Source organism: Anneissia japonica, unplaced genomic scaffold (genome assembly GCF_011630105.1).
Source record: "Anneissia japonica isolate Jap-2015-1 unplaced genomic scaffold, ASM1163010v1 scaffold288221_len503873_cov180, whole genome shotgun sequence".
Lineage (NCBI taxonomy): Eukaryota > Metazoa > Echinodermata > Crinoidea > Comatulida > Comatulidae > Anneissia > Anneissia japonica.
In genome coordinates, this window is record NW_022686204.1 from 69,612 (window position 1) to 141,700 (window position 72,089).

Below are 72,089 nucleotides of genomic sequence, written 5' to 3' on the forward strand. Positions count from 1 at the left end.
GTCTGACATTAACAGTACATCTCTTGCTTATCTATTTAAAATTATAGTTAATAAACATAGTACTTTGGCGGATTTTTGCAAATGTTATAATTTATCAGTAGATGGAATACAACATCTTATTTGTGGTGAGTTTTTAAAAATAAGTGGAATCACTATGTGGAGGGTAATTAAAACATTAAATAGAGTAGAGGATTTAATTAAAGAGTGTAATAGCTGTGGCATTGAACTAAATTGTACTAGAATCAATATGAGTAGGGTGTTCCAGGAAGGAAGGGAACTATCTGAAGTCAATGGTGCAACACTAGCTTTGCTATGGAAGATTTGTCCAAACCTGGAGTTTGTTGACATGAGTTGCTGCAATCTATCTGGTAGTATTGTTTCAGATTTGTTGAAGGAATGTGAAAATAATAGTATTGATTTGTGTGACATGATTGATATTAGTAATAATAATATATCTGACATTGATGTTCTCTCTTTAAGCAAGTTACTAAATAAGAGAATAATAAAGTCTGCTCTTGGCTGGGTAAATTATGGTTTGACTGCCGATAATCTTGAAGAACTAATACAAACATGCCATAAACGTGATATTACTTGTGATGTAGACATATTAAACCTCCATAGAACAAACTTATCCACAATGAATTTAAGAACTTTAGCTTTGGTTTGGCAGGTTTTTCCTAAATGTAAGCATGTGGATATGAGTGAGTGCTCCCTATCAGGCAGGTTTGTAGCAGATCTGATGAACGAATGTAAAAGAATTGGTGTGGATTTTAACATCAATACAATATGTCTTAAAGGAAATGACTTATCTGGTATTGACAGTGCATCCCTCAGTAACTTTATAGGAGTTATGAAGACACCCTCTTTTTTTTATGGAGGACCTGGCAGTTCATTTTCATGGACAGAATATAAACTGACTTCACATAATTTGGAAGAACTTATAAATTTCTGTCATCCAGATGGCCCAACATTAAAATTAGATGTATTAAATCTTACTTCAGTAGATCTTGCTGCAATCAATTGTGATTTATTGGCCTATGTTACAAAGGTGTTTTCAAAATTTACTTATTTTGATATGAGAAATTGCAACTTATCAGGCAGAATTGTTAAGGAGCTGTTGAATGAATGTGATAAGAATGATTTTAAAGGTACAATTAATATTTGTGACAATGACTTGTCCGATGTCGATAGTACATCATTTGCTCTTTTAGTGAAAATATCCATATATCTATATTTAGATAAGTTAAATTTATCTGATGATAGAATACTAGATCTAGTTTGTGCTAATTTTTTAAAGATAAGTGAAATCACTAATTGGAGTTACTTTGTGAAATCTGCTGATAAGTTAGAAGAATTAATTAATGAGTGTGATAGGTCCTGTATTGAACTGAAATGTACTGAAATTCATCTTGAAAACATAAATCTTTCTCAAGTTAATGGTACAACACTAGCTTTGCTGTGGAAGATCTGTCCAAACGTTATAACTGTTGACATGAAAAATTGTAGCTTATCAGGGAGAATTGTGGGTGAGATTTTGAATGAATGTAAAGAGAATGGCATTGATTTGAGTAGGGGTAAGATAAAGTTAACTCAAAATGACCTGTCAGATATCAACAGTTCAACACTTGCTCAATTAATTAGAATACATACAACTAATAATAGGAACAACATGAGCATTTACAATCCTCCTTTTCAATTGGAAGATTATAATTTGTCAGTAGGTGCAATACAACATCTTATTTCTGCTGAGTTTTTAAAAATAAGTGGAATCACATATTGGTGTGATTATGTAAAATATGATGATAAATTACGTGATTTGATAGTTGAGTGTGATAAGTGTAGTATTGAACTAGATTGTACTAAAGTTATTCTTAACAGGATAGACCTTGAAGATTTTAACGGAGAAATTCTGGCTTTGTTATGGAAAATCTGTCCTAAGTTACACTATGTCAACATTTTAGATTGTGGTGTATCTGGTAAAATTGTCAGAGATTGTTTAAATGCATGCAATAGGTATGGTATTGATTTGAACAGTGAATCCTTTTATGGGCTTACAGAAGCTGACTTGTCTGATATAGACAGTACGTCACTTGCTCATTTATTTAGAAATAGCAATATGAGGATTGATTCCCAATTACGTATATCAATTGGTCAGAAGAGTTCAAGGTTTGTCAACGTATTAACAAATGATAACTTGGCATTGTCATTTGAGAGGATGCAAGTTCTACTTAATGCTCAGTTTTTAAAGATAAGTGGAATAACACAATGGAGTGACCTTGTGTTGTCTGCTGATAGATTACATGTTCTGATAGATGAATGTCTTAACAGTGACATTAAACTAGATTGCTGTAGCATAAACCTCAGTGGACTGAACCTTGCTGAAGTTGATGTAACTAAACTGGCATTGTTATGGAAAATATGTCCATATCTGAACTTTCTTGATATGAGTAGGTGCAAACTGTCTGGTGCTATTGTAACAGATTTGTTGAAAGAATTTCAAGAGAATGGTGTTTCTCTGAAAGGTTATATGATTTCTCTTGCTTGTAATAACTTATCTGACTTTGACTTTGTTTCATTTGCTCACTTCATTAGAATATTTCACAAGAAGAATATTGATCTTAATCAATATCATATATTAATTGATGGAATTCAAGATCTGATTTGTGCTCAGTTTTTGTCAAAAAGTAATGTCACAGATTGGAATGTTTATGTAAAATCTGTTAGTAAATTACATGAAGTGATAGATGAGCTTGTTAGGTGTGGTATAGAACTAGAAATTAATGAAGTCAATCTTGAAGGAATGAACCTTGCCGAAGTTGATGCAGGAAGACTGGCATTGCTTTGGAAGATCTGTCCAAAGCTGAAACATGTTAACATGAAAAATTGCAGTTTATCATTCAGGATTGTGGAAGATTTTTTAATTGAATGTGAAAAAAACTGTGTTAATCTGAAATGTGGTATGATATGTCTTTCTAACAGCTGGTTAAGCCCTGATAGAACACACAATGTGTTAAAAGGAATTGATTCTTCAACACTATGCATGTTAATAAACCTAGGGGCTTTAAGTGAAATTGAATACTACCAAAAAGGAGAGAATGTGTGTTCAATATTGTGGTTTGGGTATGATTTATCAGCTAATGACCTTCAAGACCTTTTACAAACATGTTATGAAAGTGGAACCAAATTTGAATTAGAGGAACTAAATCTAAGGGACATAGATTTATCTGCAATCAGAGTATCAGTATTGGCATTAATATGGCAAGTTATTCCTAACTGCCATGTATATATGTATGACTGTAACCTATCAGGAAAGATTGTTGGCAAGCTACTAGCCGAATGTAAAAGCAACGGTGTTAATTTGTTGGGTGATATGATTAAGCTTCAAGGTAATGACTTGTCAGACATGGACAGTAAATCACTATTACATTTTATTAAAGTAATTAGTATAGATGGCTCTTGTGATCATATATTGGAAGCTTGTAGTCTGCCTGTTGGTGAGAGAATACAAGATCATGTTTCTGTTCAGTTTTTGAAGGTAAATGAAGTCAGTAATTGGCATAGTTATGTAAAAACTGCTGAAAAATTAGAGGATTTAATAAATGAGTGTGACAGTTGTAGTCTTGAACTAGAGTGTAGTTTGGTTGATCTTAGTGGCATGAACCTGGCTGAAGTGAACGGTGCAACTCTGGCTTTATTATGGAAGATCTGCCCAAAGTTGAATCATGTCAACATGAATTATTGCAGACTGACTGGTAGGATTGTAAAAGATTTGTTGGCAGAATTGCATATACGTGGTATTCAATTGAAAGGTGATAGTATATCGCTTAACTGGAGTGACTTAACTGACATTGATGCCATTTCGCTTTCTCAGTTATTAGTACTGGTAGTTTCATGCTTTCGTTGGTATGACTATAAGCTTTCCGTCAGAAATTTACTAGATCTGACAAATGTATGTTATGATGGCGATAATAAATTGGAATGTACTGAGTTGAATCTTAGCTCAGTTGATCTTGCAACATTAAGTGGTGAAATATTATTTAAATTGTGTAAAATCTCACCACAATTAAAAACCCTGAGAATGTGTGATTGTAGTCTACCAGTTACTGTTGTGTATAATTTTGTAAATTTGTGTTTAAAGGAAAATGTTAATTTAAAATTAACTAACCTTGACTGCAGTGGAAACGATTTACATGATCTGACTGTAAAAACATTATCTGCATTATTTACAATTTTCACTCGACTCCAAAGCCTTGTAATGAAGAAGTGCAAAATACAAGGCACAGTTGTACATGATTTTGTGATATCATTTTTGAGAGGTAATGTGGTTTTAACTCTGATAGATCTTGACCTGAGTGACAACATCCTTGATGACCTTACTGAAAAGTCTTTAAGTGCATTATTTTCTATTTGTCCTCATCTTGACTGCCTTAAAATCCAACAATGTGAAATACGAAGCAGTGCTCTGCATAAATTTGTGAGTTTGTGTTCAGCAGCTAATATGGTGTTACCATTGACTAAACTTGTATTGCGCCACAACAGTCTATATTCCTTGACTGGAGAATCATTAGGTACATTATTTTCAACTTTTAATCAACTGGATTGCCTTGATATAAGGGATTGTGAAATACCAGGCACTACTGTGCATGAATTTGTGAGGTTATGTGTAAAGGACAAAGTTGTTTTACCATTGACTAAACTTTTCCTAGGTGAGAACAAACTTTCTCAAAATTATAGACATGGCATTAGTGGAAAATCATTAGCTTTAATGTTTTCCATTTTTCCCAACCTGAAGGAAATTGATTTATTTTCCTACGAACTTCATGACAGTGTATTTCTAGGAATGGCTGATGCAATTCACTGCAGTATTTTAAACTTGCAAAAAATGCATATTACTTATAGCATGTGTTCAGATGACAACACAATTGCAAAGCTTAAAACAGTCTTTCCTAACTGTGAATTCTTGTACTCTGGAAATTGCTAAATGGACTGTTGCAGAGGTCCACAGATGTGCATTCATAATAATTAATAACTAGACGTACAATAGTAAATTAAAAGAAATTTCTTTTTAATTAAGACATTTTTAACACAGTACAGTATTATTGTAACCTAAAAATACACAATGTTCATTGCTTAAAGGTGGTAGATATAAACAAATAAGTATATTTATAATTTTGTTTAATATTCAGAATTTTAAAATAATATAAAGTATGCATGATCATGACAACATAATACAATTGTTAATGAATTACTATCATCAGGGCTGCTGTGGCCGTACGCCCCGCATGCCCCAGCCTCGGCGCCATTGATCATAAAATAGACCGCTGTCCATTATATATATCTGTGGCAATGTTGTACAACTACTAAATGTGTAACTATATTAATTGGAATTTTTCTGAGATTTGAAACATTCAGAAGGAAAAACTCATGGGTTCAGAAAAAGAAGAAAATAATATTTAATAATATTTTAATTAAGTGATGTAGAGAAAACATTTAGAAATTGTTTTCTAACTCCTTTAGTATAACTGATTTCAGTGTATTCTAAATATCAGGCCAAGTTCAAATCACAAACAAGTCAGTATTTGTGACTATTTAAAAAAAATCAGTTCACTCGTATAAAGAGTTGAGACACAAAGTATAAACTTTTTACTTACATTGATGATATGTGTACCTCTGGACTGGTATATTAATTTCATTTTCATATCAAGTGTCATCCGGTCGGTCAAATCAATTGGTACTTTTATGGTCCTGCAACCATGTTTCGGGCCCCATCATACCTTCATTATTGCTCTAATTACCTTGCAAACTTTTATATATGTAGTAGTATGGGAATATTCATCACAGGTTTAATTTGGACTTCCTTACTTAAAAGAAGGATAAGATACGGCCCTCTGAAATGGTGAAAATCTATTTTCGCACAATGCTTTAGGGGGCATATAACATTCTAATAAAATAAGCTACCCAAATTTGAATGGTATTTCTTGAAAGAGGGAACAAATTTCAGTCTATGTAGCAATTTCCAACTTTTTATCTGTTATTTCCGGAAATATAGCTTCGTAAAAACCATACATAGTTCAAGGAGCCATTTCCAGCACGAAATAGGTGGCGTGGTACCTAAATTTCAAAAGGTAAAAACTGCTTGGAAATTGGAGCTGAAATTTTTTATTCTTTCTTTTGACATATCAAGGTGTTTTTAGAATTTTCTAAAGGAAAATCTAAGAGGGGTCACATGGAAACTTTTAAATTGATGGCTGATCGAGCCGGAATGACCCTATACTCATCTGATTTTTACAGTAATATTGATCCAAGTAAATCATTTAATATTAAGTTTGCTGATGACACTTCTCTAATTGGTCTGACTTCAAAAAATGACATCCTTGGAGCTTGGAGCCGATCCTTAAAAGATATTTTTAATAATTTCATACTTGAGAAATTTAATTTAATTATGGAAGACTCATCCCATCCATTATACTCAGACATTATCGATAATAGATCGGGAGGGGTTAGACAGAAAAGATCCACAAACCGTTTCGGACATTCAGCATTGTACATCGCTTGTAATTTATTTAATCAAAATTTCCGAAGATAATTACACTAGCTTTAAATTTTTATTTAACATGTTTCTATGTTATGTTCAACAAATATCTCAGAATTTATTATTTTGACAATAAAGTTGACTTGTATCTTGTATATACTACTTTTATAACTTTATAATGATGCATATAAGAGGGATATATTGTGTAATAGTTGTTCCGTGGTTAAGAATTTTATGTTTGTACCATGTCCTGCGCACTTTATTATATATATTTAATATACAGGTATTGAAGAGGAATACATTTATCTCTTTTTAATTACTCTACAGTATTGACACATAATAAATTTGAACAGTGCCATGGTAAGAGTTAACCTGTGAATTCTGCATTATAGATATCTGTAGCAATGTTATACCAAGACTGCTAAATGTATATAAAAATATAATTATACTGTATATATCTGATGACATGTATATATTACTTGTATTTATCTGATGACATGTATATATTACTTGTATTTATCTGATGACATGTATATATTACTTGTATTTATCTGATGACATGTATATATTACTTGTATTTATCTGATGACATGTAATAGAGAAATATATTGTATAATTTGTTCTGTAGTTAAGAATTTTATACTTGTACCATATCCAGAGCACATTACTGTATAGTAGTTGACCTCAACTGAGATGTGATCCCTGGCTAAACAAGAGATAAATAAAATATATATTTATATTATGCAATTATGCTTGTATAATAAATGTATTATATTCTTACTTTGTTGTTAAATCATTAAAGATAATAATATTCATTGACTTTGCAATAATTTTGTCAAATAAAATATGAAACTATGCAATCACAGTTTAACCTGTGGGGTTTTCTGCATTGTAGATATTTGTGGCACTGCTAACCCCAATGTCTGTAAATGAATATGTACGAAATTGTACATATTCTATTTGTATTGATATTTTGATGACATGGAGGAGTACATAATGCAGAGGTTTAGCCGTTAACACTAAAATATTCAAAGATTAGATTGCCGATATAGAAGATCAATAATCACATTTAATAATTCATATTTACAGCCTTTTACTATAAATTTTTATTATTATTTATATATTTTTAACTGATGAAGAAATACCATTTTGTTCTACTTTGTCAACCAATTATGTTTTCAGCTTTTACCAATTTTCAAATGTTATACTGTACTGTTAACAGTGGCGGGTGGCCCAGGAAGGTACTGTGGTAAGAAAAAATACAGGTATGATGATGGCATCTCCAGATGGCTGGAAATGGAAATCTGACCTAAAATTGATTAATATTTTCTATTTATTTGTGAAAAATTTAGAGGCCCCGAGCCACCACGTTCCCCCCCCCCTTCCTTCCCACCCCACTGGATCCATAAATTGATTACCAGGCAACGTAGGCGGCCGATGCAGAAAATAAAATCCTTACTAATTATGCATAATTTTAAAATTTAAAGCTGAATAATTAAAATATAAAATTGTTTTTTTCAGTCAGTTTGAAATGTATAGTTTCCAATTTCTGAAAAACATATTTTGTTTATCTTCTGTAAATTAATTCTGTTTGCTCGCGGGAGTGCCTGAGGCAGAACGCTTAACGCTATGTAGTTGATAGATTTCAAAAACTATATAGTGTTTTGCAAAATTAATTAGTTGTAATTGTACTAAAAGTTCCTTATTTAATCAGACTTGCAGCTTGTCTCATTTTATTTCATAAATGTTTTTGGATGGACATCAACTGTTTGACAGGCACTGGTTCACTACTGCTATCAGGTGACTATTCTCCAATGCTGCTGCAACTCTCTCCTTGTCAGCTAATTGTTTATTCACTACACAAAATATGGAAAAAATATAGAAGATTATTAGCAAAGATAAAATTAAATATATTAATAAATTAATTTATACCCGGACTGAATAGGATGTGTGGATTTAACGCTTTGAGAAATAAAAGGAAAAGGAATGCAAGACCGAGGGCCATTTGTCCCCCACCCCCAAGATGATTTTCTTTCCCAGCCTTCCAGTTCTGCATTGTAAGACTGGCCAACAATCATTTAACACAATTTTTACATAAGTAATTGATGCGAAGCAGCCAATTCATATTCTTGAAAGCAATTTGACCTCTGAAAGGTCATTGTTTGTCAAAAAACGAGTGGCTAAGACGACTGAAAAGCGGAGTTTCCTTCTTTCGTTCTGCCGGGTAAAATCAATTACTTTAGGCGACATTTGTAGACTAACCTACTCGTACCAACGTCCGCATGTCGCGCTAGCCCTATCCTACACTAGGCCTAGACTAGCTAGGATGGTATAGGCCTAGCCTTGAAGGGACGAAGGTCCCAATGAAAAACAACGTCGCTCTTTGATAGCTAACATTGTCTATTTAACATCACAATAATTCATTATTAGACCTATAGTTGTTTTTTGAATTGTACTCCACAAATCACAGCCGATACTTCGCACAACTGGTTAACGTCTATCTATTGTCGTGACGTCATGGCTCGCTGGCTCACACTTGTGATATGTCTCGCACTTGTGATCAAATAACACGCTGGCTCGCACTTTGGCCACACTCTTTGGCAGTCAACTCGCCCCTAGAAAACCCGCCCTTGGAAACTTGCCCCATAAAAAAATGTACACTTCCTAGACCATGCAGTCTTCAAAATAAAAATTGTAACCTTTGGTAATCAACTACATTTTCCACATACATAGTCATTTTTGAAACTTTATTAAAAAAAACCTAAACCATAATTCACCACACTATAGACACTTTTTGACAAAAATGAAAAATTACGACTTTGTTACTCAATGAGAAGTGTTCTAATATAGACAATGGGTCGTGTCTCATATTATTTGTTATAGTTTTATTATTCATTATTTTCACTTAACTCGCATAAATAATTTTGTTCGAAGAACATTTATATGCAGTTGTACTTCACTTGCAATTTCTAGTAAATATACCAAGCATTTAAGAAAAAAAAACAAAACAAGCACATGGATAAGCGTTACTCATTAATGTGTGTTGTCATTACAATTGTACCACCGGTCTGCTATGGGAACAATATTGCCCCTCTAAAATGTTACCTTCCCCTCACTTGACCCCACCACTGCTGAGGGCCATAAAGTAACAAATGTACTGTACTGTAAATGGAACTTGGGGATGAGGAGAATGAAAATGTGATAGACACTGGGTCAAGATGACTTGACCCTGTATAAACCAGTATCTACCAACTTTTCTTGAGTCCCATACATGAGGACTTTTTTTTAAATTGGTGATGCAACACTGCTCCATTGCAGTGCCTATACAATGCTCTATAATTACCACAATATAAGTAGTGCATTCTATAATGTGTGAGAAGTAGTAGAACCAGGCATGAGAAAACTATTGATCCTATTACACACCTAATAAAATGCCTATAAAATAAATAAAATGAAAAAAGAAGGTGATAATGAAGGAAATGAAGTGAAGAATTTGATAGAGGTAAAAGCATGGTGATGATAAAGGGAAGAAATAAATGTGATAATGAGGTGTGATGTGATCAGTGGCATCATCAGCATTCCCTTGACAGGTGGTCTATCATTCCCCAGCAGACAGGCCACACCCACCTCAGCTCTACCATATGTCACATCCACATCCCTGAAAATAGCACTCTCAACTGGATGTCTCTGGCTTAGAATAAGGATTTTAATTAATTTTCCCCCAACAAATTTGTAAATTCAAAGACAGGGCCAGGTGGCATGCCTTCACATAAATCATTCAAGTTTAAGCAGAAGCTGGCTAGGAAGCAGAAACAGAATCGTCCAATTCCTCAGTGGACCAGAATGAAGACTGGTAACAAGCTAAGGTACAATGCTAAGAGGCGTCGCTGGAGAAGAACGAAGCTCAACTTCTAAAAACAGTATGCTATATGGAGATTTTGTGGTTAGAATTGTCTTAATATCTGTGTCCGAGCATTTCTAGATGTTTATATCTTTCAGAATCAGTAGTACTTTTGCAGTTTAATAGTATGTTTACTATTCAAATAACCGACAAGATTCAACGCCCTTTCTATACCTTCAAAGCCTGTATATAAACAGGCATAGGGATATTATAATTACAATACAAATAGTTCATTAATTTTCACTGTGTTGACTACACCGTCTCCACTTACTACCAAGAGATTTCGCCCTACCCTACTATACGCCGTAGCTTTCATGTTCCACCAGCAGCTAACATTACTTTCGGGTCTCGCGAAGGGGAATTCAAGCATGCATATTCATGTTCAGTTCACATACATAACCTTTAATAGCGCCCTCTATAATTTCTGCCTTAACTGTATGGGAAAAAAAATAATGCCTGGGCAGATGCGGTGCTAGCGGGGGTCCGGTGAGGGATAAGGGACCCCTGTTGGGGGCCTCTGGACCCCCGCTTGATCCCCATGTTGTGGAATTTTCAGCAAGCGGTCGGGAAAAACCGCTGGAAGTACAATTTAGGTATGCTTATTACTAAGTCCTTGTTGGGGAGCTTGGACCCCTCGTCTGGGAATTCCTGGCGCTGCCCCTGTAGCTGGGTTCAAGCTTATAAGAAACCCCACCCCTGTGATTAGTGGAACGTAACATGGGATGAGAAATATAATGGGGGATTAATACAAAGGAAAAAAAACTGTAGTGTAACAGTGTTTTTTCATGATATTTACCTGCATGTTCTGATGCATGGCTTCCAGGAAAAATTGCAACATCAACCTATAAGTTAAGAAATATCAAAAGTAAAAAATATTCGTTTTTAAAGTAGGTTAGGCAAAAATGAAAAACTGCCCTATATTTTTTAGTGTGTGGGTCAAACTTAATACTGTCAACCACTAAACGAACAATTGCTAGTTGTATTCCATGGCTCCTGGTTTTTCAATTGTGCTAGCATCTGATACAGTATTTATAAATAAGTAATACAATAGAAATAAGTAATAGTAATAAATAATATTGCATTCTCTTTAAATAATTCGATCAATTAACTTTTATTTTTAAATATTACCACCTGGTACAGTGTACTACCTTGTTCATAAATATTAAACTTTTTAGCTTGGATGAAGAGCTCTAGAAACAGCTCATTGATTAATAGATCTTTTAAAGATCTACTGCCTCTATTATACTGCCCTCATGAGGCTCATTGATTAATAGTTGATTGATTATTATACACCTCTTTTAGATCTACTGCTTCTATTATACTGCCATCATGAGGAGCTCTAGAAAAACTCAGCTCATTAATACTATAGTTGATTGCTTCAACAGGTCTTTTTTAGCTCTACTGCCTCTATTAAACTGCCCTCAACGGAGCTTTTGAGATTATGAGAGCTTGTTATTTATAAAATCTATGAGAAATGTGTTGTAATACTGTACAAAAATACTTCTAAAAATATTTCTAAAATTTCAGTGTACTGTTTCCAGGACTGACCTTAAACCGTGAGGGCAATGATCGCAAGAGTTTTACTTTAATCGATAGTCCGATAAGTGTGGCCATACTACAGTGGGGAATTGTAGGTGTAAATAGAATTTTCACATTGTTTTCCTCATCATCAACCTGAAAAGTAAGGACATTTTATGATTCTTTTTTTTATTTCAATTTATTTTATAAAACCTTAAAAGAAACATACCGTATATGCAAATGTCATTAACAAAATAAAACAGAAAATCAATAATAATTATTATTTTTATCTGCTACCCTACTTCTTGAAATTACTGCAGGCCTGAATTACTGTATGTCTGGTATATTTGTTCCTTTCCATGACTGAAGAGCAGTGGCGTATCTATCCTAGGAGTATTGAAATTTGGGTTGGGGGGGGGGAGCTTAGGGGTTGTGAAGGTCTAATTGGGAGGACTCTGTGATTAAGTGATGGGGTACAGCTGGCCAAATAATTTGTACAGTACAGTACTGATATGAAGTGATTTTGAATTAGTTTTTTTTGCTTAGAAAACAGGGGTCCAAGTTTCCTGGAATTCGCATCAGCTTCCCGGAAATCAGAAAGGTCTATTTAGGTTAACACTAATTTCAGGGGCATTTGTTTATCTACAAGCTATCGACTCAATGAAATAATTAGAAATTATTGTATAATGATTAACAAATACTGCACAACTAACTCGCTGAGATCCCATGAATTAATAACTTTTTTTGTAGAACTTTGTGTAGATTTGTAGAATGCGAGTATCATAGCTAAACTAGTGATAGCAACTCTGTGTGTGCAAAACTATGGAGATTGATGGTTAATCTTTATATGTACCTGTATACACCCCTCTGCTGTTCTCCTTGTGTTTCAGCTAGAGGACTGAAATGTGCCTCTCAGAAGAGTCATTTAAACCCTGTCCAAGGTGCATGGTAAAGAATGCACTTGTTTGGAAAATACCAGGTTGGTCTATTGATGGACTAGCCAATTACCACCTGAAGGACACCAATGGAAATAAGTGCATAGAATGGGTGGGTGGGTTACCCTTGGTGTTCAGTAGATAAGCAAATACCCCTGAAATTGTTCTTATCGATAAACCTTCTGTGTTGCAAAAATTATTGCTACCGCTCTACATACAGCATGTTTAATGGTTGTTGATACTGTACGCATATTATGCGTCATCAAAGCTAAGATACATGTAGGCCTATAATGCTCATTAAAATGTTTTATGAATTGAAAAGTACACCAAGAAAAGAAAGACATTGCTACAATGATTATTGATTGGAAAAAAAAAAAAAAATAATAATAATTTTTTTCATAGAATATGTAACATGTACTCTTACCGTAACGCCAAAAAAAAAAAAAAAAACTAACATGAAATTTAAAATTTCACCACTATAATTACATTTCTAAGTATTTCTGACATCACTAATCAATTCCTTGACCTCAAAAACATATATATGGACACTAATATTACCAAAATATGACTTCAGATAAAAAAGTTATGACCTTTCATGTATTTTCACTGCCGAATATTTCCCCCAGACCCCTCAATTTCGTATTTTGGTCCGCACTGTCCTATTTTTCAACCAATTTTCTTAAAAAAGATGTCAAAATGTTCAGGACAATAACTTAATAAGCCACTTCATTTAAGACGTGTACATTTGGTATTTGAAATACCACCCATTTCTTTACCCTGTAATAGCCCACCACTAATAGAATATCAGTAAGTATAGAAACATGAAAAGTAAAAAAAAGCTATCTTTCATAAATTCATAACAAGTCAAAGTTTAATATATCAATTCAGTCTTTATTTGACAAACAAAAATATCCTGGTAATTTCATCGTGGAGGATATAAAACTGTATTTGCATTTCCCATGACAAGTCTAGGTCTATTTGGAAAATGCACCTCCTTCCGGTATTTCTTTTGGCACCTGGGGCAGGTGATGTAACGTACAACAGAGACAGACTCAACATAAATTTTCATTTCTCACCATTTTGGCAATTTTAGGAAATGAGTCCTGAATTTCTCTCTCAAGGCTTCATTTACGATTTATTTCAAGAAACAACTATTAATCATAAAGCTCACAGCACTATCTATCATCTAGTAAGTAATAATAATAGAACAATGTATGTACGTCATAGGCGGGGGCCTATAGGCCTAGGAGGCCAAAGTCAACTGCTATATTGGTGGTGTTGAAACCCCTACTTACTTGGACATTGGATAAATCGACGACGTTTAAATCTTCGAGGGTAAGTGGATGTTCTGGATCGTTTATACATCGAATCAGATCAAATACCTCTCTCGCATCAAACACATCCACTATATTGTCGTCTTCTTCATCGGGTAATATAAAACGTTCCTCTAATTTCTGGTAAATAACAGGATTAGCATTCTCTAGCCCAGTCATGTTGCACAATTAGGCCTAGATTAGGGTCACGACGTTTGGTGTGGTGGTTTTTTAATATGGAAGGCCAAAAAAAACAGTTATCTATGCAATATTACAAAATAAAATACCAATAAACTTACATAATTTACTTTAAATGTATTATATCAGCTGTAGCCTATATAGATCTTGATAAATACATACGTATAGATATATGTTTTGATGTATTATATATATATATATATATATATATATATAAATACTGTATATAATATATGCACATCAATATCAATTCATAGTATGCGTTCCATCCAAATGTGTTATTCTATAGTCTTCAAACTACAGACGTTTGCTAGTTGTTGATCAGAGCCATCGTCATGGCGGAAGGTTCATCATCTCTTTCAGTTCTTCCAAAAATGGAGGTAAACGAAAACTAAATAAGGGTCGATACAAAATTTGAGCGAGGCATGAGGTCTTTATATTTGTATCTTAGTTCTTCTGACAATGTGCCTCTCATTAGAATAGTAGCTAGCAGTAGGTCTAGGCCTAGCTAGGTAGAAATGCTAGGCCTAGCCTCTAGTCTAGGGCTCGGTGGAGGCCCAGGCTAGGCGCCTAGGCCTAGCTAGGCTAGGCTTACCAGGATAGGAAGCCGGCTGGTTTAAGCCGTCTAACTTGAATAAGCCTTATGTGTAGTATTGTTATGCTAATGAGGCAGATAAGCACAATCTGCACCTGCTCAGAAAAACAAAACTTTCCTTAGATAGAATAAAATAGAATAGAATAATGATAGAAACACTTCTTTCCAGCCAGTCACTGGAAGTGTTTTATTATTTTTATAATATAATTATTTGGTTTAAAAATCAGGGTACACATTTTTTAAATTCAATAATTTTTATGCACAAGTTAATAATTGGTATGCAATTGCAATATGAACAAGTTTATTTCAAAATTTTTTTTTAATGATTTTTCGACATTAGCAAGGGACAATACATCCTTAACGTGGTACGACTCTCCATTATGGAGTTATGAATTTTTAAATTCTGCTGGTGATTTTTGTAAAAAAAACCATGTGTGTCAGCAAAAGCTAATATTTTCTGTCTGTTTCTGGTTTGGAATTAATCCTTTTAAAATGAGCTATTGATTAAAGATTTTAAATTGATTTTTTTTAAAGTACTGTGTTTTTCAATTTTTTATATTTTATATATATTTTAATGTTTTAAGTAGTGTATCACTATATTTTATTGAATTAACTAATTAATTAAGCTTTGTCTTATTTTTGTACACATGTGTTTTTTGAGTCTGCGGTTTTATAGTTTTATTGTGAATGCGCCACATGATGTGTGCCACTGATTCACAATTGTAGACTACAAATAAAGGTATTCAATTGTGCATTTTCTGACAGTTTTTTAACTGTAGTTCCATTAAAGATTTCTGAATGTAGTCATCTTTTTATACTAAACCTTTGAATATAGCATTCTTTACTACGTTTATAAAGGCATGCATATAAACCACATGCATCATCATCATCATCATCATCATTTCCATAATATGTTGGCTAGCCATTGGGTCGTGGGAGCACTTCAGATGCAACTTTCACTATGTCCTTCTATGTCTATTTTCGGTTGTCCTTGCAACTTCCACAGCACCCACCTTTGTCCTTTCAGTGATGCTGGTCATGCACATTGCGAATATATACAGTATGTTTTAAGCTCATGCAATAGTGTATGTAATCAAACTATGCCTGGCTTGTACTGCTTGGCCAGTACAATAAGTACTGCCTTGTGCTTAGAATAAGATCTTTTAAATAATAATATTGTCTAGTTACATTTTTTGTATTACATGTTAAACAGTGGACATGTATTTTGTTTAGGAGCAACCTTACCATTTCTTTCCTGGAAAAATCATCAAATACCTCTTATTTACATTTCCTGGGGTTTTTTTTTATACTTGAATTGATGTCTATAACTTTGGTTAATATTCAACTCCAGCCAATACATTTTATATTGGTGGTCTTATTCCTTGTTGTAGGAAGCTGTGAATAATCTGTATGATTTCCGGGACCATTACTTTGAAAGGAATAGTCTCGACAGAGCAATTCATAAGGCCAAAGAGCTAGAAGAAGAACTAAGAAAAACTATCAAACTTCTTGGAGAGCATCAAGGTATGTTAACTAGTGAGCAAAAACAGGGTTTTTTTTAACCTGCAGTGACGTACTAGTAAGAAAAACAGTGGCGGTAGAATTTTTGACGGGTGTCTGACAAGTCTGATAGAGGCTATAGTACAAACTCTGGGTGGTTATTTTATGGGGAAAGATCATGATGGTAAAAATTCCTAGCAGGATACTGTAAGTTTGAAGCTGGTAGGCTTGAATGGCAATGCTTACCCAGTTAATTGATTAGTGTGCCACTAGTCTTTGATCCAATGATGTGGCAATCATATGAAGCTCATAGATGCCTTGTTGACATGATGCACTATCAGGCCTCGGGTGGTGCCAGCGAGTAGGCCGGCCGGGCCTGGACGCTGCAATCGATGAGCCATGGTAAAAACTGTTGGGAAAAATGAAACATTATGGGGCTGAGGTAGATGTGAACCCTGGTCCATCTGTCTGGGAATAATAAACCACCTGTTGGGGAAAGGTTGGCACCTCTGAAACTGGAATAATTTATTATTTTAAATCTCATTAAAATAAATCTCATTAATATCCTGTGTTTTTATTCTATACAGTTGAGACTCCAGACAGGGCAGTATTTTTCTTTCTGAAAGGCAAAGCATTAAACGTACTTCCTGAATTCAGTAATGAAGCACTTGAGAGTTTATCTAGAGCAGTAAAACTCGATCCCAAAATGGTTGAGGCCTGGAACCAACTCGGAGAATGCTACTGGAAGAAAAAAGATGTAGAAACAGCTAGGAATTGCTTTAATGGAGCTCTTAATCATGTGAGTTTCTTTAAGTGCCAGTCATATTACTCAACCATAATATTTGATTTCATTAGTTCATTAATACTTAAACACCTTTACCATTGTGTGGGAGACTGTCCTGATTTTCAATTTAGGGGTCGCAAATTCCTGCAGTTTCCTGGAGATTTGGGACCCCTAAAGTTTTATGATCAGTGATTTGCCTATGAATACGATGATATATCATGTCTGTATCTGCAAATTACACTTATTTGTTGCATAAAACTTAATTGTGTACATTGAAGTATGACTTGGTATTATTTTGATATTGCAGAAGAAGAACAAGTATTCATTAAGGAATTTGTCGATGGTTTTAAGACAAATTGGAAAAACAGACGAGGAGAGAAACAGAGCTATTCAGCAGAGTATAGAGTACGCTAAAGAGGCTATTGAGTTGGATATTAAAGATGGAACATCATGGTGTAAGTTTCAATTCTGTAGAAACTTGTCCACTAATATCTGTGATTTCATGTAGGTGTCAGAGCCTGCACATTCATTGGAATGGAGTTGAATAGCTTAGTGGTTAAGGTGCTTGCCTTCTAATCCCAGTTTTCTGGGTTCAATTCCAGTCACAGCAAGACTTTTTTTCTCACAACTGAAACCAACTCCTGTAAGTGGTGAGTGTACTTGCTGTTGAATGTGATGGAAATAAAAAAAAAACAATTTTAAACATACCTGGCTTGAAACTCCCCTTTTGTTGGGTTAATCAAGTCATGATGTGACCCTTCACTCAATGGGACCAGTTGGCTGTAACCTTTGGTAACATTTGACTAATCAGTATTTAGCGTAATTGTGGTGATCGCTCCTGGGTTTTGGAAAAACGTGCAACTACTGATTCAACAGCTGATACATCTTTTAAATTTAAAGTGAGAAGGAAAATAATATATTTTAAAGGTAGTATAACTCAGGCTTCTGGTCTCAAATTATGCCAGGTGTTTATATGTTGCTGAAAGTAACTAAAGCAAAATTCCTGTTTAATCTCAGGATTGATCATCAATTAACCCTAATCTTATCTCATGAATTCTACATTTCATTCACAGAAGCAAACAAGAAAAAATATAATGAATAATGATGGTTTTGTGTTGAAACTATTTTATTTATAAAATGTTGTTTTTCCTGCTTGTGTCATTACTAATAAGTATGTCCCCAAATGAGAAACAATGTGCATGTTGTCCTGGTGGAAAATCGAACCCATGATTTCTAGAGTTAATATGTATTAAACTTCAAGACCATTATGCTTGTACTAGTGGTCATAATACAATTTGCAGCATGCCCTGTAAATTTGTTCACTGGTATTTAAATATGTACTGAGTACTTGAGTGCAATAATAAATCAAGTGTGGAAAAACAACAATCTATTTAAATTTCTTGATGCATATGCTTATTGTGATTTTTTTTTTCTTCTAATAGTTATTATGGGGAATGCTTATCTAGCTGTGTTTTTTGCTGGAAGTCAGAACCCGGCAATACTTAAGCAATGTTTAAGTGCTTACTCACAAGCTGTAAGTGCAAATCATCTTTTCAGTAAAGTAAAAGTAACTAAATTTGTAATACCGTAGTTGAATAATGAATTTGGCTGGGCTGCTGTGGGCCCGTGGTAGCAAGAAAATAGTGCCACCGCTGCTGTTTTCTAAAATATGACACTTGGCATCCCAAAACCAGTGTACTGTCACCAATTGTTAAACTGCTTAATTAGCTCAAGAATATGGCAGTACTGTATTGTATACTTTAGTGAGAAGCCGTAATGCCTTTACTCATAACTTTGGCAATAGTAGGTCGATTCCAGTAAGGTCCATCATGTTAAAGCTTATAGTTTGGAGATTAGAATGTGTGGCAAAGGCAAGCCAAACCAGTCACGCGTTGCAAATCCTGTTTCGGAAATAACGGCCAAAACAAGCTGCAATGTGAAAATTTTGGAAATCTATTTTATTGCACTGAACAAACCTTTGTATATCTAAACATCATGATGCTGTTATTTTCCCTATTTTAAATGTTAAAACAACATTTTTTAATGATTTAGTGAGGTTCCTGCCTAAGAAATGCATAAAATTGTAAACTTTGAAGGCTGATTTCTTAAATATTGTTCTTTAAACAGCTGTACTGTATGTTTAAACTCATGTAACTTTATAACGAAATGTCGGATTTAAATGATTCTTTTACCATTTTAAAGCTCTCATTTTACTGTTTTAAACATGTATTAAAAACTAAAAATCAATTTTTGCGATGAGTGACTGGTTTGGCTTGTCTTTGCCACATATGTTAAAATTCATTTCAATTTATTTTGGTCACTGAAGCTGTTTTTGGGATGGCATGCCTCATATGTACTGTGTTTAACAATATAAGAAAATACATACAGTATTACTACAACTACTACTAATTATTATAACTACTAATTATTACTACAACTGCTTCTACTGTAATACAGTATTGCTGCAACTATTGCTGCTATTGTAATATTATTATTTTAAACTGTTTAAACAAAATTCAACATTACCTTATACCCTTTGATTTTTTTAGGAAAAAGATCCAGTAGCGAATTGCAACCCTGATTTACATTTTAATAGAGCAACAGTAAGTTTAGTATTATTTGACTTTCATATTTACATTGTTGAAGATGTATAGTATGTTGGTACATTCAACATTGAATTGCTTTAATACTTTAGTATATTTATTATAAGTCAGTATTTATTTTTTCAATTGAAAATGTTTATCTTCCATAAAAATGTCATTTCTTTATGCTTTGGATAATTTGAGGCATTAAAATGAGCAATTAAACATTTTATATAGATTTTTTAGCAACAAAGTCATTGTTAAGTTCATGTAACAGTGGCAGATTCATTGGGGGTTGGGGGGAGAAGGACTGGGCCCTCTAAATATTTCAAAATTATAAAAAAGTCGGAGAAAACCGTAAGATTATGTTCAAGTTTTGAGAGTGCCATTTCTGGCCATTTAGAGGTGCCATAACCATAAATTTTCTTACCTCAGCCTCAACAAAGCTGAGGTACAATAGTCTAGACCTTCCATCTTTGAAAATCGCTCTCTTGGCCCCTAAATTTCAAATTCCAGGATCCTCCACTGTGTAATGTACAGGTACTTAATTTCCAATATATTTTGGAGGAATGAATAAATGATTGAATAAATGGATAGATTGATGACTAACAAATGAATAATTGATTTTGAGTAATTAGTTAAATAATTAATTGATTAATTAAATGTACCTGTTATAGTTTACATTAACCAATTTCCTAATTGATGAAAGATTAAATAAAGGTGCCTTTTATATTTTTCACTTAAAGATTTCCTCTTACTCCACTGCTTCCCTTTCTAGATTATATTTGTTCTTGCCCTACTCTTAGTTTACACAGTACATACAAAATTATATAAAATTGTTCACAATTTATTTTTTCTGCTTCAGCTTTATAAATATCAAGAGGAGTATGAAGAAGCACTGGTAGACTATGCAAGAGCAAGCGCTCTGGACCCAACATGGACGGAACCAAAGGAGAAAATGGAACAGCTAGTCATCTATCTATCAAAAATTCAAGATTTAGTTGAGAAAAAAGTGAGACTCAATTGATATTCTTTCATTGTTTTAATGATCATTCAGTTAAAACATTGATGATCTATAGTGATTTTATCCACTATAATTAAGGGCAGTTTTTCACTTGGCAAATAGTTCCACCACATAAAAAAATTGTGTGAGTGCTTCATTCTTTTTCACTTCATGAGTGAAAAGATTTGCTATACGCATTTTCACGCCAAGTTACCATCGTGATGCATGCATTCTTCGATTCTGTTCTCAGCTTATTTATAGGCACGTTAACTTTTTCCCGCGTTATGATTTCCTTCACATTATTTCTCTTCGCAAAATGTAGAAACCTGTGAAGGACTCGCGCATGAAAAACACTTTCCAAGTGAAAAACCATCTCAACAGTTGTATAGACATGGGTTGGTGCCATTAACAGCTTGATATGGTGTTTTGATGTGGTGTATATTGAAATGTTATTAATTTTTTATCGTACAGGGAAAGTTAAAACCAAAACGGTTGCAGCAGTTGCTAGGTGCATTTAAACCATCTGACCTAGGCCCATACGGTGGCGGAATATTCCAGTCTGCTAAGGGGGACAAAGTAACCTTAGTACCTGTAAAATTAGATCAGCTTGATAAAGGACTCAACAAAGAGAAAGTTATTTTAGGAAAGGTGGTCTGTAATATAATGCTGGATGAGCCTATACCATTGTGAGTACAATAATGTTGAAATGTTTTGTTTAATTGTCGATTATTTTGTATTATCGATTGTATTGATTGTGTTGTGGAACGATGTGAACATGTAGCTACTATAAGCACCTTTTTAAGGTTGTTAGGTAGCCACAGACCATGCCCATATGCAATTCAGAACAATGACGCTGCAAGTTATGGGTTATTCAGTATGAGTAAACAAATAACTACTTCATAAAGGTATCCGTGCAGCGCTTTTAATAACATTTTCTTTCTCCCAACTTTTCCTCTTGTCTTTTCTTTTCTTCTCCCTTGTTTGGTGTCTGGCCCCAGGCACACCCTCCCCTGATTCAACCCTTCCCCAAATCCACGCCTGTAACTTGGTATTTCATGGCCAACCATTATCAGCCAATGCATTTTGTATGGTAAAATACTAACCACAAGGCTATAATCCATGGTTTAGTTATAAAACTTATTGACTAAAGTTTAAAATTGTTTTTTTTCAAACATCATAAATTATTTTTATTTTGATCAATTTGTTTCCTTATGCTGTACATTATAATTGTCTCCCAAATTTTAGCACATTTGCTTTGATCGATTCTGAAGGGACGTGTTTTGCAGTGAATATATTTAACATAGCGCAAGGCCAAGGAGTAATAATAGGTGATTCTGTTGCTATACCAGAACCATTTGTTATGTACCATGAATTTCATGCTAGTGATAAGGTAAGCAAGTACTTAAATTATTACCTTATATTTGAAAAGTAACTGGGTGTCATCGGGAGACACAACATATATTTCCAAAATATATACAATGAACGGGCTAAATCACAACAAACAAAATTACCCGTCTAACAAAATGTATAGTCTAAGAACACAATAAATCACACGTACGTCTAAATATATTTATGCGCTGCTCCATGACAATCGCTTTACGCTTGAGGGCGCCTTTAACCATGTTACAGCATCTTCAATTACAGAATATTTAATGTGTTTTTACCATATGGTGGGCACATAAGGATACCAGTTAATCTCAACTGAGATATAAACCCTGGCTTAATAAGCAATCTCTATTTTTTTAATTGTTATTGTTATTTAATTCAATTCAAAATGTATTTTCAAAATTTAAAATTGTGAATTAATGCATTTTTAAAAGGTTCAAAACACAAAGTAAAGAATGAATTTGGTAGCAGCTAGCCATTGTAATAACTCTGCATATGTCATGTAATAAAAGTTATGATAGGATTATCATTGGAGTGATGTTTTGTCCTACCTGATATATTATCGTACCGAATGCTCAGTATGTTTCCAAATACAAGCCAAAAAAAATCGCAGGTGATTCGTGTGGGAATCGAACACAAGTTGAAGACCTCCAGATAACTACCACTAGACTACCGAGCTTGCACTTAGTGACTAGTGTTGAAGCCGATTATCATTATCATTATTTAATTTTTTGTTAGTTATCTCATGATTATTTTTTTGTTATTTGATTACTATTGTTGTTATAGTTGTTAATTATATTTTGAAACTATTTATTTACCTTATTAATAATTAATATGTTATTACTGTATCAATATTATTTAATTGTTATATTTTTCAAAATATTGCTGGAGACAATATATTATGTATTTCAAACTTTGGTTCATTCCATTTCATTTTATTCAGGTATTAAAATCATTTTATTCAGGAATTAAAATCACTTAAAAGAAGCTTATTTACGTTCTATTTTTGTCCATCACCAAGTAATTCTGTTTTCCTTGCATTGTAGGTTATCAAGTTCCCCAGTATAAGAGTAGAAACACCAGTGGTGATGGTAGTAAATGGTAAGAAGTGGGGCCTAGACAAGCAGGCCCCCACGGTACTGTCTGTATCAGCTAAGTGTGAATGAGATAGAGCACCAGGCTTCCATAGTATGCTATTGTAGATGTGTTATAGAGGGCGCCACAAGTATAGCATTCAAATGCTCTAGGAGATTACAATGCAAGTTATTAGCAGTACTATAGCAGAGTGGAAAAAGTGGACCATCACAGTATGGCTATTGGTAGGAGAAATTGATGGATTAAATAAATAAATTCTGATAAGAAATATGGTTTTTATGAATTAATGCAGCATGTTATGTAGGTCCATCTAGCCCTGCCAAAATAAAAAAGCTCATTTTCAGAGTATATACTTCAAATAAGCAGCGCCATCTTAATCAGAACCATGGTATATCCAGAAACTACAATTACCTATGACTAAAAGAATGCTTTCTAATGATTCGTCACCTTTCATGTTAGAAACTATATTCTTATATTTTACTGCAATAAATATGAGTGTTTAATATAAAGCAGTTGATTTATGTATAAATAAATATTCCTTGTCTTAAGAAATTGTTAAAAACAAAATGAAGGACCAAATTTGTCTTGATTTTTATTGTATTCAAGCCATGTACTGAAATTCTCTTAAGTAATTGAGCCTTAAGCCGGGCACTCGCCGAGTCCGATGGTCGTCGACCGACACAATTCTATAAAGAATGCGACGCCACAACTTGCGCGCAACGGATCATTTTTAATGACGATCCATTGAGACTGCCACCAACAATCAGCGGACAGTGTCGTGTTGTTGAGTGCTCCCATGGTGCGCTCCCATGGAGTGAGTGACTGTCGTAGAACGCAGTTAGTGCCCGGCTTTACTGCGGACCATTGAAGCAATACAGATTCACATTTTTTATATACATGTTTTTTTCAACGTTGTGCACAGGGTCAGCTTCTTGTTTTTAAGCATCATTTACCCTCACTCCAACTAATCATACTTTTCGGTGGTCTTGATTTTGAATTTTCCGGTGGCTGCATGTATTCCAGTCTTTCTGTTTGTTTAATATTTCTACCCTAAGATATTTGTGCAATATATTTTTACGAAACATTAATAAAGTATTCCTGTTTCTTTTACACTTTCTCTTATATAGATAACAGGTTTGCAGTGTTGCTTATTTATGCAGGAAATATGAATCAATATGTCATACATAATCTTAATGTGAATGGTGTTCACATTTGCTTGTTTTTGTTAGTCTTCTTATTTATTTATGTATTATACATGCAAATTTTTATACAGTAAAATAATTTGGTATGAAATAACACTTTCATCAGTACAAACTGGTTTTGTTTTTATGATCTTTGTATATCACCAATTGGAGGTATCAAGTTTAGTAGTGCGATTTGTTAGTTTATTGCGGGTTGTGCAACAAGAACTTGAAAAAAATTTATGACTTGGTTTCTTAGTTCAGTGGAGATACCAAATGATAATGGACCTTTCCAGTGTCAATCAAACAGGGCCAGGAATGCGTGCACCCTACAAACACACGTTTGGGTACGTTATTGTTTTGTGGCACCTTAGTAACAATATTGAAGGAGGGGGGGGGGTGTGCAGGGCTTAGCGGGAGTGTCTTGTGTTTAAATCTTGTTAAGGGCATTAATTGTTTAGTAGTGTTATGTTTGCGGTTTACCATTTACTTCAATCGTTCTTCCATTGTCGTCTCTTTTAAAAAAAATATGTAATGGTTACTTTTACTCAGTAAATTTTAAAGATCATTAAAAAGCAAAGCAAACATATATTTGTTCTTGGTTTCAATTGTTTGTAATATATATTAAAATTTGTTTGTATATTTAAATTGAAGAAAATAATTTTTTTCTTTGAAATTCATTTACAGTATAACAGGCCTACTGTACTATCTCGAAAAGAAGCCCATGCTATCTTGAATAGGCTTCCTTTCAAGATGGGCTTATTTTTGAAAATACTTTTGCAAACTAATAATGGGGGCTTCAATTCGAGATGTGCTTCTTCTCGACATTAAGCCCATAGGGCTTCTACTTGAGGTTTTCCATAGGCACACCATGACCATATATAGGCACACCATGACCATATATAGGCACACCATGACCATATATGGGCATACAACAGATTTTTGTCAAAGAAAATTTAATGGTGTGGACAAAACTTTAGGAATGGAATTCAAGCATCTATTTCAGTAAACAACTGCTACAATCATACTGTATTATGCATCAGTTTTTGATAGAAATTTCTCATTTGACAAACCTCCAACACAGCCAACATTGACAGGCTCGCAATCACTGGCATCACATAATAAGGGTCAGTGGTTGTGAGATCAGTAAACCATGAAAATCCCCCAACTTGCATGCTTTCAACTGGTAATGTTGCCATTTTTCGTAGACCAATAAAAAATGATATGAATATTGGAGCCTGAAAATAAATATCAATATCAAACTTTATTTCGAAAACTGAGTTAATAAAACAATTCAAAAAACATTACAAGCAAAACAAATTAAACATAAAGAGCAGATCTCCACTTGGAGAGACTCCTTGACTCAGGTAAGCATTGTTTAAACATAAATTGATAAGATCATTTTCACTCCACTGCAATCTCAGCATAAAACTGTAGATTGACTTCCTTTGAAAAACCTGAAATATAGGTAGATCATTCATGAGAAACGTGTGACTTGCACTACAATACCTAGGCAAATTAAGCAACATTCTAAGAGAATTATTATAACAAACATTAAGTGAATGCAAGAACTTCTCTGTGAAATTACTCCACAAAGTTGCACAGTACATATTGATGCAAAAACTTCTGAATAAACTACATTTGACTTTATCAGAACATCAGGAAATTTTCTGCTGAGCATATTTGCCCTGATGCACAAGGATGCAAGTTTGCTATTATTACACAGGATGCAACCTAAATACTTTACTGACTCAGCAAAATTAAGTTTGTTACCATTAAGAGTAATAAATTGATCACCATACAGTTTGCACACATTAGGGCAGAAAAGCATACATTCTGACTTTTTGGCATTATAAAGTATATAATGACATGCTGCATATTTTTCACAAATCCTAATGAAATTTTGAAGCCCAAGCAATGAAGCAGCCATAATCACCATAGCATCAGCATTGCTGAGATTATTTACCAAAACTCCAGATAATGATCAGCCACAGTTAGCATCCCTGAGTTTACACTTCAAATCTTTAATATAAACATTATACAGAATTGACAACATAACTTCACCCTGTCTCAACCCACTATAACATTGAAGAAATTAGAAAAAACAATTACCCCATCGAATTGCAAATTGCTGATTGTTGTACCATGAAGCAAGAACCCTAATTACACAATGAGGAACTTGTCTATCAATAAGTTTGCAAAAAAAGAGTCCAGTGATTCAAGAAGTTGATTAATTATTTTATACCAAGCATTTAATAATCTTTAAAAAATAACAATTTACTTTTGGTTTTAAGATAATTGTACAATACTTAAATATTCCTTCAGCTTTTTCTTTAAAATTTTATAAATTTCAGTTGACTTTAAGTGAAGTTTGACGTGTTAGAGAAGAATGCTGTAGGCTTACCTGGACGGCAATTCCCATAAAACTCTTCAATGGGTTTATATCATGTTTCTTCATGAACTGTTGCATGTCATTACTTGCCATCATTACTACAGCAAATAAATACATGAAGTGAAAATTAATAATTAATATATGTTTAAGTGAATAATATACTTGTTAAAGCTTGTATACAATCAAATTAAAACTGATAATTGAAAACAAAAATTCAATAATAAATATAAATCAACATAATAGTTTAATAAATTGATAATTATAATTAACTTTTAAATTAACAAAGTCATATGATCAATGATGCAATCTTCTATATAAAACAGCACTATCTATTAAATAAACAAAATTCATTGAAGTCAAATTTCTAAAATTTTTGTTTGATTATATGTTATATTTGACAATAACTAAATAAATAAAATAGGCATACTAATCTGATAACAGCAAAAAGAAGTTATAATTGAGATATATGCAATTCCTACCTTCTGTTTGATCACCGGAAGATCTTGCTTCGTTAAATTTTGCCGTCAGTCTTTGGAAGGTCGGCATCACATTATTCATGCGAACTGAATACCGTTGGTTACGGACAATGATAGGAAAAACTGCTACCCTCGCAATCAGGGTACCTAGAAGAACGAGAATCTTATATTGTAAATTGCATTGCGAATAAAACAAAACAGTACTGGATTTGGTCTACAGAATTCCATGCATGGGATGTGATTTAAAAACACAATTTGTCTTTTATTTCCTATATTTTAATTCAGGGTTTCAATTTTCTTACAATGGTCCATTTGCAAAAACGCTGCTGTGCGCTATGGCTTTATTACAGTTACAGTTTCTATTATTTTTAAGTGTAAAATCTGTTGCTAGGCCTAGCCTGGGTTAGGCAACTCGACAGCAAGAAGGCTGCTGTGAATCCTGATATTTACCCCAGTAGTGGAGGGTCCTTGCTACAGCAATTGCTGTAGGTGCTGCTGAGAAGTTCGAACCTTGTAATTCAATTCAATATAATAATAAAACATTAACCTGTAGCAATGGCAGCCCACCATGGTAGGCCAGCAGACACATGAAGAAATTCCAATGCAGTTTGTAGTAATCCAACTGGGGAGTAGCCACCAAGTCCAAGCTCCGAGAAGGGCACCTCAGCAACAGGCTGAAGAATCTCAGCTGCTGTTGTTGCCACGCTACTTGACGGCAATGAGCCTAGCTGGTCAGAAATTTGTGAAACCTGAAACACAGAAATAGAGATGTCTTTAACCTTTGAACTGAAGGTTGACATGTCAGGCTGAATGTGAAGAGAGCAGCTTAGCTTAGTTATAAATTGGTGGTAGGGATTGTCTCTCAGTATCTACCCAATTACACCAGAATTACCCCACTGGAAGTAAGTCTTTGAACTTTCGTTTATTATCCTTGGAAACCCGATCCAACCTATATCACGTAAGTCTGAAATATTAGTGAATTTTAACGGTTCTTGTGCCATTTTATTTTTCTTTATAGGGGTGATAATATCATTATTTCAACCAAAATTTGAGGTTATACATTTAATTAATATGTGCAATACCCATAGTTTTCTTACCTGTTCTTGTACATGTAAACTTGACCCATCGTCTAATGTGCTATTGTGTCTCACTAGAAATGACGTTGAAATACCCCATGGAGCAGAGCCGGCAGATTGACTAGCGAATTTTGAGGAACTATTGCAAAACTTTGAGGATAGCTTATATAGACAGGAATATGCTTGTTTATGTGAATGTAAATTTCTTGTACACTGTACAAATGGGAAAAAAACATACAATTATATAAACATTAAAATAAAATTGCATATTTATACAGTATTTAAAATTTAAACTTTTGACTATGTGTTGAATTAACAAACATTTGAAAAATTTTTTTTTAAATATTTTGAATAACTTTATTTAGGCACGTTTTAAATTTCAAATTGAAAAATACAGAAAAAATATTTTTTCTTCATAATTAAACAGGCATGTATAATACCATGATTATTGACTCAATTATTTTGATATTTTTTATGCAAATATGAGGTGCTGATTCAGTGGAGCTGACTTAATTAATTAACTTCATTCTTGCTATCCTAATGTAGTATGGCTTGCTGAAAATTTCCTTTTCTTTTATAGGCCTAGTTTTATTTCAATAAAATTAACACTTTTTTAAGATTATGATGAATGCCTAGGCTAGACTAGCCTAGCTACTAGTAATACAGTAGGCCAGCAGTAGGCCTATGGGTAGCAGGTCAAAACGGCAATAAACCATAACGGCAATGTCCAAAACGGCAATGATAAGTACCAAAAAAACAATATACAATTACAAAGGAGCAAAATCAATATCAAGAGCCATCAGGCAAAGGATGAATTGCGTAGGTGTCTCATTTTGTCTGTATTTTAAAGTTTCATTTATTAAGATGTTTACTGCTTTTATACTGTGTTTCCCCTATTCCTTTTATTATTGAATTTGTATCTTGTTATATTGTTAGGCCTATTATTATTATCATCATTATCATTATTGTTTTTTCGTGTCTTTTAATTATTGAATTTGTACGTTGTTATGTTGATATAGCATGTAGCATGTCATTATTATTATTATTATCTTAAATATTATCATTGTTTATAGTCATCTGTCTAATTCAGTCGGCTTGCCAGATAGTAAAAAAACAAAAACTCCATACATTCTTAATATCATTATTATATATAAGTTTTACAAATAGTACAAAAATAAAAATATATAAATTACAAAACCATAGTAAATACTGTATAATAACATAGGCCTAACACATTTAAATTTATTGTTTATAGTCATCTGTCTAATTCAGTTGGCTTGCCAGATAGTAAAACACAAAAACTCCATACATTCTTATCATTATTATATATAAGTTTTACAAATAGTACAAAAATAAAAATATATAAATTACAAAACCATAGTAAATACTGTATATTAACATAGGCCTAACACATTTTTAATACGATTTTCCAATTATACAATTTCATTTATTTTTATAGAAATGTAGTACATAAAATTACATTTTTAATACGATTTTGCAAGACTGTGGGATGAACATGTAGCTGGTATCCGGGGGGTTCATTCACTGATGACATCGGCAAGCCGACTACATTCACTGAGAGACGCCCTTGGCGTTCCATAGAAATTACCGGCGGCTCAACTTGTCGGCGGCTCAACCGGTCATATCCCGCCTAATCTATAGCCTAGGCCTAAGTCTAGCTTGAATACGACCGGCTATGGACAGACCGAAAGACGAGGCCTGGCTGGCTCCGACCTAGACTAGCACTTTCTGCCAACATAACGTAGGCCTAGAGACAATACATATACTTCGATCCATCTAATTCAGACAGTATAACGTGTACTATTGTGTAAATAAAACAATGTACGCAAATATCTACCTTTAAGATTGACTTCTTATTAGCAGAAAGTAATAAAACAGAGAAATCTACCACACGTTTCTCGCACAAGTAAGCTGCCATTTTGTTTTTAAAAGGTCCCAAACAGTTAGAAATATAATAAAGGAGGTTTGCTATAAATACATAATAAAAAAAAGCACATGAAAACAAATAATATAATTTATCATTATGTATATTTTGCTGCTTACTAAAATTTTAATTCTTTCTAATATGTAAAATAAAATAAAATGCAAGTAATGAATGAGTGAATAATGTCAAATGTCGCCCTCTACTTTTTAAAACCAAAATACAAAAAATAAAGTGCGAGTGAGTGAGTGTGTATCAACAATTTGGAGAGCTACTTGGAATAGTTCTAGGCATAGAGTAGGTTTTTACTTTAAACAGCGTTTCAAAAGGTAGTCTGTTATTGTTACCTGTTAATTAATTAAATTTTCTTAATATGACAACCCTTGTACGTGTTAAAAGAAAGCATACCGACGACCCTGTCGAAGCCCTGGTCTTGTCTTGTAAACGTGCGAAGAAGGGGCCTACCTCCAGTGGTGGAGCAAAGTCGTCTGCTTCGTCAAAAAGTGCGTCAAGTGAGGTGAAAAATGTTTTCCGATTTGCTGGAACTGTGGCACAAAAGGTAAGTCAAACATTACTTTGATATTCTAAAAATCATGTTTGAAATACGCTAGGCCTACGAGAGATGGAGCTCGTATGTACTTCAAAACTACTTTTGACTTTGTAACTATCATTCATAGTCATACAGTATTCATACTGTAAACATATTCAACTTGAAAAAAAAAACCAAACAAACAAAAACAAAAAAACATTAAACAATCAATCGATAACATTCATTTGACATTTTTGATTTATTGGTTGGGTTTTGCTTGAATTAAAGTATTGTAAGGATAAATTTTAGTAAGTTTTTTCATGTACAAAATACTTTAGTAATTTTTGACAATCATCATCATCCAAACCAACCATCATTAACCAACTTAAATACTGTACTACAGTAGTAGTTTACAGACCAGTTGACAACTAATAGAATTAACCTGTACATTCCAGTCATTATTGATAATGGTAGCTGTCAGCGAAAGAAACTGTCATGTAAGTTTGAAAAAACCTTCAGTCTTTACATTGAAGAACCTTTCACAGTATAATAGAATTGATTTCATGTACTTTCCTAGTCTTTTCTGTTTGGGTTGGTTGTCAATATTTCTGTGAACTTTTCTGACCATAAGGCCGCTGGAAATACATTACATGGTTCTTGTCAGCCGCCCACTTTTTAGGCCCCACCCAAATAAAAAATTAGTCTTCGGGTTGCTAGCTCACAAAATAAGGTTTGATTTTTAACTACTTGAGCATGATTTCTTTTTCCCTCAAACATTTTTGATGGAGCGGCGAATAGAGTGGGGGGTGAGCAAGCTTTTTGTGGGGGAAGGGCTATACGCCAACTGCCAAATATGTGTAAGACTAGACAGAAGAAAACTGCTAAGATATAGCAAATTTGAATCCGAAGAGGGTGAAGAACATGTTCAGTCAAAATAAGAAATTTGTCCAATTTAAATGTTTGCAAAACTAAATCCGTTTTCGTTTTTAAGTTTCATTCGCGCAAAGTGACATCCGCTCGAACTGGCATTTGCTTGAAGTGACATTTGCTCATATTGAATGTTTAATCGATCACAGAGTGAGTAATTGTCCGGACCACCATACATCCATATTTTAAATAAACGCGATCTTTGAACCATACTTTGATGGAAGGTAAAAGTTGACAAAAACCCGTAACAATTTTTTCCAAAAGTGCTGACGGGAACCATTAAATGTATTTTCAGCAGCCTATTATCAAGGGATTCATTGTCCAGTTCATGAATTACTTTCCTAAATGTTGTTATCTGAAAAAACATGTTTTTTTCTTTGCAAATGTTTAATAAATTAGTTTCAACACACTGGATACATTAATGCTGTCATCCATAAACCAGCCATTTATGCTCTAGTTACACACTTAATTGATCTAAAAACATTGCATGCCTCAACAATCCTGATTGGTCAAATTAATCCCAATGGGAAAAATATGTTTTGTTTGATCAAGAAGCTGGCTGGTTTAAGCCGTCTAACTTGAATTAGCCTTATGTGCAGTATTGTTATGCTAATGAGCCAGATAAGCACAATCTGCACATGCTCAGAAAAACAAAACTTTCCTTAATAGTCAATGCGGCCCGCACTGCGTATCGGCTTGGCATACAGCTAGGCCTAGCCGAGAATTACGATACGGTAAAACAAAGCAAAATAAGGGTACAAATTTCACTTGGCATGCAAATCAATCATATTTACACACTTAAAAACAAACTAATCTACCAATAAAATCACCTGCTATTTAAGATATTCGGCAAGTATGTTCACAGATTTGTTTTTAAATTGATGTGATTTTGCTTTGTTGGCTAGCCTAGGCTATGTCTAACTGCTTATAAAAATGCAGAAAAAAGACCCAAAACAAATTAGAATGAAGTTATCAACTAACTAGTGCATTAAAATTATTCATATACTTACTACTAAAAAATGTATTGCTCACAAACGCCAATTTTTGATTTTTATACGCCTTTTCCTTGTTTACCATACCGTAATCCTTGGCAGGCCTAGCTGTACGCCTAGCCGATAAGTGTGGCAACGGAAAGCTTTGTTTTTCTGAGCATGTGCAGATTGTGCTTATCTGGCTCATTAGCATAACAATACCGCACATAAGGCTAATTCAAGAGACGGCTTAAACCAGCCAGCTTCCTATACTGGAAACAGTTATAAGTCCTTGGTTTGATACCACTAAACATAGTCTAAAAATGGTGAATCAGGGAAGGGGTGGATGGCAATGGAGAGCTAGGGCTCCATTGCCATCCCTGTCAAAATAACAAGAGAGAGAAATGGAAAGAAAGAAAAAGAAAGGAGCTAGAGAGGAGAGTACGGTACTAATCGGCTGGGCTACAATTTTTGATTTAAACTCCATGTACTAGTGTCTATGGTCAAACCCCTACCGCTCGGTGCTCTGCATGTAGCATGCCCCCTACACTGTCTACAGTACCCATATTTGTTTCTGGATCTGCACCTGATCTGGATTGGAGTAAGTGAAAATTTATTATCAATTTCAGGAGCAATTGTGAGTGTACTATACAGTATTATATTTTTATCAATATTGTTTGTTGATATTCAAAAAAGAGCAGCCAACAGCTGTCCGAATAATTTAACAAAATACCTCTAAAAATGCTTTGTGGTGTATATTTTTTAAAAATACCTGTTGGCTATGGAAATTAATGTCAATGACTTAACCTCGGTATTCCAATAAGTGTACAGTAAATTGGTACACTGCATCACAACTAATCAAAAGGATATAAATTTCAGGATGCTTATTTCCAATAGTCAAAAAATAATGAAGGCAAATTCAATTTCGATTTTCAGTTTGTCAGCTTGTGCAGGGATGTACAGTATTTATGGTAGGCAATGCCACCCAGCCTTGAAGTGTTCCACCCAGTCTAAGGCTAATTCCATGGCCCTCCACCCACACATATTAAACCACTTTTCCATCCTATAAATCCACTCATTACTATTTAGAGTCTGTCTCTTATACACATCTAGATGTGTATAAGAGACAGGCTAAACATTGACTACAGTTGGCATATTATATAGTCTCTCAATCTATATGGGCATGACACCTAATACTAAATTAATTTATAATTTGCCTAACTATAATTATGATTGTTGTGATTTTTAAACTATAATACATAATAATTGTGTTTTTGTAACTTGTAATTATTATGACATATTTTCATGATAATACTCAGTTATGAGCTATAGTAATAAGCTTTAAAAATTATAAATAAAATTTTTAATAAATCATAACTATGAAATTGTTAGTTATTTATTTGTTTTAATTGTTTAATAAGAAAAAACTAGCAGACACTGATAATAGAATACTGTAGTGCAGTAATTATTTTAATTTTGTGCAGAATATTTTTATTGGCTGATAATTTCTATAAATAAAGATATACTGTATGTCTGCAAACAAGCCAAAATTGAAATATATTTATTTGTCTTTTATTTAACTACTGTACTTACTGTAGTTTAAGCTGTAATTTTAAAACAGAGTAATTTTATGTTTATTTTTTGATGGATTTTATAGGATTTACCAGAGACAATATCTAAGATTAAGTATTCATCCCTGGTAAACACATCACCTCCCACTACCTTACAGTAATTATACTGTGAGTTAATATCAAATTTGTTCTTTGCCAAATTATGTACAAATTATACAATATTGATGGCTGGTTTCCACTAGCAACATTCTGAAGTTCAACAAAAGGACAAGGTTTATAGGCCTGAGATGAAAAGGAGTCATTGCTTTTTATAAATTTACAGACTTTGTTAAAATCATGTTGTTGTATTACAAATCATTGTACTGTATGCAACAACTTATCGATGTGATTGATGGTTGAAACTTAGTCATGCTTTTTGAATCTGGTTCAGTTCATGTTATTGTAAAACCTTAACAGAAGGTAGCTTAAAAGATTCTAGTGATCTGGTAAAACCATGCATATTCAATGTACAGTAGAGCAGATTTCAGTCAGAACTACTGTAGCTGACTCTAGGCCTACACTTAAAGTCCTGTCCACATGATTTCATTTGAAAAAAAAAAATTGTTTTGCCTAAAATATGGTCATGATGACATCACATCATGACCATATATAGGTACATCATGACCATATATAAGCACATCATGACTATATATGGGCATCCAACCATTTTTTTGTCAATGAAAATTTGATAATCTGGACAGAGCTTTAAACTGCAGTAGATACAGATGAACACATGGTGGTATCTTATAATTTTACATAATTATAAAATCTTGTCATAATGGCATGCAATATTTTTTAATTCTTCCTGCAGTAGTTTTCATTTTTAACATAAACTGTTAAAGCATTCTGTTGTGTTTTGTATCCGTTTCTGCAAAAATTCCACTAAAATTATGTAGGATCATATTGTACAACTATAACCAAGATTTTTCTTCCTAATTTAATTATTGCAAAATAATATTACTGTCAATCGCAAATAAATTAGTCAAATATTTTTTATACTGTAAAATAATTTTTTAATGGACTTTGGAATTATTCAAGTTTTTTATTTGATGTACTCAGAGACATTGATCTGTCATACAATAATGTATGTAAATAATTGTAAGCCTACTGTTACAATACCCATTGTGCACTTGCCTCTAAACAATAGATGAGTCAGAAACACTAATAATACTGGTATTTTATACAAAAAATAAACAATGCCTGGAATTCCCATCACCAGACCTCAGTACTTAGTAATTTTGTACTTCAGTGTATATCATCCTTTGTTGTCATCAATGCAATCAGAATGTAACTTCTTGTTGCAGATCATTGTAGTAGTGATGATTGAGGTAAAGATACATTGTAATTGTATTTTTGCCAACCTAGCAATACAAGGTGATATTGGATGATGATGATGAAAATAATATTGCAAATAATTATAAGTACTCTATAGGAAATAGAAGCCGAAGGAGCCATTATTTCTTAAAAAAGTGCCTGAAGCTCACAGGGCTGTGGCAATTTTTGAAGTTACGAAATAAAGTCAGTTGTAACGTCCATCACCTTTTCTATGGCATTTTAATCAAATTGCTGTAGGCTCTATATACAGAGTTACCAACCTCAGAAATACATGACTACACCAGTTGGGTTGGGGGGGGGGCCCATCAGGGCCCAGGGATGAAACTCCTGTGGTGGCCCGGGTTCCAGTCACATAATCAGTGGTTGGTTGTGACAATGAACGTGCAAGACTGCATGCGACTGCTAAATTACTACTGAGTGCAATGTTGGCTGGGTTGTTTTGATTGGGAATTGATTTTCGAACGAGCTAACGAAAGCTCTCTGTGACTCAAGCTTCTACATGACCATTTTTATATTTTTTAATAAAACCAATTTCTTCTAATTTTAAATATATTTTCTCCTGAATTTGTGATAATTCGACAATACATTCATGTTATTACAGAGTTGGTTGTGATAATTTGTTGTCACGCATACTGTAGGCTTGTGCTAAACATGACAAATTTATGATCACACATGTGTTTTTGCAAAATGCGTGTTAAATCCAAAATCACTTTGATATATGCGGGACGGTCCTGCACGAGGCGAAACGGTTGGTAACTACTGTATGCCTATATCATCCATCATTACTGGTTGCCATGGACGGTTGCTGTGATCACTGTGTGTGTGCATTAGCTGCGCATATTAGAATGATTTCTTAGTAGAACCCGCACTGAAACGGACAGCTCTTTGTGATACTTGGCAAATGAAGTTTATTAGGGGTTATTTTACAAAGAGTATAATTAGAACCAAGTAGACCTAACCTTCTAGTAGACATTTGTTTAATACGGTAGATTAAAATGTATTGTAAACATTATTATGAATTATTTCAACATTGCCGCCTTTTATAAATCAATCACCTGATCTTATCACTGTTGTGCTTTTCTAGGCCATGCCTAGGATGGTCTAGGTTTTATTCGTGTTAACCAGCGCCGTAGAGTTAGCTTTGCCTAGCAACGAAATATTCCATCGCATTGTAACTATAGTAAAATCACCCCAGATTTGTGCTTTTTTCATCATGAGACGCAAACATTTAAAATCTCGACGAGACTTGATTGACAGATAAACTGACTAATCAGCGAGCGTCATTTAGTCACATGATCAAGACTTTTTCCTCGGACATTTTAATTTCCTTAGACAGCTGATTGTCAACGCGAAAAATACGTGAGCCTAGGCCTAGATGTCTGTGCTTGGTTATATAGATACCCAGATTTACATGAGCAGTGCGCTTCAGTGACTTGGCCTTTGCCGACAACAAGGTTGATTGAATGCAGCTTTTCCCTCTTCCTTTGGGAGCGAAACACAGAGGCTTTTACAACAATTTCCCCGCCATGTTCCATGAAATAGATTAACACTATGAATATATGATTCATTTGCATACCGCCTACCCTGAATTCTCTTTCTTAAAAGAGGTTGATAGCAAAGAAAATGTTCGCCAATTCGGTAAGTCTGGCCAACATTGTCTAAGGTTTTCTTGACTTTGTGGGTGGGGCTTCGCGTCCTTGTCGGCATGTCAATTGTAGGCACTATCGATTAGTGATCAGTTGGGAATAGGAAATTTCAGCGCAAATAAAAGTGATGACATCACCACTGACTTATAAATAAAATGAAAATGTATTTGGATTATGGTGGTTGTGGTAGAGGTAAACTTTGGTGGGTTGGATTTTGTATAATATTTATTAAAAGCTAATCTGTGGTTTATTACTATTCATAAATAATTAATATTAAATGAAATTTAAAAAAATAAACAGTGAAACAACCTAAAGAGAGCTTGGTCTTGGGCAATGAGACATGCTTGGATATGAACAGAAGAATTACTTTACTTGACCCCAAAGAACGAGCTGAAGATTCGTGTGACTTTGGAAGCTCTATTTGGCCTGAGTACCACCAGCATGAAAGTAGTACCCACACTACAGTACCTGTGTTGTTTGTGTGTCCCAGGGTGTTAATAATACACATTCCATGGTTGATTGGAGAGTCACAAGTGTCAAATAATGAAATTACTTCATACTTTAAAGGTGCTTTTGCAGATGACAACTCAGACTTAACTTGTCAAAAAACTGTTATGGCAAGTTTCATTTCAAGCGCAGCCAACATTATCCTTCTGCGTCCGTCCGTTGATTGATGCTTGAATACCTAAAGGAAAAGGTAGGAAGATAACCTATGGCTTGCAGCTGTAACTAGGCTGTATTGCACACCGCCATGGACTAACTCATTGAACAACTTTCCTAATGGTCACATCATGTCCAATCAGCTGCCAAGAGGCGCACTTTCGTCTGTCCACAACAGACCTGTATCAGTCAAATCTGTCTAAGGTTTGGTTCATATGAGTCATAAAGCTTCTAGTTCTACAGCAGCTGGACAATGAAAGAAGCTGCAGAATTTTTAAACTCTGTCCACACTGCCAGTTTTTGTGTGACAAATATCAGGGGTGGATTGCTATAAAATGGTCTTAACGGGTAGTCTTAACTTATCGAATAAAGCCGGCTTTATCACTTAGACGGTCTTACTAAAGCCATGTCTCTAAGACCATTGCTATAAAACAGTCTTCCCTAAGACCGCTTTGAGTATTGAAATGCAAACAAGCACTCCCTAGTAACGTAAGATTGAGGGCGACGTCATGCGTGCTCGCGCACATAAAATGTATCGAAATGAAAGTAAATCATAGAGCTATAATTCTTATTATATCTCTATGACGTAAATAAACGCTGTAGACCTATTTTTACAGACGCTGAGAAGTGTGCGGAGTATTCGTCATTCGATTCTCCGACTTTGACGATCTAGGCCTAGGTCTTGCCATTGCACTGTTGAATTAATCAACAGAAAGCCATGATGATTTAAGACCGTTTTGAGCCTCCTCCAAGTAGGCTTTAAAATTTAAGATGGCTAACTGGTTAGACCACGGTATAGCAATGGTCTATAATCAAAGACCAGTAGTGACGTCACGATTATAGCCGGCTAACCGTTAAGACCATCTAAAGACCGCTTATAGCAATCTGCCCCTGTAATTTGCCCATATATGAGTACAGTATATCAATGTTACATTTCAAGTCACATGAAATGAATGTAATAAAAAGATACTGTAATTGTCATAAATCATTTTCATAAAGGAAACTGTACATATTATAACCCCCACCCCTAGCGTATGTTTTGTACATCATGAAAATAATTGCGAGATTTTCATAAAGGAAACCTGTTAACCCCCACCCCTTATGTATTATTTTATACTCATGTGAAAATGATGAATGCTTTCAGTTAAGCGAGACTTTTTTTATACCTTGTTTACAGTTTTAGCGAACCACCGACTGCAAATATTGAAGATTTCTAATAAAAATAAAATTTTATTTTTGGCCAATTAGCGTAACTTCCACCCCGAAAAAGTGGAAATTTCAGAAAAAAATGAAAGTATTTCCTTATTTTTATTATGTCACCCGCTGCCTTGAAATATCCAAAGGCCATATTTGTGAATTATAGAAAGTACCCCAAATGCTATGGTTTATTTCAGGCCCGGGTCGTTGTCTAATGATGTGGAACATGAAGCTTGAAATTTGAATTACTGTAGTTCAGCCTCGTTGCCTGATTTATCACCAACTAAATAATATGTGTTCACATTTTTACAACAACCATTTACTATTTCCATGGAAACATATTTTGACCTTAAAAATAATTAAATTTTCTGCTTGAGCAGAGAAATCAGGTGAGGTCAAGAGACCATACTCAGGTGGATAACATTAACAGTGATCACCTATCCTTGACCAACAATGTTCAACTGTGTTCCCATTCACATTCCATTAGCTCAGGCCACACTGTTTAAGTGACAAATACCAGGGGTCCCAAGTTGGAACAGATCTCTTCCAGGAGATCTGGGTCAACATTTTCAAGTGTACAAACAGTACAGTATGCTAGGGGGAGGGTGTAGACACATGTGTACACAACATTTCACAATTCATGATTCACAATCAAATATGTAAAATAGTGGTAAAATTATAATGTAACCATTGATTTATAATATTTATTTTTAAGCGGCCAAGTACGCTTTATTGACTTCACAAGAAAATGTATAATGGTTTTTCAAAATCAACATTTTTTGTACACTTTCAGAGGGGATGGAGGGGTATCGAAAATAAGTACTCTTTGTTGATAATTGTGAACAACTCCTTAATAGCATATTTAATTTTATTTACTGTGCCTGGTGATTACCTCGGCACTGAATTCTGTGGTACAATTGATAGTAAAAATAAGCAAATTTCATGAGAGAGACTGGTTATTTTCCAGGAGGTTCTTGCTTGCTTACTGGAATGTGGGAGGCTGTCCCGATTTCTGCGAGTGTCCCGCAACTCCTGGGAGAGCTGATCCTACAGGTATCAGTGGCATCCATTTCTAAGGATATTGACATGGGGAGGGGAAAGCAGAGGTAAAAATGGATAATTAAGGGGGGACACACTGATGGTGTTGCTGGCAAAATAAGGAGATATGAGGGAATTTTTAACTATTTGAACATAATTATTTTGCCTTTAAAGAAATTTCCAGTGAGAAAGAGCTTGGGGTGCAAGCTTTTCTTAGAAGGGCATGTCTCTCACACCCTCCTGGAGATATATGCCACTGATGGGTGTATTTCTAATGGATTTCTAAGAACAGTTTAAAAAAAATTTCCTGTGGCAGAGGAGACAATGCCCACAGAAACAATTCTTTTTGCTGAAGTAACCATTTTTTTGCATAGATCATTTCCGTATACTGCAGGTCACGTACATACAGTCTTATCTTGGTAATCTAATGTGTGCTGTATCTCGATTCTCGGTAGCAACCTATGATTTGCCTATGGTATGAATATGACATCATACCCATATTTGACATGGCTGTGATGTGATACTGTATTATATAAAACACATTGCAGCTTTATTATCAATGTTAAAAATTCAATTAGAGTTGCAGGTGTTTACCTAGAATTTTTTAGTCAAGTGAAGGTGTTTATTAACTGTAAATCCAGAAATACTGTGCTTCAGTAATAACAATCCAGTGGCAGTGGCTGTGAGTGGATGAGATGACACCAGCTTTTTATTATTTCTGTGGCTGTTGTTAATCTTGTTTAATGTTGTAGATTGTGTTATTACTGTCTGTGTTTATTCAGTTAATAAATTCTAGCAAAATATTCTAAAATATTTAATGTTACACAACTTACCAGAAATATCATGGACTTTATTTAATTTTTGAATGTATTTACTGTATCAATAGGACTATAGGGAAATGCTTACCTTGTCATTTGATGCTATACCAAACATTTCCGTGTGATATTTATTACAATTTGAGTGTTAAGAGGTTAACAGTAGTGTAATGGATGCCATTCATATTAAATATTATTAACTTTTTTTCCCTTGGTGTTTACATTGAATAAATCCATTTCATATTTAGTATTCCTACCCCTCCCCAAAAGAGTATATTAAAAAGATGATTGTTTTAACTTTGTGATCTTCATTTGGTTATTTTCATAAAGAAAACTATGCACATTAATCCCCATAGCATGTTCTGTACATTTGTAAAATTATTTTGTCATTTTCATAAAAGAAACTGTAAATGTTAACCCCCACCCCCTAGTGTATACAGTATGTTTTGTACATTTGTGAAAATGATTTTTAGATTTAAATTGTGTCATTTTTATATGTTTCATACTTTTGTGAAGGTGGTGAAAAAATGAATACCACTTTTTCCTTATATTTATTGTTTTATTAATGTACTGTAGGCCCTACTGTAAGTAAGATGCCATCTACTGTATAACAAGGTATAAAATGGTAGGATCAATTGAAGAGCAGAGGACCATTGGACGAATCCCCTTGAATTGAACCTAAGAATTCTAGCATGCAAAGTGGTGAATTACTATTTGAATGGTTTTCAGTACAAGGAAAGTACTGTGGGTTGTTTGGTTAAAGAGGATTTGTTAACCAAACCATAGAAATCCTTTTTGAGTTTCATGTCTCGTTTAAAGTTCGTTGAAGTACAGTATGTTATGTCAATAATAATGTTTATCTTTATTTTTAATCAAATGTTTACTGATGATCAGTATCTAGTGTATTTGTGATCAAAGTCCTTATCAAAGCCATGATCCAAAAAAAAAAAAAAAAAAAAAGCATTAGCCAAGAGATTGGTGTTAAAACAAACGTGAGTGGAGAGCAAACGAGTCAGTGTGCTTGCTCTGTTCTAGCATGATTCTTGTGGAAATACATCTATTTTCTGTCTCACTGCACTAAATTCTTAATAGATTTAATATGGTAGCTTAGGTTGGATGACCATGTAGAGGTGTTATATTTATTGTGGTCGATTTCAAGCATTGCATAATGTGTCATAGATTGTGAATGATCCTATATTTTATTTTGAAACATCCTTCCATTTGGTCATCTGGAAAGCTTAACTGTTGATATAGAGGGAATGATGTGGCACAGCGGAAAAGGATCAGGCTTCGGAGCACATGCTCCCGTGACGTAAAAACAAGTCACGGGGAGGGGGGGGGGGGCGAGAAAATGTTGTGAGCCCCCATACAGTATGATTTAGAGTGATTGATTTCAAAATTTCACGAAAGTGGCCAAGGGGACCCTTCACAAATATTTGCTAGATATAGGTGTCTTCTGTCATAATGTCAAGGCTCTGTTTGAAGATTGATATTAGTAGTAGGTTTGCCCTCAAGGGGTCCCTTTAGACGTGGGGGCCTGGCACTTCACCCCCGAGAGCCCATTGGCATACTGTATTACAGTACACCACAAACATGCTTCCCTGTTTGAACCCCGTCCGTTCCAATCTTGGCTTGTAATACACAGTCTGTATGCACATCCTTGGAGATTATCATACAGTACTTGATTTACTTCATGTGATGGGGGGAGTTATTTTGATGGATTAAACTTTAAACAGTTGAATTTTTTTTTTTGTTGTTACAACTTACAGTGTACTCAGGTAAAATGTGTTTTTTTTTTGTACCAAAATTTCTTTTGTTACAGTATACTAAGCTAAAATGTTTTTTTTTTTGTGTACAACCACAGCACAAAGCCTGTGAACCATTTTCATCATCATTCAGGTATGGTCAAAAGGAACCATTAAAGATGACTATATTTTCTAGATTTTGGGTTGGTCAGGTTTTAAAGCAACACAGTTTTTCCCCTGATAAAAACATAAACACAATTAAATATTCTGTAGAACACAATGCCATATGTACTCTGTGACCAGAAGTTTAGGAGGGAATTTCCACTAATACAGTGCCGGTACTTGTTTTCCCTGCAATGTGCACGGAATGGATACACAAACAAATGAAAGGTCGAAATACAAGCATGATACAATATTAGAAAGCAAAACATTTTCATTTTCATTATTCACTTTGTTAAACATCTGTAAGGTACTTTGTTTCTTACATCATTAGGATGAATTACAAAGAGAAAAAAATCTTTTGTTAAGTGGCTAATACCTGTAGACTACTACTCATTGGACATATCAACATATCTGATTAATAATACTCAAGTGTAAACAGAGAAGTCTACAGTATTGTAGTTCTCCGATAGGAGCTAGTTATAAATACAATAATGTTATATAAATATTGTCATTTTTAATATTGTTAATTGTTAATGTTGATAATTTAACATTTAATCCAATTAGTCAAGATTCTTTATCAAGATATTTTACTACCATAACATCCAGTTGGTTCTATATTTCACAAGAATATAATTATGAAATTATATCAGTTAATATGTGTTTCCAAGAAAAAACATTATTTCAAACAATGTTCTGCATACAATGCTTTCTGCCCTTATCTAACCCAGTGATTATAGTACAGTATGATAATCATGAAAACAGTTTATTTGCCTTCCCATCAAATTAATCAAATCATTTTTGGGTTAGATAAAAGTGTTGTAACATATCTCAATAAATGTATACTGAAAGAATCAGCCCTAACCCTATGGTTACCATTTCATCAACCAAAAAACCTGGGGTGAGTAATGGTTGGTCATGAACTCAGGCTAAAAGTAAAAATAACTTGCTGATCAAGCCTGAATGTACTTCAATGTACCGGGCTAACACATTATTTTTTTGGGCCTAACAGTGATTTCTTGAAGCTGAATTTGCCAGCATAGTTTGTCGAAATCAAATGAACCCAGTCTGAATTAAAATTGAATAAATCTGTAAAAGGAGTTTACAGTTTTACCATTTTAAAAACATAGATGAAATTAAGTGAACATGTATTGGAACGAATCATATAAAGTAGATAATACAAAGTAATTGAACATTTTCGTAATCATAGGACTTGTGATAAAATCAACATATTTTAGGGGAATTGAAATTTTATTTGGGAAACACGGGCCTTAATATCAAAGAGGTTTGATGTAGAGTTGAAATGATATTGCTAAAATGCAACAGAAAAACCAGGTGAGTTGATTGTGCATGCCTGGAATATCTTGTCAGATAAATGTCTGTGAAATACATCCTTAAAGTAGCAGTTCACAAGTTCATACAAAGGAGGAGTTAGAGGAGTAACTTGATCATTAGATGTGTGCTTCCAATATATCAAGGGCCTGGGTTCGACAGACCTTTCCCAAATTCTATCAAAATTAACAACTGACCAATCAAGCGCATGTTTTTTCGTGTATGTTTTATTAACATTGTTTATGGGACCTTAACGATAATATCCAAAGGGTAGGGCTTAGCGGAAATGACCATTCTCTCTGTGCCTCATAATAAGCAGCTTTCGATTTGGACGACGCGGCGTTCTACGTCGGGCAGTGAAGCATGAAATCGTACTGCGCATCCGAATACATGGGGAAGTCGTTCGTTGTGTGGATTTGACAACGGGCTTTAAGCGATTTGGCGCAGTGCTGACTACGGCAACGTGAGTTTTATAAATATGCGCTCGCTGGTGGCGCCTGCATAATTGATCACGCAATACGATGGAGCGCGTCGTCCTGTAAATCGAAACAGCTTTGATGTTGAGACGGGGAAGTGCATAGTACAACGTTCATGGTTGACTGAATCCCCTGTTGCAGCTCCCCGCGTTGCCCATTTTGAAAGCTCGCTAATTAGACTCTCCGAGGTTGCTGCTAAGCGTAGTTGCATTAAAATTTTTAGTTGCACGTGCCTCGATGTAATGCATTCATTCTCCATGGAACAGTGCAGTGTGTGTCCAGCTTTATAATAATATAAAAATACAGAGCATCAAATATAGATTTAAAAATGGTCTTTGTTGTCGTTTTGTGTATTTTCTACTTTTTAGGCATAAACAAATTTTGGTAACAAAAAAATACCTAGACCAAATAAAAAACAACTTCCTACCCACCTACCCTTTTTTTTTTATTTTTCCAAAACATGGCCAACACAAGAATTTTCTTTCTTGGCCTTTAATATGGCCCTTGTACCTCAAAATAAATAATTCTGTAGTTCTCTTGGTATAAACCCCCTATGTCCAGTTTCACATACATACTTATAACATCGTTTTCCCAGGAAAAAGTCTGGGCTATGATTTGAATAAGTTTTTTATGAACAGAGAAATTACTGTACACATGCAAAATATTAATATGTTGTTGTTGAATGTTTTAATATTTATATTGTTTTTATTGTTGTTGTTGGTTAAATTATTGTTAATTAAAAAATAATAATATTCAGGCAAAACATTCATGTAATTTATATTATATAAAATGATATGAGGGAAGAAAATAGAGTATACATGTACATAATAGTATAATTTGATATAAATTATTTAAATTATAATAGAGCATTACTACTTGTACTATTCCAAATACTTGAAATTGCTACTTGCATATATCGTTTAGTTAATATCATGTTCCCTTAGGGACTGTTACTATATAAATATATTCTATCTTAAATGCCGCTTGTCTAGATTGATCACTCTTGCTCTCTTTTAAGACGTTTCTACTTATGCACTGTCCTTTTTTTTCCTTATTTAACACTGCATTTTTCAACATTATGCCTTTCATATTTGGCAAGACGTTTTTCAAAACTTCATTCACAGATCATAATGATGAAGGTGGCTTATAAAGTAAATTATACAGTAAAGTCAATGTTGATGTTATCATAATATCTCCAATCAACATTATTTTCCTACTCAAAACTGTGCACTATTAATCTCTCATTTGTTATATACTGTATTCAATAACTGCACAATTCTCACCTTGGTATCTTTTTGCATGCATTAATTTGAATGAGTATCATTCTCCGCTGACTTTTTACAAATACTTTTGCAAAAGCAATCCAATATTTCTTTTAGTTTGGGCAAGTGAATATGGTTTTAAATTGGCCATCCAAAGAAAGTTGAAAAATGTTTTTATGGACATTGGACCAAAGCAAATCCTTAAATATTGGGCAAAATTTCTTTTCAAGGGTAGGGGAAGCGGTGGTCTTATACCAGAGGAACAGTGATAATTTACTTCCCTATTACTATACAACAATATTTTACTCACCATTACATATGCTGCATGTTAACTCGCACAGTATATTAAAGCTTTGTTATTGTTGATGACATGTACTACTATATACATGTACAGGTAACCAGCATTTTGGTCATTAAGTTTTGAACCGTTGTAGACAGCAAGTTATTAGGTGCGTTTGCAGACTTATTGATTATTAATACCTTGTCTGCTATCACTAATGAAAAGTAACAGTAAAGAATGAATCCTGTCGGCAACGCTTGTGTTTTTATTCTTTTCTAGCGTTAATAATATGGTGGGCGTTTTTATTACGGCTGTGTCATGGTCAAACATATTCTCGCCCTCTCCATCTTACCTTGGGGTTGTTCCTTTATGTATTTTTTAAAATTTAATTTTAAGAGTAGAAACACAGAAGATTCTACCTAATATTGAATTTTTGTGCTCCGGTAAATGCTTTGTGAATTTAATTTATTGTACACAGATGACTAATTATGCATCATAGTGCAAACTGTTAATGTGTTACAACATCTGTTTCAAGCGATATTTTAACACCATTTTACACAATAAACTGAAAGTGTAGATAATATACCAGTAAATTGCTGTTTTGTTTACATCGCAATCATATTTAAATCAATTGGCTGAATGTCATCCGAATAAATTATTTAAATAGCTGTAAATTATTTATTTATTGAGCCGGTTGTTATGAATAAATAAATTAGATGGTGACGCAGACGACCCAATCCAGCTCTATTTACAGCATAATCAGTAATAACCCACATTCACATAATAGAAAATGTACTAAACATTAACAGGGTTATCTGTTCTGATATTTCCCCACCATGTTTCATTGCTTTTACATAGCTACTGTAAATACAAATCTTGTTGCTTTGTTATGGCATGAGGGCCTCAATGATCTGTATTGTTGGAAGAGCCACCCTCGAGAAATAAAGTTCAATAAATAAAAAGTTATTAATTAATACGCGACATTGAAGATAAGTGCAGAGCCAAAGTGGAACTCTATTGCGCCCTGTTACATTGTGCGTAGATCGTTGATAAATATCTAAGGACCTTCCTACGCCTCCTTAAGGTCTGTCTATTTAACCACAGAGAAATGAAGGTTGCATTCTCACAATAAATTGTTAATTAGAAATCACTACAGTACTGTAAAAGTTTACTGGCTTTGCTACTAAGGGTGTGTTTGTACTGATAAACACAAAATAATCAATTTTTTTACCAGACAGCCTGCTCGTGTTGCAACTGCCTTTTTAGATTTTTCGAAATTCAGTTTTCATGACGGAAATTACTTTGCCATTTTGTTTATACAACACGTTGTTTTCCTAACTGTATAGGATAGTATCTTTCTCATTCCTGTCATGATGACGAGGAGTAGGATACGGTGTGGGGCGAGCACAATGAACGAGCGACCAAACGAGGACAACGTTAGTCCCAAAAGAGCGGAGAGGCCTAGGCCCAATATCCCCCCCCCCCACAAAATTACAAAACGAATTTGTCGCTCCACATGTTTGTTGACGTTTTTAGCTTGTAGGCCTAGTAGGACATGAACAAGAGGGCAAATTTTTTTGAAAGTTCGCGCCTAATACAATCTAGTCTTTGCAGTGATTGACCTGAAGGTCACATTTCATCTGATAATCACTTTTTTTTGTGTTGCAGCTAAAAGGTGCACAGCCAAAATCGGTTATTTGCCGTTCAAACATGCTATCCATTGCGTGTTTTTAATTGATTTTTTTTTAATCGCTTTTTTCAAACTAGTCCCGTTTCTACTGCGAGAATAAAAGCGAGTTTTCGAAAAAGCGATTTTTAATCGAATATTTCCAGTAGAAACAGGCCCTATTAGCTAGAAATAGTGAAGATTTGTATAGCGCCGGTATCCATCAAAAAAGATGCTCATGGCACTTGATACTCTTTGGCCTACTACTATAACTTTTGGATTGGATTGGATTGGATTTATTTGGTGTAAACACCAAGGATAGCCCACGAAAGTCTAGAAGAAGACTTATTTCCAGTGTGGGTCCTTCTGGTGGTGATTGGACAGTAAATGCACACGGGAGCAACGGCTTAAACGTCTCATCCGAAAGACGGTGCGCTATCGTAACTTGTATTTCAGCCCTCTAGCTGAAACACAAGGAGAGGCAGCGATGGGAATTGAACTGGGGACCTAGAGATCTCCACGGTTCAGCGCACACACAGTGGCTACCACCAGATTAGCTGACTGAGCTAAGCTGCTCTCTTAAATATCATTAGCTACATTTTTTTCCTCTTTTTTTTAATATACTTATTTAATTTATACAGAAGTTAATTAATTTTAATTTTTAGGATATTGTTTCTTTAAATCAGCTATTTAATGTTTTAATTAAAGTTTTTAGGCTTTTTGCAATTCTTTTTTCCTACATCCTATTCCCTCACTTTTGAAATGCGGGATTTGTCCGTGCTAGTGCTACTCTAGAGATTGAACATGAAATGTCAACACATCCCATCTGTCATCATTCAACATTTCGTATAGTAGCAGGCCCGTAGCCAGCATGCTTCAAGGGGGGATCTAGATGTGTATAAGAGACAGTCCTTAAGGTCTGTCTATTTTTCGCTGAAAAAGGGGGGTTCGCCCAAACCCCTAAAAACCCCCCTGGCTACGGGCCTGAGTAGCGTCTTATTTCCATTCCTTTTAAAAGTTTGTGTATAATTTTACATCAATTTCTAAAAGTCCAGTCAAATTGAAATACAGTACACTCTAAGAAATTAATATTACAGTTTATTTTGTATTTTATACTTACCTGGATAAACCGACTATTTTGCTAACAAAGGAGAAAATTGCCAAATAGTTGGTTTATTCAATATCTCACTCACAGATTCTTACTTATAATTTGTTGTGGCTTAAATTATACAAACATAATAGCCAAATCAAAGTTACATTGCGTTGTATGTGTCAAAAGTTGTGGTAATTGTGGGCTGTACTGTAGAGAAGATAGACGGACATGAATAGTGTTTAAATACCTATTTATTGGAATAAACAGCCCCCCCTCTCCCTTTTTGAATAAATGCCTCCCTCGAATAAACACTTCCTGGAATAAATGACCTCTCAATGACCTTTGTTTTTGTTTGCTGCCCATCGCTGATTTAATATATAGTAACTTTACATCTTTGATACATATTCATCCTAGTGGAACTTTTCCATGGGAAAAAACGATTCCACATTATTTACAACTTGTACATTATTGTGAATAACATAATGTAATAGCATGCAACCTTTACATGTTTGCCTGGACCAAATTTACTATTTATTGATAAGACATTGTTAATGTTAAAGTCTGTGGTGCAAAGGGTACAATACAGTACTGTATGATAGCTGGTACTTCTGCAATTGTAATACAACTCACATTTATTTGCCAGGTCACTCACAGCCAGTGGGAGTCATGATTACAATAATTATAATAACAGCAAGAACATCTGTCAACATGTGATAATGCAATTATAAATTATTATGTTATTTGTATTTTCTTTTTTGAAAGTTCGGTTCATAATACTGTATTTAATAGGAAGATTTTGCAACCTTTTAACGAAAAAGATAACGAATATGAGTATGTCATTATTATATCAACGTCGTGCCTAAAACGTTCTTGACAATATGCTGTACTAGCTGAATGTGATCCTTGGTGATTAATGTAAAGGCCAACTCAGACACCGTCATACAACGCAGCCCGACGCGATTTGTTGTCGCGTCGGGCCTGTGTGAGTTAAATGCAGACGCGATGGTGTGCGTCGGTGGCAGTCGCGTCGTAGAATATTAAACATGTTTAATATTTCTCACGACGGCTTAAGACTATCCCCGACGATAAATCGGGTCAGGCTGTGTCGGCCGGCGCTGTCTGAGTTGGCCTTAAAAGGCATTAATCTCCTACTTTGTGACAGATTTGGTAATTGTAGGGGAATAGTTCTTTAAAAAGTTAGTGATGTAACCGTGATCGTTGTTGTTTTCATAAGCTTGCGAAAATTCCCTAATGTCAAATACTATTGTACCTAGTTCTTACGCTAGTGTTACACTGAACCTCCCAAAAATTCTAAAATAAACTCAGTTCTGGATTTCCGTAGTCCCGTTTTTGAAGATAAAAATTGACTTCTCAACTAATATGAAGGCAGTCAACCTTGTACAAGTTAATCAAACTCAAACATTCCTGCAACTTCAGACCTGACAATGGACAAATCCATACATAAATTGTTAATAGAATTTAAGTAATCTACTATTCACTTAATTATATATCTCGAAGATTAGAATTGACGACAGACATCTTGATATGGACGCTGATAATTTATTTATTGGTACAGTATGACAATGGTATAGATATAATTCCATTTATTGGCTTAGTTGTGAATTAATCACCAATATTCAATGCATTTGTAAGTAGGAAGTGTACTTATAGAAATTATTATATTGTATCCCAGTCAATTGTCGGTTTTCAGTGTTGATTGCCATGAAGGAGAACAACCCGCCATCAGGGTGTTGCTTAGAGCACCACAACATGTATTCAGTGGCGTATCTAGTAGTTTTAAAATGGGTGGGGGACCTAATAGGGGAGCACGAAGGCTATGTGGAGGGCATGACTCAATGATTATGCGAGAGGTGCTAGCTCGCATAATAAGGTAATTTTAAGTGAATTTTAAATACTTAAACATGAATTTTTTTTGGGTGGGGCGGCCGGGGGAGTAAGTATTTTTTGGAGGGGCGTGCGCCCACATATGCCACTGCATGTGTTGTATGTCCTTGACTCTGCTAGCAGTTTAGAAAATGCATACTCAATACTCTGAAAATAATTTTTTTTTATAAGTGAAATACACGGGAATGAGCACTTCACACAGGGCAATAATTATAGATTAAATTTTTTTTTTTCCATTTTCTTTGACAAAAGTATTCAGAATGAAATTTTTTTAAATAAAAAAAGACAAACAAATGAATTTGACTTTATTGCAGTGAGGATATAGGATGAGGAGGAGGCTAATTTCCATATGATTTCTGACCCACCTTAACATTATCATTTGGAAACCTTAATTTGTCAAGTAAATGAAATTTGGTCCAGTGAATAAACGGAGCAATATGAAAATTAATATGCAACGGAAAGCACATTTGAGCCTATTTCATCTTGATCTTAATTGGTAATTGATCAGCTCCAATTGAAACAACACTCAATTAGAGGTAGAGGCCGCCAGAGGGGACTTAGTCAAATTTGTGCTGTGCAGCAACCAGTTCCCTGAATTTGACAGAGTCACTAATGCAGGTTAGAAAGTAAGGTAGCGAGTTCCAGTCCATGGCAGTGTTAGGGAAAAAGATTTCTGGAAACTATTAGTTTTAGTGTAGGGTATTCTAAGCGTAAGTGGGTTATGATGTCTAGTCTTGGCCACACTGGCAGCACGGCAGTTCAACTCTAGATAATCATTTAATGATAGATCAACGTTACTGTGAATGATTTTGTGTAACATCGTAAGTTGCTGGTCTTGCTTTCTACGTTGTAACGATGAAATTTGTATATCTTTTAACTAGCTGTATCGGTCATAGAGTACCGATCATAATATTCTGATTATGATTTTACCAAGTGCGCTCATGTGCAAGCGAACATGATGCTATTAGTAGGTCATGTGTGCAAGCGCCTGTCAATCATCTAACCCCACCTACTTTCCTTTGTTCATCTGTTGAGCTCTGTATTGTCCTGTGTTACTAATTGATCCTCACCGAATCATTTATCCTAAAAGCAATTAACGCTGTTGCGTGAAATATAATTAGAGCTGAAATTGATTAGCATGTAGTCCATTAAGAGCTTATTAAACCTTCAAAGTTCTTATTAGCTACAATTAGTGAAATAATCGCATAATAGTCAACCAATTTGTTTGACAACATCATGAATATAGATACATACGGTATTTAATACAAAATCACTACTCTAGTTGTTTGTGCAATATTTCTGGATATACTTTAAATTTAATCACTTTAAATTCCCCAAATGTTTAATTTTAACATTCAATAATAAGATTAATATTGGAAAGGAAGTAGAGAATGCCCTTTAATTTTATTGAATTTTAAGCTCTAGACAGTTTATTAATAATTAATGTTATTTTGAGAAATCAATGACTACACATATTGGATGCCTTTGAATAATTCATCAATATAATGTACTTTCAAGAAGTGTTGTGGCTTTATAATAATTTATTTATTTGTTTTTAAAATGTCATCCATGTACCATTAGGCCTATAATGAAACATATAGTTGCCAGGTATATATTTATTTAATAGTGAGCAAACGTTTTCGGTTATCAACCTTTGTCAAGCTCATATATATATATATATATATATATATATATACTCTAGATACGTAATTGACTATGAAAATTGGAATATTATTGTCAAATAATATCATTAATTATATTTTTTCTTATGAATACTTTACAACAGAGGGTATTATACGTATGGTAATTTTCACAATATATTCCTGACCAAATGCAGATGTTTATAATACATATACACCCATTCCAATGTTTCTATATAGGCCTACACATGTTTATAAATTGCATATACCTTATTTTATATGTTCATGTTTTTGTTTAATGTTTCATTTGTTGATGTGCATCTTATAAGAAATTACAAACATCTGAAAATTCTTCTCAATTCAATCAATCAACATGGATTTGTATAGTTCCAATATCAATGGCAGAATACAATTTGTCAGTGGTGCTACTGTACAGCAAATGTTATTTTGTGAGTTTTGGGGTATACAATGTTTACCAAGTCAAATCATTATCATGAAATCAATTTTTCAAAAAATGATGAAGTTTGGGATTACAGCAACAGAGAATGTTGCAAGGTTCTGAAGTCTCTTGCAAGTAGCAGGAGGCTCCCGGAAATTGCAACAGCCTCCCTCACTCATGCAAGCATGCATCTCCCAGAGAGTGGCCCATCTTCTGCAAATTCATAATATCCGCATGTTTTTACTACTTTATTTATTAATTGTCTCACAGAAATTGGTGAAAATAGGCAGAAAATAAAATTAGATGTGTTAAAGCTCATTTAACCAGATCTACTCCTTACTGTACTTGAGGTAGCGCCGCCAACTTAGAAGTGCACAGTAGGGGAGCCATAGGCTTATCCTCGATGGAAGCTTACAGAGCCCAGCAAACTGAAGCCGAGGTACCTGTGTGTACACAGTAGTGATGGCGACGCTATCTCAAAATCGAGGTGCGCTTTCCCCGCTCCCTTCGCGTTAATTTTTGTTTTTGTTTCTTGTGGCTTAAAAAGCGCCTTGAGACGGTTTTTTTCTGTGAAAGGCGCTTTATAAATATGACCATTGACCATCCTGGAAGTGACTTCTTCCAACTTGGAACCCCTGATTTTGCCAAAAAAAGTAGTAGTCAAGAAGAAGATGTGGTTGTACACCTCTTCCATTCCCCCGAATCTAAAGCCGGTATTCAATACGTATTATTCTATGAAGAACACTGGCACGGCGCGCGTATAGCATCGTTTTTTTATGACAATTTGTTCAGAATGCCATCGACAATCAGCAGACAGCTTTGCATCGTCTAGCACATGCAAGGAGCTGAGTTGGATTCGTTGTACGACGGATCCAATTCCGCTCCTTGTATGACCGTCGTACGATGAAATGAGTGCCTGGCTTTAACTAAATATTATGTTCTCGTAGATTCTGATTGATTCCTGTTATTGGTTGATGGCGAACATTTGTTTATATCCAAGTAGCAAGAGAAAAACAGCTGATATAAATGAACATTGCCTCAGAGTTTGAATTCACATTATTAGGATATAAAAACGTTGCTCTTGGGACTTAAATAGTCAATTAAAGTAAAGCTTACAGCTGGCTATGTCCCTTGGGTCTTGTTTTCCAGTCATAAGCTTTGCAACTTTTACCATTGCTTTGCTGTAATAGCTAGTAAGGTGATTCTGTACAATGTTTGGCCGTATGTGATTTTCTCTCCTTTTTACCTTAGATTTTGTATAATACAGTATAAAATTTATTGTATTGCCTGAGACTTTAAAAATAATATGAAAGTTTGAATTATTCAAAAGATTTCATTTGAATTAATTTATAGTAGTAGTGGAATGTTGCAATCTATTTATTGTGGAATACAGTATCTAAAATGTTACAATGTCAAAACAGACTTCATATATCTTTTTATGTTTACTTCTAACATACAACCATTAAGTATCATAGCGCCCTCTGTTGGTCAATTATTTCTAAACATGCAGCACACAGTAAACAGAGGTATGTACCAGGGATATGCTATTGCATGCTGAAAACCACTGTATGGACATCCTTAAACTTTGTTCAAGACTGAATGACAGTTACTCAAGGCTGTACGGTGGCATACCAAATCTATATACTTAATATATGTTCTAAAAGATAGCATCTTTTCTGGTACTATTCTAAGCATGGTATTTATTTATTCTAGCATTTTTCTACTCCAAAACCCCAACTCATTAATCTGCCAATGGCACTAATAAACCTTTGTTTTTAAAACAAATATGTGTGCTAAATTCTTGAGGTAAAGAATGTTAATGCTATAGGTCTACCTTAATGGTTGTCGTGCTTGAAGCTATGGTGATTGAAGCATTCACTTGCAACCAATGAAAATCTGTCATTCAGAACAGCCAATCACACTAGAAAAGGCTCAGTATGTTTACATTTTTATTATACAATAATGTGCAGACAGTTAAAAAGACAATTAATTAACCATCAAACAATAATTATAAACATTTTATAAACAGTACAATTAACAATTATTATCAAAAGACAATTATTAACAAGAACACCTTATATCTTGTTATGAAATTATTTAAAAATGTAAAAAATTAAAAGACATCAACATGTAAACAAATATTGATGTTACTTTTTATTTTAATTTTAAAGGATAGGATTTTCTTTCCTCCATGGTATAATTTAAGAACAAAAAGATTACTTTTAGAAATATTTAAAACTGAATGTTATATGTTCTGATATCAAGTTTGTATATTATTATAGGAGTCACGGTTTTGACTTGTCTGACATGTTATCATACTGAATACTCATTACATTCCCAAATACATGCGAAAAAAATCTTGCAAGTGATTCAGGTGGGAATCGAACCCACGACCCCAAGATAACTAGGCTGGTGTCATAACCACTAGACCACAGAGCTTGTGATTAGTGGCTAATGTTGAATATGATTCCAAATAGCAGCGGGTATTGCAATGCTATTTTAGTGTTGTTTGCATAAGGAAATTTGTTTATAGTGAAAAAAACATCACTTCTATGAAATTTTCTGATGCAATCATCAAAGTAAGTTTTGTATTTAATATCATAATGTTTTATATATTTTTTTGTCCAGGATCAAGCTTTGCCAAAACACATAGAGGATGTAATCCAACGAGGTCAATTGCAGTATAAAACAAAAGGAAACATACCCGCTCATGTTAAAGCTAAACAGCAACAAAAACAAACCAGTATAAACAACAGGTACCGTATGGTAGCAAAACACAGGGGGATTTCCCTTGAAAAGCAAAATGAGACTCTTAGTGTATCGAACCAAGACACTGAAGCGGACAAGCCTAAGAAGGTATCGCTGAGGAAGAAAATTGTTAGGAGGTTGTCAACGAAATCTGCAAACAGGGATCACTCAGCGAGTGTTGTTAATGCTACCGCAGGCTCGTCCAAAGAAGTTGAAGACGAGGCTCGTAGGTTGTTTAACATTTATGAAGTCGTACAGGAAAATCTCGATGACATTTTGTCTAACAAACCAGTAAGTAGCTACGATTTTTATGACATCAATTTAGAAATTATAATGGTAGTCAAAAGTTCAGCACTATAAATAAATTAATTGCTTTAATAATGTGATAACTTTTCGTGGAAGCTTCCAAACATCATGAGTTATTAAGTAATGAGTTTATTTTGTATTTACTCTTGTTGACGTATCAGAGAATTTAGTTTAGCTTGCAACTGTAAATTTTATTACACTTTGAGCTCTGTACCTAGATGTAGTACTGAACACCTGACTCCAGCTAACCTGTACCCAGGGGCATCTTAGGGTTGGGGGCTTGATTTTACTCTGGCGACTTTTTTGTGTACTTCGACGTGGCACTCTGTCCTCATTGCGTACTCACTTTAGTCAAGTATACAGTAAGTGTTCATCTTGTAGATCCAAATATCAATGCAGTGATTACTAGTCTACAGCATAATGGAGCACTCCCCAGGGAGATTAATATGTGGTTGGCATTAAATTACTATGGTAGTAAAGTGAAGTCTTTACTATTTTATTTACAGTATTATGAATATTTTACTTTATTAATTGATTTATTATATATTTATTTATTTATATATATACATACATACACCCATTATTACAGCTGGGTGGACTGAAGCAATGTAGCTAAAGTGCCTTGCCCAAGGACACAAGCGAATCTGCACAGCGGAGACGCAAAACCCCGACCTTACGATTAAAAGCCCAAACGTCAACCGCTGCGCCAAACTGCCGCTATCACTAGGCATAATATATATATATATATATTATTATTATTATTATTATTATTATTATTATTTGTTTTAACTAGTGGTCATGTCTTATGAAGTTTGTTTTACAAACTTATTTTGACCACCTACTGCACACTTCTTTTTTTTCTCTCTCTCTCTGCTTTTGTTTAGAAAATGTAATTTTAATTGTAATATTTATCGTTACTTAATTTATATTTTATATGTGTGTGATAAAAACAATAAAACAAAGTCCACATACAAAGTAAAAGTTCAACAACCTGACAAATTGCATCTGTTAACAATTTATAACTGTCATGAGTTCAGCATAATAATAATAATAATAACAGACGTTTATACCGAGCATTAAAGATACAACATGTAAGTATTGCGGTGAAAGCAGTGTTACTATTTGCTGGATGCATAAATGGGGAAAGGAAACCATAATGGTGTATATGCTACAAGTCTACATTCACCTTCTGTTTCCTGTGTATTTTTAATGGCAGCCCAGCTATCACCGTATTATATTTTGATTAGGAAGTTTCAAAACTGGTGACCCAGAAACAATTGCAGACGTGTAATGCAGGTGTTGACATTATACCCATAAAATCAGTTTAGATTGACTTGTTTGGATTTCATGTGATTATTTAGAAGGAACTAGTAGTTTTTTTAAAGTAAATATTATGCTCTGTTCTTGGAAAAAAAAAGGCACAAACACTTTCTCGTGATTATTGGGATGTGTTTATTTTAGTCTTATTAAAGAACAGTATACAAAAAATAATAAGAACAATCTTATACAGTATCATTTAGTATTTCGAATCACCAAGGATAAAGTTATGGCACTTCTGCTAGCTACTGGCATTGAAAAATTAGTCTTTCAAAACACATGTCAAAACCTTTCTCTTTAAAAATCTTTAAATTGAAACACATGGAGATAAGGAATAGAATTGAAACAGCGTAAACACTGTGCTACCACCAGTCAACCGAGCTATATGCTCTATTATGTGAATAAAAAGTACTGAGTTGTCATATTGAATACTTTTAGCTCAACATACACAATACTCATTATAATTTTTTAATTTTTCTTCTAGGCCAAACTTGCATCTTTAGATGATGAAGATGATGATGATGATGTCGTTATGTGCAACAATGTTAGGATGCTACGAGAGAAGTTAACGATTAGTGATGGAGATACCCACCGACGTGACACCGATGAATATGTTTATGATCTTTACTATGCAGAGAGCTCAGATTTTGATTTCGCTTCAGAGCATGTTGTGCTAGGCCTGGATCCTTACAACCTCTCCCAGCCCGTGGTGACAGAAGAGGAGGAAGATGCTGGATATGGTCAGGATGATGATGAGGATAGTAACGATGAGAATAATTGGAAGAATGATTACCCTGATGAAGACCCGGATTATTTTAATCAGAGTAAGACCAGAAGCCTCCTATAAAACATTTTTACAACATTGGGATCCCCACCACTGCTTCACACCTCTGCCCTACTTGTTTCTATTTTTAAAAAAAGTTAACTCCTGTCAGAATACCCCATTCCCCTCCCCCCTTATAGATGTTATTAAAGTAATTCAAAAATGATGATGACGTACTACAATTTTTATTATATTTTGCTTTGTACTAGGCCCTCAAGGGAATGCTAAATAAGGTATAAAAATAAATAAATAAAATAAATAATATAATTGTGCCTTCTTCTAAAGACCTGTCCAGACTATCAAATTTTATTTGACAAAACATGTGACATCTATATGGTCATGATGACATCACATCATGACCATATATAGGCACATCATGACTATATATGGGCAATACAACAGTTTTTAGTCAGAGAAAATTTGATAGCGTGAACAAAGCTTTAGGTAGGAAAGTTAAAGCCAGTTAACCCACATATGCCACCTGGATTGCTGACAGTGGACATTATGAAACATATACATATTTTCGTAACAAAACAAATATACTTTTGTATTGCAGGACATACAGATATGTTTGACGAATACCTTGATGACTACCGGTATGGGGAGTTGTCCAGTGACGATGATTTCAATGAATACTCCGACAACAAGAGACACATCTCCAGGATGATGAACTACAGCGATGAAGTACAGAATGGGGCAGACAGTGACTTGGAGATGTATGGTTAAACACAGGAACTGATCGTTATGCTCTGGTCTTCAGTAGGTTGGTGGTAGCTTGGACATTATTGTGCAAACCAAATAAAGGTTGAAGTTTTAACCATCTGTTTCATCTGTAAAAGTTTCACTGATTCTTGTTTAAGTGATGCTTTCCTGGAATTTAAAGTAATTTCAGTCTCAGTAACACTACATTTTAAGGTTATACCATTAAATATGAAATGTTATTCCAAATAAATAAATAATGAACTACTGTACTATGTGGTTGGATTTACAAAGGATTTGTGGGAGAGGTGAAAGTAAGTTAGTAGGGAGCAGTGGTGTATCTAGGAGGCCCCCAAAAAAATCACAGTCAAGTAGTTAAAAATCACCTAAAATCACCTTATTTTGAGAATTAGCGCCCCTCAACTGATCATCGAGGGCCCCCCCACTTCACCTTCGTGCCCCCTCCCCCATCAGCACCCCTATTTCTAGACTTCTAGGTACGCCACTGGTAGGGATAGTGGATTGAAGTGAGTGAAACACATTAATAAACAGATTTAATACATTAAAATTTATTTAATACTTTAATCACATTTAATACATATTAAAATGTAATTGCAAAGTTTTTAATGGTTAAACTTTACCACCTTCATCAACTATATCCTTTCCTAGAAAGGGATTTGCTTCTTTTTTTTTTTTGCTGTCTATTTTTTATTTATTAGTGTTGTATGTTAATTTTTTTTTTTTTTTAAGAATAAATAAAAATAATATTTTTGATATTAAAAGAAATTTCTTTTCTTATTTAATACATTAAAATTTATTTAATACTTTAATCACATTTAATACATATTAAAATGTAATTGCAAAGTTTTTAATGGTTAAACTTTACCACCTTCATCAACTATATTCTTTCCTAGAAAGGGATTTGCTTCTTTTTTTTTTTTTTTTTTTTTTGCTGTCTATTTTTAATTTATTAGTGTTGTATGTTATTTTATTTTTTTTTAAGAATAAATAAAAATAATATTTGTGATATTAAAAGACATTCCTTTTCCTTAAAACTTTTTTAAAGTTTTTTTTAATTTTTTAATACATGCAATTTGTTTATTCATTAAAGCCATATTTATTCTCATCTTAATTTGAAGAAGCTTACTCCCAAGATACAGTACCAAGGTGTTTGAGAAACAGTTAACATGTATGATGTATGTATGTATGTTTCTGTATATACCATACTGGTTATTAATAATCACATGATATTTGAGTTTGCAGATAAGCACTTCATCAGAAAATGCAAAATGTCATTGAATTTTGAATAAACAAAAATGTTAGTATATGCCACCCGTATTTAAACATGAATATTTAATAAATGCAGATCCCATTTTAACTATTACCAAGGACCAATATAAGACTGCTGTCTATATTTTGCATAATAACATTTTGACCACCTAGCTATGAACTGTGTATTAGGTACTATTTGTGAGAATTATTGATACTAGCGTGCATAGCTCTGAATGCCAGCTTTCTAATATGCGTTCTTTTTGACCCCTAAACATTGTCAGGTTGTGCTTATGAACTACTTCTATAAATAGTTTTTAAAATTTACCAGCTATTTTCGCTACTGTACAAATGGATCTGAGTTTAAGGTCTTTTATACAATGGGTACCAAACGTTCATTAGAAGTTTATTGACCACTATACCACAGTTTTAGGAAGTTAAGTAAAAAAGGTAAATAGTATTTAGTGGCTTAATCTTTCAACTCAAACTACAACATTTTGACTCAGACGTTTCAACTCGATCTCAGATGTTTTGATTTGGATATGGCCTTTTTAAAAATCACAAACAACCAAGCTAGGGTGTACATAGAGTTTCACAAGCATTGTTGTCTTCAATAGTACTGTTAAGGAGATGTTTTCACAAGCATACTTTGACCTCTCTAATGCTATTAGAAGTTAGTTATTTTATGAGCATTTTATTGTCTTGCTAGAGTGAGGGAGACCATGCTGATTTCTTGGCTACTCCCAGGAATCATTTGATACACTTAAGACCCTTGATAATTTTCAGAACTGATTTCTTTAAATTAAGAACACAAAATCCAAAACAGAGGTGCTTTTGGTAATCCAATAAATTATTTTAAAAATAAAATGATTATTTTAAGCATTTCAACCAAAAAACTTGTTCTCTAGGGCCATGTCCCAGGACCCATGCTGAATTTCAAAACTGAATTCTTTAAATTATTGGAACACAAAAATCCAAAACAGAGGTACTTTTAGTAATTCAATAAATTATTTAAAAAATAAAATGATTAATTTTCATTTCAACCAAAAAACTTGTTCTCTATAGGGCCATGTCCTATTGCTAATTGTTGAAATGAAGGCCTGATATACAGTATTTTAAAAACTAATATTTATAGCAAACAATAAATGTACTACTGTAATGTATAGCAAGTGATATAAAGTAACATATATTCTTGTATGTATTCAATCATTGTAATATTATGTAAAAAGTAAATTAAATTGCATTATTTTATGTCTGTCACCTATTTTTCCATGAATGAGAATTTCTATTTAATGCTTATAATAATAACCTGTGTGTATAAAGACTATATTCCATGTACATTATATTATGTCAAAAAGACATGGGAGTGAATTGGTATACCAGGGGTGGATTTGGGGGGTTTTTGGAAAAATGAAAGAAAGAAAATGAAAAAATCGGCGAAAACGCCTCAGAGGTTATTTTGAGGCATTTAGAAAACTAACATTTTGCGGGGGCATACTCAAGACCCCCTAGGATATTGTTGTCTCAATCAGCCCCACTTTTGGCCACCTTTCAGCCCCCCCCCCCCCCCCTTGGACATTTCTTGATCCGCCCCTGTATATTGCAGTCTATTTAGCACCTTTCTGGCTGTAATCTATAGTATTTAACAGAACATTGCTATAGCGCATGCATACATGTAGGTGACTCTGCTCAGAACTCTAGATAAACTTACCTAAACACTTTGTGGCACCTGTGCATATGCCTTGCCCTCTTCTGATTGGTCAGTTAAGTATGATTGGCATTGTGGAAAGGTCTATTCTTCTATACAGCTATTATATGACAACTTTTGAAGAATAGATGGAAAGCTATACAAAAATCTGCTAATTTCCTTTGTAATTGGTCTTTACTGTAGAATATGTTGTACACTTCTGTTTTATTCAAAATGCCGACCTTAATTGCAAAGGTGCTTATTTAATGTTTAACAGGTTTGAAAACATACTCATTAGGATAAAAAGACTTATGAAGTCCTTGTTAATTTTTTAATACTTTATGAGGTTTTAGCTAAAGCTCTTTCTATATTATAATTTTTTATGTGACAAATACATGCAATTGGCCATGAATGGATTTAATATGAAATCATCATGCCCATATATGGACAAATCACCGAGCTTTCTCACAAAAGCCCCATTCCCTTGCAAAATTTCACTAAAGTATTTTTTTTTAGAGAAAAATGCATATGCATTACTCTAATTATTATAGACAATGGAAAAATATTGGCATAAATTTTGGTTTTACGCATAAGTAATTCATCCGTGTTTATATTTTGTGTAGAACACAAAAAAAAAATCAAATTTCAGTCTTATTTTACATTTTTTTCATGTTAAGGAATGTTTACATTCAGTGAAAGTAGCAATTTCGTATTATAGACCTATTTATAAATCTTAGTAACATATATAAAAATCAGAGTGTTCATAACTACTGAAATTTTGCTGGGAATGAGGCCCTAATAGTGTGGACAGTCTAGACTAGTGATGGCCTTGCAGGTATAGCGATATTAAGTGACTTGTTAAATTTATATAGGCCTACTGTCTGTTTCAAATGAATTAAAAAAGAATTAAAATTCAATATTTGGAATGCCTATTATTAATTAATATTATATTAATATAAAAAAATTTATTTAAATATTCTCATTAATTTAATAATGTATAAAAATACCATTTTTATGTATCCCTTTCGTAGACCCTTGGATTGGCTGGTAATCATTTCAAGGATTTGTGTAGTAAAATCTCGGCGCAAGTCTTTGAAAATTATATCCTTTTGATCTGTGTCTTGTTGGAAGTTTAGTAACCAATGTGATCGTTTAAAATGAGTAATTTGATGTTTTATTTAAAATGTTTTATGGATTTACCAGATACCATCACAGACAGTATTGCTATTAATACCGATTGTCTGATCTTACAGAGGAGTTTGTTTTTTGGGTTCCCGTCTTGCTCCGAAAGTAGATTTTCACCTGTTTCTATCAAATATCAAAACATCTGTTATCCTTGCTATTTCGGGCAAATCCTAACCCCCTCTTTTCCTTGTTGTTTTTTTTATCCATACCTTTCTCTTTGTCTTTTCCCAGTAGTCCTTCATATTATCCTTGTTTTTCTCAGACATTCTGTGGCTTTGTTCTGAGTAATCTCAATAACGCCACTATTTTCCCTTTAAAATACATCTGACAGTCCCAGAGTTTTAACCATACTTACTATGGTACTACTGTATGTACTATAATACTATTTCAATTGTGTGTACAGTAGTATTGTGAAAAGATTATACTATTCCAACTATATGGGGTAATATAGTAACAGTATGTAGTAATGTCCACTGCATATGTACACATATTCTGTAAGCTTTTATACAGTAGTCTATATTAAACTGTATACAGTTGCACAGTGTATAATTGTTAACACACTATTTTGCAGCAGCAGCACTGTAGTATGTTAATACAGTGTATCTATTTACACAGTATATAGTATTAGCAATATACCATCGCTATTTCACAGTAACCAAAATACTACATATTTATACTATAAAACACAGTAAATTATAGTATTTATGCTGTACACTGTATGAGTATATGATATAGTATGCTCATGTATTATATGTGGTTTAACTTGAAAATGTGCAATTAACATACTTTCCTAATATTAAAACTGTTTAATGATTCCATTCCAAAAATTGTTTGATAGTATTTTAAAGATGTTTTTCCAAAAAAAAAAAATATTTAGCATATTTAAAGTTATACTATTTGGTTTTGAGGGAAGAAAAAGAACCAACGTCAATGGGAGGGGATAGAGTGCTAAATAAATCTCTAAAATAAAACTAAATGCTTAAATTGCTTTGTATATTTAATTATTTAAAGCAATAAAATATTCTTGCCAATTAAGAATCAAAATAATCCTTTTCCTATACTCTCTGCATAATAAACAAAATTGAATTAATTTGTATTTTTGTATTGAAAATTTCTAAGCAAGAAATGCAAGTTATTTTGATCTGTGTCTTATCAAGTTGAAAACTTATTTGATCCTTTTGAATAAGTTTTGAGGTTTTCCTTATGCTGATGAGATCAATTATGGACCTTTCTGCTAAGTCCCGCTTTCAATTGCACGACGACGGTAGGACGTAGAAGGTAATGACATCAGTACAAGTCATCTGCGCATGCAAGAACGATTCTGGAACGCAATTTGGCCAAATCTACGTATGCAAAGAACGTAGGATGCCAGGTAGGACGGTCACGCATGAGTGATTCCGTTCTAGCGTCGCGCCGTCGCACAAATCAAAAGCTCCCTATTGTTGCTATGGTCCAACAAAAGAACCATGTAAAAACATATGCAGACACCTGTGTTTGTGGGACAACCCCTGTCCTTCTTAGTTGAGACACATGAGTATTCCCATGGTATTCCAGGCCCTGTTCTGATTGGTAAGCTTGGTTGACACTCCAGGAAGGTCCATTAGCAATATATTCATAATATTAAGAAAAAAAAAACTTGGTGTAAATTGAACCATTAAAGCTCTGTCCACACTATCAAATTTTATGTGACAAATTTGTCAAATTTTATGTGACAAATTTGTTAAATTTTATGTGACAAATTTGTTAAATTTTATGTGACAAATTTGTTAAATTTTATGTAACAAAATTTGTGTGATTTGCCAATATATTTGCATGATGATGTCATATTACGTGCAAATATCACAATTTTTTGTCACATAAAATTTGATAGTGTGGACAAAGCTTTAGGTAAAGCTCTATCAACACTATCAAATTTTATGTGACAAATTTGTCTGATAGTGTCATATTACACCCAAATATTGGCATATATTCACTGGACGGTTATTGGTCTCACAAAATTTGACGAGGCTCTAAATGCAGTCCCGGGCACACTATCAAATTTTATGTGACAAATTTGTGCGATATGGGCGCAATAATGCCCCGTGATTTTTGATAGTCTGGACAGAGCTTATGAAATTGATACTCATTTTCAATTAATAATTCTGTATTTGTACTGTACAGTTTCAATGTAAAACGGTGTTGACATGAATAACAAATTTGCATATTTTGAAAATTTAAATGTGGATTTCATTTTAAATATGTAATTTAAATGAGAATAAATATAGTTTAAATTGATGATTGTTGTTGTTTTTGTTATTTGTTTTAGAATGGTCATTTGAAGAATATTTATTAGTTATGTATTTCTTGGTATGGCACAATTTCTCACATTTTCAATGTTTTTATCATTATATTATTATGTCTGTAGTATCCAAGGTCAACCAATTCTGCTGACATTGAGCACACTATTTGTGAAGGACACCCTCTATTGGCCACCAGGATTTTAAACTTGGTGGTGCTATGGTACATTGCATATCCACATCTGCATTTGTTTCTAATTGTTACCCACTTGTTTAAATATAATTTAAACAACATGTGAATGATATATCACGGTGCATAATATAATTTCATTGTGCTATTTTAGATAATCAGTGTATTGTTTAAAAGTAGTTAAATCTTATATATATAACTTCCTTTGTCGTCAGCATTTTCAGAATTGCAGTTTTGTGCTGTATTCTTTAATCCTTTTAAGGCTAAAAAAATTCTCCCTGGTGTTCGGGCGTTTCCTATATCCACCCCCACATCTTAAGATCTTGATAACTAGAATAAAGGCTGTCTTTTATTGGGTTGTAATCTTAGATTTTTTAACAGATCTGCGTAGATATTAAGGGATTTTGTGGCGCTTATTGCCAAATTCAGTGGTATAAACATGATAGGTGCTGGTTTTTTTTTGCAGGAATTGTGTTTGAATAGCAAGACATTAAAAGGTAACCATTGGATTATAGACATCTAGGTACTAAGCCATAACACAGGAAGTTAGCAAAACACTTCCCTGGCAGCTCCTTAAATCATTCTCACTAAAGTTGCAATTTATTTAAATGTGACAATAATTGGTAATTCATTTTAAATATCATGAAATTTTTAATACTACATTATTTTATACAAGATTTATTGATAGTTTTTGCTTTGCCATTAATACAACATGTACTTCACGTTTTTTCTATCCATAAATTATGCCATGGCTTTCCCAAGGTTACACATTCTATTTCTATGTCCCGTCTCTCCTTATTTTTTAGGTATGGTTACATCAGCAGTTGCAGGTCCACAGTTCAAGTATAATGTTTTACCATCAAAATAATATAGTCTTTGAAAGTCATTAGACCATGATTGATTGAGGCTGGTGGTTTGAGATAGGGACTGGATTGTCTCCTTCCGTTTTCCGTTTTCGGCATGGCGCAGATGCTTAGACTAACAATTAAAGGCCAAGTATACTTTACTCTTTACCTAAATAACTGTTCTCACTGGCAGACAGCCAATTATTCGGAAGCAATGTCTACCTCCATGAACTCTTTTTATTATATTCAGCGGGAAAAATGTTTGCGGTTAGGCGATAAAAGGTACCTGGTTTTTAACTGAAACGCATTATTAACGTTTTCAAGGAGAAAGTCTTTCAAAACCAGGAAACTTTGCAGATTAATCCGATTGCAGGATTTTGAACATTTACCACTTGCAGCTAGGACGACAAAAATATATTGCGTTATCAATTAATAACTTTGTTTTGTCATCTCATCATGACAGTCTAATAAATCATTCAGTGGCTGACTAACCGGTAGTTTCTGCAACATCCTAATAATAACAATCATCCCAAAGAATGAATAAATGAAGCAAAGTCTGTATTTGTAACAACTGAACTGAGTAGTTGTTGAAATTAAGTAACTAAATAAAATTAATAGGTTGGATTTCTAGATATACATTAACCATTTACAATAGAATATGAAGTTATTAAAGCAATTCTCCATATCATACTATTACTCTCTATTGTGCCACTGTATAAAAATGTAAAAGTTCTATGACAAATTCATGTTGTTTGCCCATATACAGGTATGATATGAAATCATCATGCCCATATATAGATGTCATATGACATGATCATGCCCATATATAGATGTAATATGGCATGATCATGCCCATATATGGGCAGTTCACACAAATTTTTCACATGAAAACATGCAATCTTACTATCTGAGATGAAACTGTTAAACTGAAATACTTCCAGATTGAAGACACAAACATCCAACATCAGTACACATCAACTTGCTATTCGCAACCACTAGCCTCGTACACATTGAGAGGACTTACTAGTATCATTAAAAGTGTCAGAACCACTTGCCTTATCCAAATTGCCGGAATCACTTATGCCAGGTCACAGTTTATTTCAGTGTGCGGTCAAATGCACTAATTCTTTCCTAAAGAGTTTTTGGTAAGAGTCGTCGTAAGAGGGCGAAAGACTGCTAAAAAGCCTTACGACAACTTCCTTCAATTAACTATATCTACCATGGGACGTTTAATTGCAAAGGTTTTTTTTTTTTTTTTATCTCAAGTGGTGCACCTAAGTATGATATGAATCTTTAACAGGTGTTAACATTTTTTTTTTTAATAAATGAAAATCATCAGTCAATATAATAATTCATATTGTTTATTTTACATCATATTTTTATGAAAATGAAAAATCACTTATGTAAGATGAAAACCAGATGAAATTATTCAAACATTATATCTTTTTAAATACTTTCAGTGACAAATACATTAAATTGCTTATTTAAAAGGATTAAATATGTTAGTAGCAATTTCTTTTTGTCATGTTTAGGTATTACAAAGCTAGGTTTTTGACCTAATGTGTGTACCAGTTATTTGGAAAGAAATAGTTAACTTGCTTCAAATAATGAGTAACATAAACATAATTTATATGAATATTACTTCAAATGCATACCATATATGTATATAGGAAAAGTAAAACAACAAAAATGGTTAACATTAAAATATAATGAATGTACTAATAGATTAAAAAAAAAAATTTTTCTTGATAATAAATATTACATACGGTAATGATTATTGAAAGTGAAAAAGGAAGCACATTGTAATTCATGGATGCTTAACTTTTGTATTCATTGTTATATTGCCTATTTGCACTAGGGAGAAAATAATCATTAAGGCAATAATTTTCTTTATGGAGATCATTCTACCAGACTTGACTTATTATTTAAGAACTTAAATTGCATTTATTTGTTATATATGTATAGAGTGTTGTCTTGTACTCAATAGGGAGCTCTCTGTCCCTCATTGGTAAGATCTTGGACGTGATGGCGTCATATAAAGGAGCAGATTGGCGCAACGATTTCGGTTCTGCTTCTCAATCTTGAGGTCGGAGGTTTATTCTCTCGCATGACATGTATGCATGGTGCAACTTAAAGTTCTTGTCATGTAAGATGCGGTTTATAGTTCAGCCCCAACCTACGTTGTGCTGAGAACACAGGGTGGTCACAGGCTTTCATACAAATCAAAAGTTACCTTATACCTCCTCTACTCTTTGGTCTGTATCAATAAATAACAATGAGCTGTGTGGCAGTTGACCCATCAAGGTTCAGTAACGTATTCTCTAACCTAAGCTGGGATGAAGTTATGGTGGGCGGGGCGACCCAGCCTTGAAGTTTTCCACCCATTCTAAAGCTGTTCTCAAGGCCCTGCACCCACCCTTATTAATCCACTTTTCCATCCATAAAATAACTCTTATTATTTAGAGTTTATTGATGTTAACAACTACTCACCTTCAAAATGTCTATCACCCACCCATAGATTTCTGTGTCTGCAACACTGCCTAACATTATGAATATTAAGGCTGAAAAGAGTGCATTAAAGGCAATGTCAGTATAGTTAAGGAATGTAATTATTTTTGTGTCATTATAAATCATAGAATTAATTTTTTTTTTTCACACATCCAGGGGTTCCTTTGGACTTAGGGCCCTGAGGCTTTACCCTCTCCCCCGTCCACCACCTCCAAGAGCCCATAAACTTTATGCCACTGGTCAGTATTTCTTATAGTGCAGCTTATTCAGTACTACCAAATGTCATTCCAAGTCGTTAAGATCTTACCAGGTAGCCCCCCAACCCCCGTAGCACCGCCACTGCTCGATTGAGTGAGCAGATGCTGATAAAAGTGACTTGTTCAAAGACACCGACATCACAGACAAAATCACAACCATTTGTTATACAATTACATCTGCACCGCATTATATTATTTTTATCTGTGTCACTTTTAATATTCATTTCAATTTCATTTTCTATATTTATTACTGATATGAATATTTATAACATTGATTTTTTTTTTGATTTTTTTTTTTGTAATAGGAACAGTGGTGGCGTCAGTACTTTCTTGACAGGGGGGTCCATGTTTCCCAGGTAGATAGACCTTACCCAACTCAGCCCTACATTGATTAGTGGGGCAGAGCTGAAAAACAAACAAATTACGTTGTTTGACCTCTAGGTGTCCAAAAATGGCCCTCTCTAGCTTAAAAGTTGATGCTAATTAAAGTTTTCCCAGACAGATTTTATCGCAAAGTGTTGCAGGGCTCAGCTGACCCACCTGCTGGTGTCATTTCAGAATGTGAATCACCCAAATTTTATTTTTATAAAACACCCACAAATAGCCATATTTAATTAATTTTTTTAGTGCCAGAGAATACATGTAATAAATTTTCTGCTATATGACCATTGTGCAAGCATATTGCTTTCTCTATTGTTTTTTTACTATGTTTATGGGACAGAAATTACTCCAGCTTGGACCACCAACCAGCCAGTCACAAAGACAATTCTCCATCAACACTACCTTCGACACGCATTTTAAAATTTTCTAGCATCTTGTTAAGGAAAATATAAATAATGAACACCGCAGTATCCTGTTGTGTGTGTGTGTGTCCTGATATTGATAGATAAAACTACCTTCCCGCATTATTACCAACAATTGTTTGTACATAATCACCCATAGTTCATTGTATTAATTCAAATTCATCCAATTAACAACCTGTCTTCTGCAATTTATTTCATTTTTAATTATGCATTGTTAGGAATAAATGCAATAATGTTTATAATTCTTACTATAATGACTTCATTTATATTTTTTTTTATCCCAAGTGCACTGGTCAGGACTCGTCACAATATAACGTACAACATACAATACAAATTGAATGCAAAGCCAAAAAATATTTTAAAAAACACATTCAGATTTCTTTGCAATAGACAAAAAGTGGATTAAATTTTAATATGAAAACAGTTCAAAGAAAAATTAAAATAGAAGAAAAATTATAAAATTTAAATAATTTTTAAAAATAAATCAGAATGCAGAAAAAAATATAAATCTGTACTTAACCACATCCAAGCCCTTGATTTTTGGCATTTGCTACCCTAATATTGAAATCTACAATTTGAGTCCTATTAGGTGTAGCAATTAACAGCCATATTTCCTTTAACTCTGACACTGGTGTTGATTATTATGAACTGCTGTTTTCAAAAAATTTCATCAGAAGTATTTTTTATTTGAAATAGAAGCTAATGTTGATGCCTGAATTTTATATAATTTTACCTGCAAAAATTGAACATACAGAAAAACTTACATTAAAACATTTCATTGATATCTGTTTGTTTTGATTGTGTTATTGGGAAGGCCTATACTATTAGCAAGTGCCATTTGGTCTCTCTTAGGCTAATGGAAGTTGGTCTTTCTTTTTGCTCTTTTTTTTCAATGTTTGTTTTTTTTATGAAATGTTTTGAAATGTTATTGTACCCATATGCCTGAACTATTGTAAAATATTTTTTTTTAATAGATAAAATAAAATTAAAAGGCAAAATGTTTAAAAAATACAGTATACAAAATTGAGTATTCAAATATACAGTACAATCAATTTGCTGGTTTGCAGATGTTTTACTAAAAAAATTCTTAAACAGATTATCAGCAAATTAACATGTCAATGAAAAGAATATGGGAATTATTTAACTGTCTTTTAATTGACGGGTGTCATTATTTCTCATTTTAATATTTGGTTTCATGATGAATAAAAATGTACCCATATTACTCTATTATAGAACAAAATATAAGAAATTAACAAATCTTAGCACTTCATAGGAGATGAACTAATAAAGTTTGAAATATTGAATCACAATGGCTTGTCTCACTTTTCTTTCGAGTTTGTTTTATACTATGTTAAAGGTTAAATATAACATTTATCAGTCCTTGCTTTCGTCCCCACTGTGGACATCATCAGGATTGCCTTTTCTTTAATTAAATACTGTATGAAAATCAGGAATATGAATTAAATTTGTAATTTTTTTTTTATTTTTGTGTCATGCCAGACAGTAAATCTTTAATCTCTTTTGATGGTACTACTTTGTTTATCAGTACCTTATCTATATGCTGCCCACTCATAATCATTACCTACCGATGTACAAAAAGCCCCCAGTCCGGATATTATAATTGATCCTACCTGTATGTGCAGGAAAAAGGATTGGCTTAGTTTTGCTTTCTGTCCGTTTGCTTTTGTTCAACATTACTATGAAGCATATTATGAAAAAAAACTGATTTACAAAAATACTGTGAAGGAAAGTTTTCCTCATTCTGAGACCACTCCTCTCTCAGTCACTGGAAGTGTTTTATTACCTGTGTTATCTTTATCCAGTATAAAAATCAGGGTACACATTTTTTTATTTTATTAATTAATTTAATTTTTAAAAATTTGTATGCTCAAGTTAATAATTTGTACTGTATGTTACTTCAAATTTTAAAATTATTTTTGTAGAATTTTTTTATCATCTTTAAGGGACCACTGATGGATCCAGGAATTTGAAATAGAGGGGGCTCAGAGAGGGACTTTCACGGATGGAGGGTCTATACCACT

General features: G+C 33.8%; 4 protein-coding genes across 4 annotated transcripts; 2 read left to right on the forward strand and 2 right to left on the reverse strand.

The window, feature by feature from the left end:
- Positions 1-8,165: 8,165 nt before the first annotated feature.
- On the reverse strand, positions 8,166-14,427 carry LOC117113778 (cytosolic iron-sulfur assembly component 2B-like). The gene is made up of 4 exons (XM_033257215.1): positions 14,182-14,427; positions 11,982-12,107; positions 11,230-11,275; positions 8,166-8,388 (listed from the first exon to the last, which is right to left on the reverse strand). Exons 1-4 carry the CDS (start codon positions 14,377-14,379, stop codon positions 8,294-8,296), a joined length of 465 nt encoding a protein of 154 aa, XP_033113106.1. The 5' UTR covers positions 14,380-14,427; the 3' UTR covers positions 8,166-8,293.
- A 275-nt stretch (positions 14,428-14,702) lies between these two features.
- LOC117113769 (tetratricopeptide repeat protein 5-like) lies at positions 14,703-25,112 on the forward strand. The gene is made up of 10 exons (XM_033257207.1): positions 14,703-14,777; positions 16,384-16,516; positions 17,080-17,291; positions 17,584-17,731; positions 18,719-18,810; positions 19,826-19,879; positions 20,724-20,870; positions 21,333-21,547; positions 22,107-22,251; positions 23,294-25,112. The coding sequence occupies exons 1-10, from the start codon at positions 14,733-14,735 to the stop codon at positions 23,411-23,413; spliced, it is 1,311 nt and encodes a 436-aa protein (XP_033113098.1). The 5' UTR covers positions 14,703-14,732; the 3' UTR covers positions 23,414-25,112.
- Positions 24,288-30,436, reverse strand: LOC117114111 (mitochondrial inner membrane protein OXA1L-like). The gene is made up of 7 exons (XM_033257663.1): positions 30,326-30,436; positions 28,489-28,680; positions 27,939-28,140; positions 27,395-27,538; positions 26,928-27,013; positions 25,597-25,761; positions 24,288-24,392 (listed from the first exon to the last, which is right to left on the reverse strand). Exons 1-7 carry the CDS (start codon positions 30,404-30,406, stop codon positions 24,288-24,290), a joined length of 975 nt encoding a protein of 324 aa, XP_033113554.1. The 5' UTR covers positions 30,407-30,436.
- A 194-nt stretch (positions 30,437-30,630) lies between these two features.
- On the forward strand, positions 30,631-59,284 carry LOC117113789 (probable RNA polymerase II nuclear localization protein SLC7A6OS). The gene is made up of 4 exons (XM_033257225.1): positions 30,631-30,968; positions 55,763-56,173; positions 57,990-58,329; positions 58,885-59,284. Exons 1-4 carry the CDS (start codon positions 30,783-30,785, stop codon positions 59,052-59,054), a joined length of 1,107 nt encoding a protein of 368 aa, XP_033113116.1. The 5' UTR covers positions 30,631-30,782; the 3' UTR covers positions 59,055-59,284.
- The last annotated feature ends 12,805 nt before the right edge of the window (positions 59,285-72,089 follow it).

Bases quoted from the DNA above. Each gene is read 5' to 3' on its own strand.
- LOC117113769 (XM_033257207.1), top strand. From the start codon at position 14,733: ATGGCGGAAGGTTCATCATCTCTTTCAGTTCTTCCAAAAATGGAG. The intron at 16,517-17,079 runs GTATGTTAACTA...TATTCTATACAG, and splicing joins ACTTCTTGGAGAGCATCAAG to TTGAGACTCCAGACAGGGCA. The intron at 17,732-18,718 runs GTAAGTTTCAAT...TTCTTCTAATAG, and splicing joins TAAAGATGGAACATCATGGT to TTATTATGGGGAATGCTTAT.
- LOC117113778 (XM_033257215.1), bottom strand. From the start codon at position 14,379: ATGACTGGGCTAGAGAATGCTAATCCTGTTATTTACCAGAAATTAGAG. The intron at 11,276-11,981 runs GTCAGTCCTGGA...CTTAACTTATAG, and splicing joins CATTGCCCTCACGGTTTAAG to GTTGATGTTGCAATTTTTCC. The intron at 8,389-11,229 runs GTAAATATCATG...TATTTTGTGTAG, and splicing joins CCATGCATCAGAACATGCAG to TGAATAAACAATTAGCTGAC.
- LOC117113789 (XM_033257225.1), top strand. From the start codon at position 30,783: ATGACAACCCTTGTACGTGTTAAAAGAAAGCATACCGACGACCCTGTC. The intron at 30,969-55,762 runs GTAAGTCAAACA...TTTTTTGTCCAG, and splicing joins CTGGAACTGTGGCACAAAAG to GATCAAGCTTTGCCAAAACA. The intron at 56,174-57,989 runs GTAAGTAGCTAC...TTTTTCTTCTAG, and splicing joins ACATTTTGTCTAACAAACCA to GCCAAACTTGCATCTTTAGA.
- LOC117114111 (XM_033257663.1), bottom strand. From the start codon at position 30,406: ATGGCAGCTTACTTGTGCGAGAAACGTGTGGTAGATTTCTCTGTTTTA. The intron at 27,539-27,938 runs GTTAATGTTTTA...TCGTTCTTCTAG, and splicing joins GTGGGCTGCCATTGCTACAG to GTACCCTGATTGCGAGGGTA. The intron at 25,762-26,927 runs GTAAGCCTACAG...ATTTATTTTCAG, and splicing joins TTATGGGAATTGCCGTCCAG to GCTCCAATATTCATATCATT.